Source organism: Phaseolus vulgaris, chromosome 11, assembly GCF_051622355.1.
Source record: "Phaseolus vulgaris cultivar YP4 chromosome 11, ASM5162235v1, whole genome shotgun sequence".
Classification (NCBI taxonomy): domain Eukaryota; kingdom Viridiplantae; phylum Streptophyta; class Magnoliopsida; order Fabales; family Fabaceae; genus Phaseolus; species Phaseolus vulgaris.
In genome coordinates this window covers 7,437,399-7,509,487 of record NC_143508.1, presented here as the reverse complement: position 1 = coordinate 7,509,487, position 72,089 = coordinate 7,437,399, and the positions used below count along the sequence as shown (strand labels likewise).

General features: G+C 32.1%; 5 protein-coding genes across 10 annotated transcripts; all 5 read left to right on the top strand.

Moving 5' to 3' along the window:
* Positions 1 to 19,509: 19,509 nt before the first annotated feature.
* On the top strand, positions 19,510 to 24,373 carry LOC137821438 (cytokinin riboside 5'-monophosphate phosphoribohydrolase LOG1). Its single transcript, XM_068626033.2, has 7 exons — positions 19,510 to 20,156; positions 20,626 to 20,723; positions 20,834 to 20,864; positions 21,770 to 21,869; positions 23,668 to 23,738; positions 23,817 to 23,960; positions 24,091 to 24,373. Exons 1-7 carry the CDS (start codon positions 19,995 to 19,997, stop codon positions 24,181 to 24,183), a joined length of 699 nt encoding a protein of 232 aa, XP_068482134.1. The 5' UTR covers positions 19,510 to 19,994; the 3' UTR covers positions 24,184 to 24,373.
* A 4,187-nt stretch (positions 24,374 to 28,560) lies between these two features.
* Positions 28,561 to 33,552, top strand: LOC137821422 (glycosyltransferase family protein 2). Of its 2 annotated transcripts, none has more exons than XM_090297342.1 (4): positions 28,561 to 28,728; positions 29,497 to 30,624; positions 31,354 to 32,024; positions 32,284 to 33,552. In XM_090297342.1, coding segments are annotated over exons 1-4 (2,823 nt in total). In that variant the 5' UTR covers positions 28,561 to 28,726; the 3' UTR covers positions 33,306 to 33,552. The 2 variants fall into 2 exon arrangements, with proteins under 2 accessions (XP_090153468.1, XP_068482114.1); XM_068626013.2 differs by lacking the exon at positions 28,561 to 28,728 and adding an exon at positions 29,127 to 29,403.
* A 2,496-nt stretch (positions 33,553 to 36,048) lies between these two features.
* On the top strand, positions 36,049 to 45,012 carry LOC137822294 (indigoidine synthase A family protein). Of its 3 annotated transcripts, none has more exons than XM_068627183.1 (13): positions 36,049 to 36,424; positions 36,528 to 36,639; positions 36,724 to 36,834; positions 37,274 to 37,356; positions 38,841 to 38,900; positions 38,994 to 39,054; positions 39,702 to 39,808; positions 39,906 to 39,983; positions 40,607 to 40,652; positions 40,724 to 40,844; positions 40,979 to 41,064; positions 41,277 to 41,358; positions 44,680 to 45,012. In XM_068627183.1, the coding sequence occupies exons 1-13, from the start codon at positions 36,353 to 36,355 to the stop codon at positions 44,681 to 44,683; spliced, it is 1,023 nt and encodes a 340-aa protein (XP_068483284.1). In that variant the 5' UTR covers positions 36,049 to 36,352; the 3' UTR covers positions 44,684 to 45,012. The 3 variants fall into 3 exon arrangements, 2 of the variants coding, with proteins under 2 accessions (XP_068483284.1, XP_090153512.1); XR_016517407.1 differs by having other exon boundaries at positions 36,074 to 36,424; positions 39,486 to 39,808; XM_090297386.1 differs by lacking the exon at positions 44,680 to 45,012 and having other exon boundaries at positions 36,074 to 36,424; positions 41,277 to 41,362.
* A 7,986-nt stretch (positions 45,013 to 52,998) lies between these two features.
* TPST (tyrosylprotein sulfotransferase) lies at positions 52,999 to 58,535 on the top strand. Of its 2 annotated transcripts, XM_090297162.1 has the most exons (14): positions 53,146 to 53,716; positions 53,795 to 53,868; positions 53,965 to 54,133; positions 54,215 to 54,286; positions 54,755 to 54,805; positions 54,937 to 55,225; positions 55,617 to 55,757; positions 56,062 to 56,166; positions 56,269 to 56,410; positions 56,702 to 56,748; positions 56,836 to 56,904; positions 57,003 to 57,122; positions 57,674 to 57,802; positions 58,249 to 58,535. In XM_090297162.1, exons 6-14 carry the CDS (start codon positions 55,124 to 55,126, stop codon positions 58,378 to 58,380), a joined length of 987 nt encoding a protein of 328 aa, XP_090153288.1. In that variant the 5' UTR covers positions 53,146 to 53,716; positions 53,795 to 53,868; positions 53,965 to 54,133; positions 54,215 to 54,286; positions 54,755 to 54,805; positions 54,937 to 55,123; the 3' UTR covers positions 58,381 to 58,535. The 2 variants fall into 2 exon arrangements, with proteins under 2 accessions (XP_068483375.1, XP_090153288.1); XM_068627274.2 differs by lacking the exon at positions 54,755 to 54,805 and having other exon boundaries at positions 52,999 to 53,716.
* Positions 58,536 to 59,072: 537 nt separating this feature from the next.
* Positions 59,073 to 67,280, top strand: LOC137823060 (GATA transcription factor 10). 2 transcript variants are annotated; one of them, XM_068628176.1, is made up of 3 exons: positions 59,073 to 59,754; positions 60,204 to 60,469; positions 66,412 to 67,280. In XM_068628176.1, the coding sequence occupies exons 2-3, from the start codon at positions 60,215 to 60,217 to the stop codon at positions 67,042 to 67,044; spliced, it is 888 nt and encodes a 295-aa protein (XP_068484277.1). In that variant the 5' UTR covers positions 59,073 to 59,754; positions 60,204 to 60,214; the 3' UTR covers positions 67,045 to 67,280. The 2 variants fall into 2 exon arrangements, with proteins under 2 accessions (XP_068484277.1, XP_090153631.1); XM_090297505.1 differs by lacking the exon at positions 59,073 to 59,754 and having other exon boundaries at positions 60,045 to 60,469.
* The last annotated feature ends 4,809 nt before the right edge of the window (positions 67,281 to 72,089 follow it).

Here is a 72,089-nt window from a genome sequence, read left to right as displayed (position 1 = left end):
TATTTTGGAAGTCATCTTATTGATTTTTCACTTCAGTTCATTGTCTTGACTTACTGATTTCTCCTTATCCATCTTTTCAACCTAAAACTTAGAGATAAAGTTAAATTCTTTCTAAGAAAATATCAGTCGAGTTATATTTAATTATATCCGCTACCAAAATGGTTGAACATGACCTTGAGCCTCCTTTTTATCACTTGAAAATAATTTTACAAGACTAAATATTGATAAACAACTTTAGAATTAACCTTGTTTGACACCAATTAATTTAAGACTTGTTGTATTATAGTTAATAAAAAAACATGATTTTGGATTAGTTTACTCTTATTCACTGGTGCAGAAAGGATTTACAACGACGACTATTTAGCTGCATTTGTTGTACACGTAGTCTTAAATCGAAGAGATAAGAATGCGGCTATTCAACGGGAGATGAAACGTCACATCCATCTCAACCGTTAGATCTTCCTCGATCCAACAGTCCTCGTCAAATGGCACCAAAAAACCCCTCATCAATGCGCGTCACGTCACGCAACCGGCACCGCCAATGTCACGTCCAACCTCGGGAAGCCGAATCGTCACATCAGTCTCGAACAAAGACTCTTCGGATTAACCATCCTTGAACCTGGGGGACAAGTGTACTCGTAAGGCCCGCATGACTGAGACTATGACTCGGTACCCGGTCATTATGCCGACCGACACCACAAATCCAATTACGCTTAAACAGAATTAGTGAGGCTAATCAACAATCAATAGTTAGGTAATACACTTCTAAACATGACCCAACTATCTAACCTAACTGAATAGGAAAGACCCATCACAATCATATAAATAGGCACAAAATCCAAGAATAAGGTACATCATTATACAATACTTAAATATACTGAGTGTCAAATACTAAATCTGACTTGAGAGTCAGAGTGCTTTTTGTAAGTACCATCCGAGTCTGGACTTTGGGAAGACTGAGAGGCAAAGAGAGACGAGGAGAGCAAGGGACTTGCTTGGAAAGGAATAAGAGTGCAGACCGACCGATCAAGAAGTCAAAGAAGAGAAGCAACTTAAATCATTCTCTAGGCTTCGATCCCATTCGAAAAAAGTACTAAACTAGTTTATATCTATTTTAAAATAATGACTAAAAAGATCAAATTCTAAATATAGAAATCAAATTCGGACTTATACATTAAAAACATATTTACAATGTTGTATAAAAAGCAGGTATGGGGGTGAAAAACAAGAACAGAAACATGAAAATTCTCCCCTTTGGAAAAGGTGGGAAGACATATCAATGGTTGAAATATGAAAAAGAAGAACAATAGGTTGGAAAGGGAAATAGATTTGACCCCTTTGGTTGTATAGCTAATAAAGTGAGATTCCCTTAATTAAGTCTTAATAATCACTTTCATGGGCCACTTGTCCAGTTATTGCTCTCATTAACTGGCTAAGCACATATCATTTTCCTAAGCATTGTGATTAACTATGGACCCACTTTGACAATTGGCCTGGCTAGCTCCTTTCATGAGGAATTTTGAGATTTTTTTATACTTACCTCTGAAATATAAAACCAACTTTTTAAGAGACCTTTCTTCATTTCACGTTATCATCATATTAAGAAGCATCTCCTCAATAATCCCACCAAACACATGGGAAGCTTAAACACTTTCACACCATTTATTTTTAAACTTAATTACCTTTTTAGTCATAATATTAAGAGTTAAAAATTAATTCTATCATCTAAATTTTAAAAAATCAACGTAGTCTCAACTTTTTTTAAAAATTTCAATTTGATTCGATTTTTAAAAAAAATTTCGATATAAGTTCCAAAATTTTCAAAATAATTTAATGTGATGATCTTAACTTTGTTTAAAAAAATTTCAATAACAACACATAATTTAATTTGAAGTAACATCGTTAAAGATAAATTTATTTTAATAAGAACAATTTAAAAAAAAATATTAAATCATTTAAAAAAATTAAGATCATATTAATTTTTTTTTTATGTTGGAACTGAATTGGTTTTTATCCCAGAGATTAAAAAAATAATTAGAACTTTTTTTTAATTAATTGTGATAACAAATTAATTGCTAATAAAAACCATCTTCAACACTTGTAAACAATATCCATAGATGCAATTTTTGCAGTAATTGAACATTGGTGTTTGAAAAGTTAATTTATAATAGACAAAATCTAACAAAAATGATTTTTTTTCTTGTAGTCACAATTTATATTACTACTTAAAGAAACAATAATTACTAAAAAAATGAATTTTATTTCTTCAAATAAGTGCTTATTATTTTCAGGTATTTTTTTTTCAAAGAATCTCAGTAAATTCGAGAAAGCGAGCTAGTAAATAGATTAAAAGTTAAAAAGTTCATTTTTAAATGTAAAATGTTGAATTAACATTGTACATTGAAATTAATCGTATTAGTTAACTAATAATATGAAATGATATATAATGTCATATCTGTGTGTACATATAATTATTTTATTGGTAGTGGGCAAAATATATTTTGTTTTTTTTTTCTCTTTTTACAAAAAAAAAAAATACATTTATGTATAATAACTATAATTTATATCTTTCTTAGTTGATTTTGAAATAAAAGCATGAATAGATTAAAGCCACGTTTGCCATGAGCTTTCACATCATTTTGAATTTAGGGCATATATAATCACGTTGGTAAAAAACACGTTCTTCAAGCTTTGACAGATAAAATGCAAAGCCATGACTCATCTGAGAAAAAGGATCATAATTAGCAGTTATGGGTGCAGTGTTTGTGTCGCTGGAATAGAATGGAACACCATCATTATCAACTTAACAAATGCACTTCTTAATGTTATTGTTACTTTCAATCTCATAACTCTGTCATTTTCACTGCTACCTGTTAAGTACTTTTTGCCCAATTAATACACGCTTCATGTATATGAAGTCTTAGTTAATTTTTTGTCATTTATTTTAATAACCTTAAGAATAACACGTAATTAATTGAATGCAAATTCATATCCAACTGTGAAATTAATAACATGCATGTGAAGAGCACGTCAAAGTCCAATGGCATGTGAAAAATTTATCAAATGGTAGATTTCTTTTTTAATATTGCTAAAACCAACAATTTTTTTAAAATTACACTCATAGATAGTCGTGTTTTTATAACTTAACTTTATTATGGAAAAATTGTATTTTATAAACTCGACTTCAACCTTTGATTTTAAGTGAAGTCATGTTGTCAACAATAATTTTCATGTTAGTGATATAGTCGTATGATACAAATACGACTTTGATTAACAGAATCTAGACTTAATTTGTTTTTTTTTGGTTCAAACTCAAATCATTAGAGCATGACAGAACTTGGACTTGACCAAAAGTTGTGTAGAGAACATAACTTTAGTGTGTAGAATTTAAGTTAAAGTCATGTAGGGGTAACATGAATTGTTTGAGTTCTATTTGTTATTTTTTTTTTCCGTTTTAGTTGAGGAAGTCTAGAAATGTATGTGTTCATATAATTAGGGTTAACATGAAAATTAAATAGTTTTGAAGTTTTTGCTTGTTGTTAGCATGAAAATAAAATTGTTTTAAGACTTTATGTATTTGTATATTTGTTTTTGTTTGACTATTTTTTAGGAGGATGGAAAAAAATAATATAATTTGTTATATAAAAAAATAAGAGGAAATTTAAGAATGAAAATTAATATAAAATTTGAACATGAAAATTGTTATATAAGGGAAAATAATTTATTTATGAGAGGACTTGTCACAAGGTAGTATTCTTTTTTTTTCCTTCTAAGTCTTCTTTGATGGTCATGTTTGGTAGACATGTGAGGGGGTATAACCAAATCATTATTATTGTCTTCTTTGTTGTGGCAATGATTATCATATCCTTATGAAGGTATTGTGGGTATATAAAAGTGCATGTGTGATCTAGGATTGTACACATATGGAGGTGTGAATGTGGAAGTTACAAAGTCTTTGATGGACTAGAAAAAATATTTGGTTAAGGAAAAATGTAATCTATATGGAACTTGTTGGTACGAAGAGTGGGAAGACAAGTGGTGATGCCATGTATCTGGACATTGTAGGTTGTTCGAAGACTAGACTGACCAAATGATTGGCCATGAAAATGTTGAACATACAAAGAAGACCCAACATGCTGATAAGGAGGGTGTGGTTGGGGTTGTGTAGTCTCTTGTGACGTGTCATACTATTACAAAAATAATCGTAAATTTTAGATAACTAAAATACATTATTATTGTTTTAGGAGTCAACTTACATCATCGTTGGATGTTGGTTCTGGAGGTGATATGTAATGAATAATATATCATTGCGTGTATGTTGTGGTGTCATGCAAATGGTCATTACAGTTGAACTAAATTCCTAGAATTATATGATTATGTCAATCATTTCACATTGCTATCCATTTTTCATAATATTGTCATCAATATCTATTTATTCTACCTCTCATATCTTCTTTTTGATGTTGATCTAAGTTTAACGGGCTTGTTGGAATAGTTTTCTGAAACTCAAATTGTTGCATTACCCAATCAGCTTGATGAAATTCTACTATGGAAAAATAAATCAAAGAAACTATCGTTCGACTAAGATGAGAAATATCAACAGTAATCAAGAATCTGAAAACCTCCATACTCTAAGAAGTCCATATAGAAAATATCATTAATATGAGCTATAAAATGTTGTCAATATCATATGTAAGTATGATTTGATTAAGAACTTGTTTGGGTTGTAACTAGTCCAACATTTTTCTTATTAGACTAATTGTACTTGTAGGTTTGTTTTGCTTTTGCATCGTTTCACAATGCCACCTTTCATAAACAATATATGTTTCATTTGGACCACAAAAGTTAAAATTTATTGTACCTTTAAATAGGGAAAACAATTGTATAGATAGAAATAAACCTTTTGGCAAGTGTAAAACCAAGTTATGCATCATTTTTAACAATGGCTCAATAGTTAGAGAAAGACATGTAATGTGTTCCTTAGCCCATCAGTGTAAAAGTAACATGCAATTTATGATGTTGTCTTGATTGAAGTCAATTATGTTATCTAAACTATGATAAAGATACACCAAGATAATTAAGCCTCAACTATAATATGAGACGTAATTCAAGTAAGGGAATAAATACATAAGATAAACTTTACTAGATTATGTATCTGACATTAATAAACTCTCAATTAGTGAACAAATGTGTGTTTGTGCATGTTGAGCGATAACAACATTAATTACATTATCAGGTATTTGTTGAAAGGTGTTGTTAAGCCATAATAGTTTTATTGTATTTCCTTTGACCACATTTGGGGGAGGTATCGACCCTAACAATTGTTTGCATAGTGGTATAAAGTCATAACTAGTGACACTAGTGACAAGTTCTCCATTAATAAGAATACCCAATTGTAGTGCGGTGATAAATGCCAAATTTCATATTAAAATATAGGGACTTATGAATATTAATTGTTAAAACAAGTATAAAATAACCCCTAAGTTATGAATTTATACCTTTTTACATATTTTTGTGATTTATAATTGAATAAGAACGATTTATTCCCAAATTTGGTGTTAATTTCAGGATTCTAGGGGAGAATGGAGATGATTGCACAAAAGGAAAATATATAAAGCTAAAAAGAGAAAGTTGGAATGCATCAATACTCACCAAAGCTGCCCAAATTCGCAAAAAACAAAGATGCCACCAATGGATCTCTCTCAAGCAAGTAGAATCTCGCTTGAGCAAGATAGCGCCAGTAATGTTGGGCATTTTTACATTTTATTTGCCCAAGCGAGCCCATTAGCGCCCAAACGAGAAGTCATTTAAGTCCAAGCAAATTAGGTTAAATAGGGGGCTTGAGGCACAATCCTAGAGTGTCAGGCTGAGAGGAAAACACCATTGAGTGACTTGCAATCCAATTGGGAGAATATGAGGTGTAGAAAACATTATAGGAGGCAACCGTCAAGGAGAAACATCCAGGATCTTCTTTTCATGTCATCCTTGCGTGTAATAGTCATCATGAGTGGCTAATCCTACCATTTGGGAGTGAGAGTAATTTGTTCAAACTCTTATGTATTGAGGTGATATTTGAATATAATATTCTGTTCTTGATTGATTATTGGTATTGTTGTTTTGTTTCTAATTTTTTTATCTAGAATCTTAAATCTGACTGGAAAGTATTTTTATAGTTCTAACCTAAACAATAATACTTAATATGTTTGAGTGTTATGAATAGACTTGAAATGTTAATTGCTATCAACGTCTAAGTTTGATTCTAAGTTGTTTTTATAAATATGCGAGAAATCAATATTTAGGAAGCATCTTACTAATTTTATTTGCGAGAAATCGATATAAATGAATTTTATACGGACATCAATATCAATCAAAGGACATAATGTTACCATGCTAATCAAAATACACAAGAGTGAGAAAGATGAAACTTAATCTCTATTTTTCCAACTTGAAGCAACCAATTATTTGCCTTGTTTTCTGATTAATCATTGTCATCACAACAACTTTCAACACATTTTTATTATTCTGTTTTATATTTAGTGAATATTTTACTTAATTATTCAATTGTTCCTTATGGATTCGATAACGTGATGCACTTGTCGTAAAAAGTCATCATGTGACATCTAGTAATGTCAATATTATGACAACGACTGTCAATGGCGAATACGAGCATATTTTAGCAAGATCTGACATTAGTGAGAGATCAAAATAATTGAAGTACCTCATACTTGTTTGTAAATTGACGTCCATTTAGACTTAATCCAAAGTGCTTTAAGTGAACTCAATTAAGGGTAATCCTTGCTTTCCCATGAAAATTTTAATTGTTGAAATAAAAATTCGTTGTAATTATTCAGTGACGTATAGAAAAAAATGGATTGTTGAACAAAAGGCTCTTGGTATGAGTTTAGCGATTAGCAGGAATCATATAATGAACTTCCAAGATGGTTTCAAGATGTGTACCAAACACATTGTGTAATATGGTTGTTCTCTTATGTTGTGGACGGTATTTAATAGACCTCATGTTACATATGAAACTTGTTTTTTTGGTATTTCAAATCTTGCATTGACGGATTTTATCGAAAGTGCCATTCAATATAATTTCTATAATTTAATATTAATTTATAATAAAAATTATTTATCAAATTCTTGATCAATATTCTTATAATATTAACAAATAACAAATTCAAAATTACTTTAAAAAGTTAGTGGTTATATTCCCATCAATAGTCGTTAGTTATTTACTACTAATAATAAGTACTTGATAAAAATGGTGTGTGGTAAGAATAGTTTGGACAAGATTAAGTATAAGTTGGACAATGTTGACATTTCACGAATAAGGAAATGCAGACTTACTTGGCTTACACATGCTTTCTCGTAAATAGTCATGTTCTCTCGTAAATAGTCAGGTCTAATGTGGTATGTTTCACCTCACTTTGTAAAGTTCAAACTCAAATTTCCCTGTAAAATAAAAATACAAAGGTGAAATTGTGCCACCTATGTACGACTTCATTTAAATTCCTTATCAATGTTGTGCCACCACATAACCATTTAAGCACAAAAGATTTTCAATAAAAAAACGTCTTAACTAGGCACGACATTAGTGTATGTTTGAATCTTTGGTAGTTAATTAGATTCTAAAGTTCGTAATTAAAATTTCGATAACTAATTAGATACCAATTTAGAAACTATTTACTAATAAAAGAAATTAATTTAAATATCAATAATTTTTTTAGTCTCTAAAATTGATTTTAATTTAATGATTTTCTTATAATGATAATCTATCTACATCTATAATTATAATTATATATAAAAAAGGAATATTGTTTTCATTTTTTTAATATATTTGTAAAATTATTTAATTTATTTTCTTTTATATTATCTTTCAAATAAGTCTCAAAATTTAGTATATCTCACTTCTTTATTTATTATTTATAACTTCTAAGTTATCTATTCTTTCGCAATCTATTTCTCTCACTTCAATGAATTATGTTATGATTTTTAGTTTTTAATTTAAATTTTTTAAAATTTTAAAAATAACATAAAAATAAATAAATGAAACTAAAAAACTTAAAATAGCATACATATTATTATATAAAATAATAAAAGTTATTAAAATAATTAAATTTTGACTTTAATAAAAGAAAAATGTGAACATAGAGTCATTGTTTTCACTAGTATTTGTTGCATGGATAACATTTGAAATACAACATAGTAGAAAAAAACCTTATTAATTGTGCCACACACACTCAATTAATTGCTTAAAAAAATTAAGAAGATTTAATTAGCCGAATGCATGGGTTACTACAAACTACTAATACGTGTAATCCATATAATAATACCAAGATTAAAGGGTTAATGGTTGCACAATTTATAACAAACCATCTTTTAATAGAAAGTATGCCTTACTTTGTGGTATTGTTATACTAAATAAAGAAGCCTTAGTGGCCATCACTTTATCAATAATGAAGATATGCTTTCAAACTTTGAAAAAGAATATATAAACCATTTATCAAGGAATTTATTACAACACTTTCAGTAAATTATATATAACAGCACGCTTCTTGGTTATTATGTCAAAATATCAAATTATAGGTTCATTTCATTCTACCTATATTTGTCACAGTTTAAAATAATATTTACAGAATAAGTGTTTTACATACAAGAAAAACAAGTTATTACAATAACCTTAATTATCTATGTTTCTGTTGTGTATGGTCTGAAGTTTCGGTTTTTATTAGGTGTGTAGTACTTACAAAAGATTCTTTTCGGTAATCTAAGTTAGTTTTTTTATTTTGATAGTTTAGTGTAATTAATGCTTAATAAATGTGTACCTTGACATGGTATGTGTCAACCTATTTATAGAGATGAATTGAACCTTTTCGTGTTTGGACATATATTAACACAATTTTTTCGATTAATCCTTTGACACCTTACATATCTAATTTTTCTCTTAATCTTGTGTTTAATTGAGGTTTATTGATAGCAGATGGGTCTCGACTCCAAATAATACAATTTACATTTGTTTTATTAAATTTTTTTACTTTGTTCAACTCTTGTTGACAAATAATTTCACCATCACTAGAATTATTAAGTGGAAAATGGAAAAGAATCTGTTTGTATGGTGTTCCTTGGAGAAAGAATGAATGGATTTGAGAAGGAATGTAGGGTTAAATTCGGAGGGAATATGCATTGAAAATAAAGCAAAAAGAGATTTTAGGAGTTTGAAGAAAATGAGTTGCGAAATACAAAGAATTACGTATTCAACTTGGCTTCTCCCACCTCATTCTTTATTTTGATGTTGAAATGGAAGAAAGTGACTTGCCATAGCCATCGCCATAGCCAAGAAAATTATGTGACGCACTTTCCTCAAAGGACAAAGGTGGGTTGGGATTAGAACTTGTTTAAATTGCTAAGAACTACACAACCACCACCAATCCTCATCATATCTAATCTCATTCTAAATTTCTAAATTTCAAAGTAGTAAACAACTTAAATATTAGTATTTATAATAAGATTTTAAATACTAATTGCTTGTACTTCCTATTGTTTAAAATCATTCTCTTTTTTTCTGTATATAAGATACTTAACACGAGTTTTAAAGAAAATAAAACTTAAATATTTAAGAAAATTTTATTCTCAAATAGGGTTAGAGATCTCACGACGATTAGAAATTAAAATATTTTATTCTTTATAAATAGGTTTAGACTTTATTTTATAAGTCAATTTTATGAAGTTGATTTAAGTTTAAAGTATATTTTTTAATAATTAATCTCATTAAATTATCTTATTCTAAGAAAAAAAAATACTATCAATTGTCATCTTATTATTTATATTATTTTAAAACAAAGTTTTATGTATCACGTAGAGACATTGTATTTTAGTTTTTGTTCGTCAAAATTTGACTGTTTTTATTATAAATATACATTTACATCATGTAATATAATTAACTGCATTGAGTGTATATTCTGATTTGAATTAACTAAAATCATATCTCTCTCTCCTCTCTCTCTCTATAGAGAGCATTAACTATTATTTAATATTAATTTTTTTAAAATTTAGTATAGTAGTTGACCAAAAGCAATTTGAATGGAAAATAACTTTAATTTATTTAAATTTATGAAAGAGAAAAAGTTATTTTAAGATAAATTACAAAAAAATTTAAAACTATTGTCATATCGTCAAAAGAGTTTCTTGTTTTTTACTAATTATTTTTTAGTTTTGTAACTCCAATCTATCGGATATTATGGGTCAATAATTTTTACTTTTGCGTTCGGACAATATTATGAAAATTATATAATAATTTCCAATTTTGTACTGAGATTCCAGCACAAAAGAACTATTGTTTGACTGTTATGACACTTTTATAGGGTTATTAGTTAGGGGTTGATTTTGTTTTCAATGAGAATTCTAACTTAATCCTCATATCAATGGGAAATGAAAGTTTACATATACTCTATCAACTATGGTGTTGTACATAGTGTATATTTGTGTGAGAGAGGAATTGGTAAGAGAAAAAAATTATAACAAGTGGTATTAATTAGCTAGGGGAAATTGTGATTAATAAGGAGTTAGAAACATATGAGAAATTTTTGGAAATATTGGTTGTTGTTTCACAAGAAGCTACACAACAATCTTTACAATAAGTTGTTGAAGGTTCAATTTCTTCTATTGCTGCTATGAGCACTCTTAAGTAGATTCAACCTTCTCTTTTCGCAAATCAAGATCTTGTGGAGTCTTCTTCTACGATTCTTGATAGGACTTAGTTGTATTTTTCATCTTTTGATGGAGCCAATTTCAAAGACTAGAGAGCCAAAGTTGAGCAATTTTTTTGAATTGGAAGGCACACCAATTCATCATTCTTTCTATGAAAGACAAAACACTTGCATGGCAACATCATTACATTAAGAGCTTTGATTTCTAACATCAATCTTGACACAAATCTGGAAAGATGTGACACACATATTTAATGATGGGGCCTTTGATGATCTCGTGGTTGAATTGACTCGCTTAAAACAGAGAAGTTCTTTAGTCGAATATTCCAAGCATATTGATAATATTTTGGATAGAGTTATGATTTCTGAAGATATTGCTTTGAGGTTGTTTTCGGTTAGATTTAAAACTAGAAGTCAAAAAATCAATGCACCTTCATAAACCTTTTACCATTTAGGAAGCAACTAGGTTAGCTCGCTTACGGGAAGACGTGTTGGAAGAATTGACTAAGAAAATTCAAGTGGTTTCGACAGGTAGTTCGGAGGATCAAATTCAACACTCCAAATCTTAGAACTAGTCACAGTTCTACAATAAATTTGCACATATTACTACTTTGCAGTCTAATTTTGCACTGAGTTCTGATAAGCCTATGTTAGGATCGGACAACAAAACTAATATACATGATCTATTTCCAGAAAAGATGTTAGTGAACTTCAAAAGGGTTATGCAGGTTTTGTAGTGAAAAATAGGATAAGAACCATCGTACAAAATGTAAGGTTTGATATAAGTTAAATGCCATTTTTGTTTCCTAAGATCAGATGGAGGATGGGGATGATTTAGATGTCGATAAGGATTCTAATATGGCTTTGATAGCCCAAAGTTTGGACTTTTTGCCTGAATCACAAGTGTATATTTCTTTACACGTGTTTCAAGGGATTGTTGGTGGATGTATTTTACAATTAACTAGGCTTATTAAAAAAACACAGAGTTCCATTTTTTATGGACACGGGTAGCACCTATAACTTTATTAGAGAAAAGTAGATGAAATCCTTAGGTCTGAAGACAATTTTCATCAGTGATTTTTCAGTTATTATGGCATCTCATAAGTAACTTAGAATCACTAAACAATGTCGTGGTGTTTAATGGCAATTCAACAATTAGATTTTTGAGGCTGAGTTTTTTTGTCTTACCTAGTATTAAATTTGGGATTATTTTGGGAATGCAATAACTTAACATATTAGGAGAGATTGTATGGAGTTGTGCTCAACGACTTGAGGTCGAATCAATGGCGCCCACCGTGAGGACGAAGAGGCTCCTTCGCCCCTCAACTAGGGGGATCAACTGCCCTTAGACCTCGACAGAGGGGTTTGTTCCCGTATGTCAATATAGTCCCACATCGCTCAGGAATTGAGGCCAAGGGCAGTTTATATACTCCCTCCTCCCTTCACCCTTCGAGGTGCCTTTTAAGGACAAAACCATGACGGAGCATCGACCTCCAAAGCGGACTCGGAACCTCAAGTCGTTGGACAGCATCACCGCATCCGAGGTATTGTCGCCTCGAAGGGTGAAAGGAGGTGGGAGTATATAAACTACCCTTGGCCTCGATTCCTGAGCGATGTGGGACTATATTGGCATACGGGAACAAAACCTAAGGAGCGTGCAGATTGCAACAAATTCCCAGCTTATGAGTTTGAGCGCAATCAGACATGCCAATTGAACAATTTATTACATCATTTTGAATGTTTTTCAAGAATCGACTAAACTTCCACCATCTAAAAGGTATGATCATCGAATCATCTTAACCAATGATATTCATGTTACCTTGAAACCTTATAGATGTCCTCATAACCAAAAAATGAGATTAAGAGACAAATAAAAAAAAATTGTTATCTACTAGATTTATTAGGGAAAGTTCTAGTTGTTATGATTATCTCTTAGCTTAGTTAAAAAGAAAGATGTTTCATGGCATTGTTGCATCGATTTCAGAAAACTTAATGCCATGATTATTAAAAATAAAGTTTGCATGCCCTATAGAGGATCTTTTATATAAATTATACGGGACTACATATTTTTCTAAATTAGATTTAAGAAGTGGATATAATCGAGTGAGAATGTATGGAGAGGATATTTATAAAATAACTTTTCAAACTCATAGTGAGTTGTATGAATGGGTGATTCTACTTTTGGTATTAGTAATGCTCCTGCAACATTTCAAAATTTTATGAATGAAATTTTCTGCCCTCATTTAAGGCATTTCAAACAAATTTGGTTAAGATACAAGAACGTATAAATTTTTCGACGAATTGAAAGTGAATTGACAAGCACTGCAGGGTAGGAGATTGAGTTTACTTGAAGATTCAGTCATTCAGGCAGATAACATTTTCCAACTCAAATTTTCACAAGTTAGTTACATGATATTATGGTCCCTACAAAATGTTAGAGAGGATTGACAATGTGACTTATAAATTGGACTTACCTACTAACATTAAAATCCATAATAATCCATAATGTCTTTCATATTTTCTTACTTATATTTCCCATGGAGATAAGCCAATTTCTACAACCTTGTGGTTCATTAACAATGATGGTTAGTTTGTTCCACAGTTGGCGGGTAGTGTTGGCTAGAAGTACAAAGAAACACAACAAAAAATCAGTCACAGAAGTGTTAGTGCAATGGAAAGAGACAAACCCCAAAAATGTGGTATGGTGTGAACTTTGTGAAATGAAACATAAACTTTTTGACTTTCAGTGAACGATCAGACCTTAAGGTCAAGTCCGTGTTTAAGAACGGGACATAACTCTTTTACAGGGTTAATATATAGTTAAGGGTTGGTTCTGTTTTCAAACAGAACAATTGTGTTGTAACCCTTCATATAAAGAGTTAGCACGTGTTTATAAGTTTTTGGGAGGTGGTGTGTTGGGTAATGAAAATTTACATCTATTTTACCAACTATTGTGTTTTAGAGAGTATACCTTAGTGTGTGAGAGAGAACTGTTGGAAATTCTGTTTTAATTCTGTTTTAATTGTTGATTTAATATTTCTAGGTAACTGCTCATAAAATTAGTTAAGAGTTTGTTACTGCAGTTACTATAAATGTAATTGTTAGCAAAGATAATAAAATATCTTCTTCTGAATTATTCTAAAAAACCAACAATTGGTATCAGAGCTATCTTCTTGAGAGATCTGTGAGGTTAGTAGAGTGCATCAATGGAAGGAGGTTTCAATTTTTCAACAATGGCACCACTTTGATGGAGACAATTATCAAATGTGGGATGTTCGTATGGAGACCTACCTATAAGCATTGGATTTATGGGAAGCTGTAGAAGAGGAAATTCAGTCCCTTCCAGAAAACCCTACTGTGGCACAAATAAAATCACAGAAGAAACAGAAGATGAAAAGATCAAAGGCAAAAGCATGTCTATTTGTAGCTGTATCTCCTATGGTATTCACAAGGATAATGTCCTTGAAGTCAGCAAAAGAAATCTGGGATTACCTCAAGGCCGAATATGAAGGTGATGAGAGGATTCGTGGAATGCAGGTGCTGAATCTAATCAGGGAGTTTGAACTGCATAGAATGGAGGAGTCAGAAACCGTAAAAGAGTATTCTGACAGACTTCTAAGCATTGCCAACAAAGTGAGGTTGCTTGGATCTGTGTTAAAAGATTCAAGAATTGTGGAAAAACTGCTTGTAACGGTTCCAGAGAGGTTTGAAGCCACCATAACAACCTTAGAGAACACAAAGGACCTATAAAAAATTTCTCTTGCAGAACTCTTAAATGCTTTACAAGCACAAGAACAAAGAAGAGCTATGAGACAAGATGGAGCAATAGAAGGAGCCTTAACAGCCAATCATAAAGGTGGTTGGAGAAACGGTAGCCAGATCAAGCAGAACCAGCAAGAAAATGGAGAAGTTGTTGCACACAATAACCACAAAAGGAGAAATTACCCTCCTTGTAAGCATTGCAACAAGTTAGGTCATCCACCGTTTAAGTGCTGGAGAAGACCTGATGCTAAGTGCAAGAAGTGCAATCAACTTGGGCATGAAGCAGTCATTTGTAGAAAGCAAAGTGAGCAACAAGATGTAAACCAAAGTGAGCAAAAAGACGTAGATGCTCAATTTGCAAATGAGGAGGAGGATCTACTTTTCGTTGCAACTGGTTTCTCCAACAATATTTCAAGTTCATCGTGGTTAATTGATAGTGGATGCACAAATCACATGATTTATGACAAAAAACTTTTCAAGGAGTTGAAGCCTTCAAAAATTTCAAAGGTCAAGATAGGCCATGGGGGTCACATTTCAGTAAAAGGAATATGAACCATTGTTGTAGCAACACATTCAGGTACTAAAACTATTACTGATGTGTTATATGTACCTAACATAGACCAAAGAGTGTTGGTCAGTTGCTACAAAAAGGCTTCAAGGTGTTTTTTTGAAGATAACCACTGTTTGATCAAGGATGCTACAGGACAAGATTTGTTCAAGGTACAAATGAGAGGCAAAAGTTTCTCATTAGATATATTTCAGGAGGAGCCGTTTGATCAAGGACTTCTCAAGATGCAAAAATCTGAAATAGAAGACGATCCACCAATTAAAGGCAATCGATTACTCTCTGACATGTATCATAGATGTAACGTTGCAATATGTGAACATGTGGATCACAAAGAAGCTGCAGATCACAAAGAACCTGTTGATCACAAAGAAGTTATCAATGACCCAAAGGCGGAAAAGGCAATGGAGGAAGAGGTATATATGATTGAGAAGAACAAAACTCGGGAGCTTGTTGACATACCTCAAGATAGAAAGGTACATCAAATGGATGTCAAGTCAACATTCCTAAATGGATTTCTTGAAGAGAAAATTTCTGTTGAGCAACCTAAAGGTCTCATTGTGGAAGGAAAAGAAGACAAATGTTATCTTATCATCTTAGGCTTTGACAAAAGTCTTTTAGAATCTACACCTTATGTCAAATCAAAAGGTGTTGAATGGAGATTAAGCAAAGCGAGGATGAAAAAAATAAAAATTGCAGATTTGTCTACCAAGCCACTTCCAGCCAACAAGTTTGAGTTCTCAAGACAGAAGATTGGAATTTGCAGTTCAAAAAATCAAGGAGGAGTGTTGGAAATTTTGTTTTTTTAACTGTTTGTTATTCTGTTTTAATTGTTGATTTAATATTTCTAGGTAACTGCTCATAAAATTAGTTAAGAGTTTGTTACTGCAATTACTATAAATGTAATTGTTAGCAAAGATAATAAAATATCTTCCTCTGAATTATTCTAAAAAAACCAACAAATATGAGTAAAAAGTGAAGCAATCATGTAAGCTTGTGCATGTTGGAACAGGTATATGCATAACTTATACCCTAGGTATATAGCATCTCAATTTTCCATTATTTCACAAAAGAGAGAAAGCATTACCACACTTTTCTAGAAGACTAAGAAAAAATGGGCCCTCTCAAAACGTATTTTGGTTCCTAAGAATCATCCATGCAGCATATGTCTTGCGTTTCTGTGCAGTGCTACGAATCCTGCATTGTACTTATTTTGCACTAAATAGAAAGTGGTGCTATGTATGGTGAATAATACACGGCTTTCAAATGTAAACATTGGTTAGGGTATTTGTGAACAATAAGTTGGTAATATACTAATATGAGTGTCATCATGAATTTTTCAATCAAGAGTTAACAGTGTTAACAACATAGGGTGTGTTTTCCAATTCTATAAGCACCAGAGAATTAATATGCCACACTTTCAAACATTGAGGAACAATTGCACATTGCATAACTTTAAAGGGTTAATGTGTTTTTTTCCCTGTTGATAATTAATTCCAACACACTTTTCTGATGAGGGTGGAAAAGAAAAGGGAAGCATTTTCTTAGGGGAAAAAAATGAAAGCACATACCAAAGCTAACTCGTATCACCATATTCGATCAATTTCCTAGTTTCACACCATGTTCTTAATTCTTTGCTCGTGACCTTCATTCAAATAATTTCGCATCAAAGGCTTTCTTAAAAAATGACTAGTCTTTTGATTAGCAACAAAATAGACCCCATTTTCCATCAACATGCTCCACAAGCGACTCCATGTGCATGGATTGGTCTAACTCGTATAAGTTCTCAATTTGATGAAAGAGATGCATGCCTTATCCGAAAAGGCAACCTTTGGACGAGCATTTTATTCCTCTGAATAAGGACAGAATGAGAACTTGACTTCAATTATTTCCATTCATGAACTTCACTTTAACCCAACTCCCTACAAAACATATTTGCCAGCCTTTAATCTATTAATATATTAATCACTCCTTTGGTGGTGGTAAAAAGTGAAGATGGACATTTCTTATTTTTCTGTGACGCAAACCAAACCAGTACAAATTAAAGTGACAATGAGAGTTGATTGAAAATTAGAAAGCTATTCAAAAAGTGTTTGTATATTCAAAGAAGCAGGGTAAAAGTGTTAACACTGCTCCCCTCCACCAAAGAAAATTTAGTTGATGCAATACACTTATAAATGAAGGTTGGACCAATGATTTCTCTACCAACAATCTTTGAGTAGTATATATTTAACTTACATTTATTTAATAAACAACTGCTTTTGATGGTTTCCCACATCAAAGGATGTGATATGGATGATGGCAATTGTTTACCCAACACAATGCCAAATATCTTATCTGAGTTGTGAAGGGAGGAATAAGCAGAATCCTCATAACTGGTTGCTGATTGATTAACATGGTCAAAGAATTTGACTGGTTGTAACAAAATGAGTGAGGCAGAAAGGGGTAATTTTATACCCTGACCTTAAGTTTTTGTGAGACCAATATGCCAATTTGGTCATGGGGTTATACATATGCGTCAAGTTTTTATTGGCACTAGAGAATGGTGATGGTCCTGGTCCTTCCCATTAGGACTATGTGACCACAACAACCCCATAATTTTCTCCACAAACAATGGCTCCGGGAGGATACCACGTGCTTGTTCCTATCTATATCCTCTCAATAGAGCAAAACAACATTGGTGTCAGCGAAGTACACATTCACTGTTATTTCCTCTCTATTCATCAAGCTCTCAATTCATCAACATCTATTATTGCACGGATGAATTGACGAAACTGAAACCCTCCAAACTTCCATATTTTTAATTAATCCATCACCAAAAGCTAGTGGATTGACCAAAACAAATGAACTTTGAGTATGAGAGGAAATCAACCAAGGGCTCTGTAGCTTGTAAGAAACAAATGTACATGTTGCTCCACTGTAATTTCCAAACCCTGTTTGATGTGATGTTTCCTTTTGGAAAGCATTATTAATATTCTTACCAACTGGGGGTCTTCACTCTTCAATTCACAGTAACAAACGAAGCAAATAGATATTTTAAAGTAATTGATTGTTGTGCCATCCGTTCACAGTATAATATAAATAGTTATACCCACATATGTGTATAGTTGCATCCTTTTAGCAACCAAATTCAAGCATAGAAGAAGCATTAGAAAGACAAAGGAGTCTACAAGAATAGGGACAGCAAGGCTTTGTCTCTACAAACAACAGGAACAAAGGGAGTAATTTTTTTTATGTCCAATCTAAATGATAAAAAAGAATGGATGTTTCCTAGGCATGCATCAGGTTTGTCTAGTAAGGGGAGGTGGTTGAGGGCACATACATCACAAAGTGGAAGATGGATATCATGTGATTGGTAGCTTAAATGTAAACCTTGTCTCGGTGTAAGGGTATAAGAATACACTTATTTTATGGTCTACACGTTACAATCTACGGGCACCACATGATGTACACATGTATTGGCAAATAACACCACCACACATATTCTGTGTGTTTGTGTGTTTTTGAGAGTTAGATGTCTTATCTCTTGAGCTTTTACAGAGAGTCAAGGAGCTAGGTAATGGGAGTTGGTGAGTGGACACGTTAGTTGGATACCAAAATGAAGAGAATGTGAAAAAAAAAGTAGTTGATTAAAAGTCAACCCCGATTTAAGATACCTATGCTTTAGCTAAAACACTAGAACTGGTCGTGTCAAAGCAAGAACTGTGTAGGGGGAAAGAGTATCACGGGCCATTCTTAAACAGCAAATGTCAATGTGGATGGATACAACTAGTTAAGGATTAACTCTTGTTTTATCCATGAACTGGTTGAATTTTTCACAAAATTACTAAAATCTAATGCTAAAGGATTTAGATACTGTGGTTTAGGAACTGAAAACACCCCATCATATCCGTCCACAAAATTGGAGATTACTCAATGCAATGCTGGGCCAGCTTCCCCTATCTTAACAATATCTAGCCACTACACTGGATATACATCAAATAGAAGATATTTTTTGGGTTAAAATGAAATGAAATTGATATCAGAGATATTTTTTTAAAACTCGAGTAACCTATGGCTTTATCTATTAACAATGAAAAGTATATAGATGTTCACAATAAAAAAGAAACATGCTTTAATATTTTATGTGATCAACATTCAACAAAAGAAAAGGTTTCACCTTAGAATGGAGTAGTTATGCATTTCTGATCTATAAACACTCTTACAGTGTTAATGTATCATCATACATCTGGTCATTGCTGACATTTATGACTAGCTTTCTTCACCCCAAACTATCTCTACCAAACATTTTCCATCGCTATAAAAAGGTCCTATATGTACCATTGTACTAAACTTTGCCATTAGCTCTGATTTCCCACGTGGATATTACGAATAGAAACAACCAAGATACTAGAACTTCCACGTATTTCATTTTTCTACCTCTACTTTTGCTTATATATATAAATATATAATCTTGGTAAGTCTTAAGATGTTATAATATATACGGGTCATGATGTTGAGGAAAAACTGTCTAAGCAAATAGCATCCATCACCACACAACAAATATCAAACCAACCCTTTCAAACTGTATTGTAGAACATCAAAACAGAGAGATCAATTTCACCGTCCAGTATAGTGTTCCCTTTCCAAATATTCAATTTGGTGAAACAAAAACACACAATGATCTTGAAATAGGACCACGGTTGTGTTTCTTTTTTTTTTCTTTTTTATATATTTTTATCTGGTACAGGGGACCATAGTAAAGTAGAAAACAAACACACACGTTTGTGGATCAAGTTTTCCCCTACGTACAACTTGGGAGGAGTCATCATCATCGTCATCGTTCATGATGTGATAATGGTTCCACAATAGAATGCACCCTCCCTTATGCCTCTTCTACCCTTATATAAAGCCACGCACCAGCACTTCCATCAATTAACCGTTCATCCATCCAAATTCTCAACTCAAGCCTTGGGGTGATGATAGAGAAGACACAGTGTGAGAAAAAAGGAAACATGGAAGGTGAAGGAACTGAGATGAAACAAGAATCCAGGTTCAAGAGGATTTGTGTGTTCTGTGGAAGTAGCCCTGGGAACAAAAGTAGCTATCAGGATGCTGCTATTGAGCTTGCGAAAGAGTTGGTAACGTCTCATGCTTCTTCTGCTAACACATGTTTCTGCTAATTTGAAACTCTGCTTCCTAATGCCAACCTTGTTTTGTTCAAGGAAATTGAACTTGGCATATGTTGTTTTTGGTTCATCCTTTCGTTTTTGTCGGTCTTGGTTTCTTTTAAATGTTCAATTAAACCTTTGTTTGCTGTTTCTTGATACCCCACATGGTTTCTTCGTCCACATTTCAACTACATAAACCCCTCAAGAAAAGTAAGGCGAAAAAATTCTTTTTTTTTTCCATAAAAGAGAGAGAGAATTCATTTTAAGTTTCTTGGTTTTTTCATGGATATTTTGTAGTATGGTCTATACAGAGTTTAAGCAAATACCTTTCGTAGTTTCAGAGTTATTGCTATTGGTGGGAGAGTTTAACAAAAGAGTACCATTGTTGAATTCTTAACTTAATTCACTAATATGGGCACTTTTTTTGAATCATGAAAAGGTGTCAAGAAATATTGATCTGGTTTATGGAGGAGGCAGCATTGGTTTGATGGGGTTGGTTTCGCAGGCTGTTTATGATGGAGGTCGCCATGTAATTGGGTGAGAATAATCTTGGTTGTGATTTATCAATGTTGGTGGTGGTGTTATGTTGTTGGATTGTATGATATGTTGTTAATTTCAACTATTTCATGTCATGATATTGTCTGCAGGGTTATTCCCAAGACACTCATGCCAAGAGAGGTAATGTTAAGATGTTTTGGAGGCACTTCATCAATCATGATTGCAAATAAAAAGAAAATGACCAAATATCTACACAGAGGGACACACAGAACGAGAGACAGAGAGAATTATCTACATACCCTTTACCTTTCCACCACAATATGCTTTTCTTGTTCCAATCCTACCTATCCTCTTTAGACAAAGTGTTAATACTGTTTATAAAAATGATTTCCAATAACAGCTTTTATAACATGATCTTTTGATAAATGATAGATAAATTGACAGTGTACAGAATTTTTACATGATCATATATAATAACTATTTATGTGGTCAGTCAGTGTACTAAAATGAAACCTTTAAACGAAGTTCTGAATTTCTCTCCTTTTTATAAAACAAGTTATACAAAATTAATGTAGATGTAAGATCTCTTAGGCTTTAGTGATTTTGCACCTTACTTTTGTTATCACAGTGTATGGATTTTGCACTTTGTCTTTTGTGGTGATTCTTTTAGGTTTTAAGGTGGGAGTTATGCTTGCTTTCCACGTTGTTTTGGTTTCACATTTGAGTCTTTTTCTAAAAACTTATCTATCAATACACCTGGCAACCTGGGGTCATTCCTTCTGAGCCATTTTGTCCCTCTCTCTCCAAGTTCCATGTACCCTCCTTAGATTCTTGTGGCAACCCTTATTTGATCTCCATTTTCTTATCATTGGTCAGTAACTTTTTCCACCTTTCTTCGTTTGGTCTATTGTTTGATTTATCTCCCAAGGGAAAATGTCGAGCTATACGATTCCCACTTGAGCCCACTTCTGCAGTACTCATCATTACCCCTCTTCCATTCCTGTCCATGCATTCACTCACACACAAAAACCTCTTTATGGTTTCAGTGATAATTTGGATCCATTTGCGGTTGTGACTTTTTGCAGATCACTGGAGAGACAGTGGGGGAAGTGATGGCAGTAGCAGACATGCATCAAAGAAAAGCAGAGATGGCTCGCCACTCTGATGCCTTTATTGCCTTACCCGGTTCGTACAACCTACTATGCTTCCACCATATTCCCTCTTAAACTCACATCTCATTAACCATCAATCCAAGATTACACACTCTAACTTCTATCACATAAACCAAAAACTACCTCATTTCAATCATCATCATTTCTAAGACTAATCATAATTTCAAAAGGAAAAAGCAAGTGATACGCACTGTACAAACTGTTCTTTTTTTGTATGAATGTAAGGTTTTTTAGTACACACTACTTTGTTCATGATGTTACATGTCGATCTTTTTTATGAATGTAAGGTTTTTTAATACACACTACTTTCTTTATGATGTTACGTGTCAATGAATATGTACCTATGACATGTCAACTGCAAATCATTATGTGATAGAATGTCAGGACTTTAAAATTCATCCACAGATGGTTTATAGACATGTTTGGGACAAAATCCACATGATCTATGAGAGATTGTTCAACCTGTGTGATGCAGATGCACCACTTTATTTATCTAATACATCAATAAAATTGTTGATGGGATCTAAGTTTAAGGACATACATTACACTGTAGAATCCTCCATCACCAGTTTTTTTTCTTCTGTTTAAATTATGTTTTTTTACATAGAGTTATGCTATTTTCATGCCCAACATTGTTTTCTTGTTTGAATTTAGTTATACTTTATATAAGATCTATTAATATTCTAAAATAAAGATTTCACTAAAAAAACATTAAAAAATAAAGTAATTAAAAAAAAGTGAGATTTACTTAAATTTATTTATCTAATAACAAAATATATATTATACGCTAAAAAAATAATTTATTAAGAATAATAATGTAGTACAGTGATAACATTTTTTTCTTAAAATTATGATTATTTCTTATGTATGTCTTAAATTGAGAGATTAACAAGCTAAAATTTTAAAAGGAAACGGGACAGATTTCCAAAGGGAAATTGCTTCCTGCACCCTCCCAATTTAAACTTGCACGTCCAAGATTTCGAAAAGACTATTTTACCCTTCTTTAAAGTGACTTCCTACTTACCTCTTCTAGAAATTTTTCTGGAACTGAAATACATTCCAGAAAATATTTTTTAGAAAACATTTCTAGAATAAACTTTCTAAAATGTATATATTACCTTCCAAAATACGTGTCTTTCAGAATGAGTTTTTTTAGAATAAGTTTTTTTGAAACAAATTTCCTATATTTTGAAAAGCTTGTTTTAAAATTTTTATTTTTTTTCTTCTTCTAAGTGTAATATGAGCTAATCTGATGGTCGTGGTGGTGATAAAGGTGGTGGGGTGCGTGAGGAAGGAGTGGACAGGGTATTTTGGTCATTCACCCAATTGTCGGTGCAGGTTTAAAAATGAGCGTGCAGAAATTAGTTCTCTTTCCAGAGATTACTCACAGGCCCAAGAAAACAAAAACAAGGGCCACATTGTTTCTTTCCCTTTTAATGATTCAATAAAAGAATGTAAGAGGGGTCATTCAGTGGATCGTTATTTGAGTCCAAGCGAAGTGTCTGTATCCGTAACCAAATACAATTAAGAAAAAGATTTTATTCACACAAAAAATAAAATACATATAATTGACAAACCATTATAATAATATAATAATATTTAATTTAAAAAATAAATCAAATATAATTAAAATATTAATTTATTTGTTTGTCTCTAGGGAAAAACAACAACAATGGCCAAGAAAACAATCAACTAAAATAAATTGCATAGAAGATTATCTTTTGTGTATGTATGAACATTTTAAAATGTGGCATGTTGAGAAATAGATAGAAAAATGAATTAACAATAATGTGTCTTGTTTGTGAGTGAAGGTGGCTATGGGACACTTGAGGAGGTTCTTGAGGTCATAACTTGGGCTCAGCTTGGCATCCATGATAAACCAGTAAGGACCCTTTTTAATCTTGAAAGATTTAGAAAGAGAAAGATAATTTCTTAACGAAGTTGATGATGGTTTTGGAAGGTGGGGTTGCTGAATGTAGATGGATACTACAATTCCTTGTTGTCTTTCATTGACAAAGCTGTGGAGGAAGGCTTCATCAGCCCCAAAGCTCGCCACATAATTGTATCCTCCCCATCATCCAAAGAGCTTGTCAAAAAGATGGAGGTAACTGCAATCTCTCTTTTTAGTTTCATAGTTTTTGTTGATTTTAAAGTAGTGCAGAGACTATGTTTGTGGAAGAATATGATGTTTTGTTTTAGATGAAGTGAAATGATTTTGTGTTTGATGGTTATAGGAGTATTTTCCACAACATGAAAGAGTTGCCTCTAAGCTGAGCTGGGAAACTGAGCAGATAGAATACTCCTCAAGTTGTGAGATGTCTAGGTGATTGATTAGAGGATTATGGAAGAATGTCTAGAGACAGTTGTTAGTTTAATGGTTTATGAGAGTACTATTGTTATGGCCAGAATTGTTTCATGCTATTATTGCAACTACCTGTTAGTGTAAACTACAGAACTGACTTCTATGTACCTGTCAACCCTAACTATCTGCTCAATGTCAATTCTGGTTTTCAGGAATCCTAAGATTTTTGTTTTTTTTATGCCCTTTTTACCTCTCCATTATGCACTAAAGTATTTTTAAAATTCAATGATATATTAACAACTTTGCACCAAGTACGAAATTACAAGCGAAACGAAAATAATTTTATCAAAACGTCTATACATTGTTAAAGTGAGTGTTGATATTTTAACAGCTTTTGAAAAGAAAAATAATTTTATTAAAATCTCTGTATATTATTAAAGATAGTACTTATATATTGACAACTTTATATCAAATGATATCAATGATACATCAAATTACAATGATATCATGATATGTTGATAACTCTACGTCAAATTGAAATTTTTTTTTTAACATTTTACTACTAAAACTTCTTTCTTTCCTTAGAGGGAACCATCTGAATAGCCTAGCTATACTTACTTTTTCACATCAAATCTTGGAACATAATATTTCTGAAAATTTGATTTTTAAGGCTATAAATTCATACAGTGGAACTGTTCTCTGTTTTATTTGAGCTGTCAAACAAGAATTGAGTTTGAGAATATTTGACTTTTATTGAGCAAAATTCACTTAATTTCAACCATAATCATCACTCTCAAAGTTAGACAATTAGACAGGTATACAGAGGACCAAACTAAATAGATGTTTTTTTTTAATTAGAGGAAAAAAACTATTTAAATCTAAGTGTATAATTATGTTCATTTAGTCAATAAGGTGTGTCAAGTTTTAAAATTTAAATATAAATTTGAAAATTAAATTTAAATTAGCAATTATTACGGAGTGGACTTTAAGCCTAACTCAACCCCATAAAACCAGCTCATAGGGTTGAGGTTTATAAAACCAGCTCATAGGGTTGAGGTTTGCACCCACTTATATACAATAAAAGACTCTAATCTCTTGACGATGTGGGATCTCCAACAGCAATATTGATTGAATTCTAGTTTATCTTAAATGAATTTCTTCAAACTCATATAGTGTATCAAGATTTCAGATTTAAAATCCAACTCAGATTTAAATTAATATCAAATACACTGTCAAACAATAGTATTTAGATAAATAAAATAAGATTTCATATTAAATGAAGAAAAAATCACGTTATTTCGTAAAAAAATTAATGTAAATTTATTTAAACTAAAATTAATGTAATTCGTACATTTAAAAACATTACTTGAGTTGAATATATGATATAACACCCAACATAAAAAAAAGAGAGTTTATAATAATACCACATTATAAAATGCAACAAGAGAAATGGCTACAACCTTGTATATGAAGGTGTTGTTGCTTGCCATGCAAGAAGAAGTATTCACAGCGTTAGAGATTAAAACAAAAAAGATGAAAAAAGTGAAAACCTTCAACTAAATTAAAGTTTTTCAATATTGGTTAATGTAGTACAAAGATATCACATTAATTTAAGAAAACTAATGTAGTATCATTACATTATATTGGAATAATCAATTTAATTTCTTTTTCATATATCAGTTATTCATATAATTGATGTTGTTCCTGCTAGGAAGATGAGACCTAGAGAACTATTAATTGGCTTCGTTTTTCTCCTCGGTAGTCAGCTCAAACTTCAGTTTGTTCCTTTTCGCCTTAGTACTACTCCTTCCGATCTCAATCGTTTTATTCAGGTGAATGCCGAATGGGGGTACCTGCAGAAGACACTTCGACAGGTACTCCGACGCTCAATTCAGCAAAGAGTACTTGACACTCGGTTGTCAGAGTATATTAGTAATGACGTACCTTGTTTTTGGAATGTGCGCTATTTATATTATTTTAATGAACTTACCTTATTGGGTCGATTTAGTGGAGTGGATTGTACTTAGGGACGTATTACCTAATTTTTCATGATGGTTTAGCTTTGTTGACCTTGATTTGAGCGTTAATGGGCTGGATGTGTCGGTCGGCCCGTACGGACGTGCTGGACTCGGTCGGCTTGGTCGTAAAAACCGATGTGTGGTATTGACCGTTCAGTCTATACTAGTACAAATGTGAAATAATAGGCAAATGCTTCCTACACCCAATCATTTTTAACCTGCACCCAACATATTTTTTTTAATTTCCAAAAATGCCTTTTATTTCGGAAATAAAAATCAGGAATTGAAAATAATATATTCTGGAAAAATAAATTTGGAAGTGATTATTGAGTTTCGAAAATAAAAATCCAGAAACAAAAATTAAAATTCTATTTCGGATAAAAAAATCCAGAATTAAAAATAATACATTCCGAAGAAAAAAAATCTGGAAAAGAGATTATTGTGTTTCGGAAATGAAAATCCGGAAACAAAAATGAAAAACCCATTTCGAATAAAAAAAATCCATAATATAAAATTTCGTTACGGAAAAAAAATCCAAAACGCATATTTCGGAAATTTTTTTTAGGACAATTTCGTCTTTTCTGCTGGAATCGGGTGCAGTGATATGGTGCAGGAAGCAATTGCCGAAATAATATTATATATATTATTAAATGTAAATATTTCTATATATTACATTGAGTTATATAATAAATTGATGGAAATTCCAAAAACATAGTTTTTGTTTTTACAAATGTTAATTGATGTAGTTTAATGGTTACATGCTAATGAAGATACTATTAAATAATTTCATAATGATAAGATTTGTTAAAGACTTTAGCAACCAACGGTTAAATGGTTTGAAGTTTTGTACATTTAGGTACAAGTACACTTGCACTTTTCCGAAGAGGGCTTGACTAATATAAATATCAACCTAACCCATACACTCGTATATATATATATATACATAATATATACGTACATATACATAATATATATATTTCACCAAGGCCAACTATGTCCTACGTGGTTTCCACTAGTTCATTCCTACACAAAGACCAAACGCCATTGTAATGATACCAAACTTAAACGTAGGAATAGGAGCATTATATACACCAATGTTGACTTCCTCCAAGAGTTATATATATACTTCAAATTAAATGAAAATCATTATAAATTATACACGTTGACTTTCTTGAAACTTTTTAAGAACTCCTCACGTGCCTTTGAATGGAATGGAATGAAAGACATTAGAAGATTTTATGTGTACACCGTAAAAATATAGAGTAATATGCTTTTCCTTGATTTTAGAATTTATACATACAAAATTCAAATGATAAGAGAAAAAGAGAAAAGGCAAGAATAAAATAGAAAAAAAAAATCTAGTAGTGGATAATATTTCAAATTCATTCTTGACTCTGCTTAATAACTATTTACTTTCATCTAATATCTCTTGTGGTATAATTAAATTCTAATGTAGATTAAGGTTTTTTTTTATATAAATTTTTATTATTGGTCTAAAGATATTATTTTTTTATTCTTCATTCAAAATTTTATGAATTAACCTCATTCTATAATATAAAATTAGTTTTTGTTTAGTTTAAATTTTAAATTTGGTTTCGATCCAAATTTTAGAACAATTAAACCTACTACAAATACATAAATAGTCTAAAAATTTGAATTAGAAACAAAAATCAATTTTATGTTATAATATATAAATTAAAAACATATTTAACCCAAACTTTTCCATATAATATAATTTATATGGATACTAATCAAACAAAACTCACCATTAATTCTTACTAAGAATGTCATTATTGGATGATGATGATAAGTGAACCCTTTTTCTAAAGACCTAAATTGTGTCTCCAAAAGGCCATGTTAGAATATGTGCACCTACACTATTATTTGAACATAATTGACTAATAAAGTAATAACAAATATGAATAAGCTTAATCTACATAGCCTAAATATTTAACTTCTTTTGTACTCTCCAAACGATAACTGATTTGTCACATTCAATTAATGTTATGCCAACCCCATGTGTGGATCCTTCTTCTCTCTCCATCTCAATGGCAACTCACCAGAAAAGGAGGAAAGTGAAAACTGAAAAAATGGCTAAGTAATTTCATAGGAATAAAAATGTTGTGTTCCCATTATTCCAATACCCTTTTTTTATAGCCTAAGCGAAGAAGATACATTTGAATTCTCTCTTGCACAAGCGAACCATTTCCTTGCCATGAGTTTCTTGCGTAGAACCCGCCTAAGTTCGGCTATCAGCCATTAACAAAAGTTTGCTGCAAATTTCATTCACGTATCTTCTTCGAAATGTCAAGCACACCATATATGCTTTAATATATAATATCATATTCATATATATATTATGTAACATTTAATGAATTCTGACTGATTTATTTAGGCCTCACTCTTTGACAGCAAATAACCCATTTATTTTGGTGAATCATATATATATATATTTGTGAAGCTTTAGGTCTCTTACTTGTTTTGCTCAAGAAGCTAATTAAGGCTTTGTTTTCTCACCTTCAGTTGTCTTTGTTGCCAAGATAGTGTGCAATGTACGTATTACTTCCACCCCATGTTCTTTCTCGTGTTTGTTTGTGCCTTTAACGTTATATATAATGTGTTTTCCTGCTATATAAAGTTTCCTACGTAGAGGTTATTTTCGGTTTTGACTAAGGGCCCTTAAATCATGCTGTAATCTCTAAAGCCCGAATATCAAAATGCAAATAATGAATGGTTTTTTTTCTTCTCTAGGAGTTTGAAATATCTTATGATCTTCATGGACTTGAGAAAATGGAAATATTTTGGTTGGGAGAGGGAAAAAAGGCACAAAAAAGGAACACGAAATGAGTTATAATGCAGTGCCAAAAACACAAGGTTTACCCTTTTCAACGGCATCAAATTTGGCTTTCGTTGGTTTCTTATAAAAAGTGTTCATGAAGTAGTGTATAGTGAATGAAGTTAACGCGTGTGCTAACTTCTTGCTCTTATAAGTTTAGCCCATGTGACCTGTGATGCAATTTTCATGGGAACTTACTAATATATAATATAAAGCACACAAACCATTGCTCTTCAAATTTCACAAGCCACCCATAGGTTTTCTCTTCTCTTTCAACTTCAATCACATTCAACTCAATCTATCCCTCACATTGTTTTCGTGTTTATGCATTGAAAAGTGCAAAACTTCATTTCAACACCATTCTGACATATTTCCAAGCACATCCTTATTGGTTAGACTGAGTTGGAGTTTCTCTTGCAAAATTGTGATAGCAAAACGGCAATGCATGTGTAGGTACTAACTTTTTCTGTGTGTTCTTTTGCAGGTTAGAGGATATTGAATCATCTAAAATGGGTGGTCGAACTTCGACCTCGAGAAGTGGAGATTACTTGGAAGGGATGCTTAATGACTATGTTGGAGGAAGAAACAAACTGAAGGCTCAGAAAAGTGCCTCCACAAAGTTTGTTGCAGCACTCACTTGCCTTCAGTTTTTCTTTGCAGTGTATGCAACATTTCTATTGTATTACATGGGGCCTTCCATTGATTTAAGAACCAAACCAGAGTTCACATGGGCTACCAAAATTGCCCAACAATGGAAACAACTCATGATCACACCCCACGTTATTGGCCACTACCAAAAAGCTTCTTCCTCTCTAGTAATGGAGGATGTTCTTCCCACAACTCCATCACAAGTGTGTGAGAATGAGAAGATAGACTTCCTGCAAAAGAAGTCCAATGATGTCCAAATGATCAAGCTAAAGAGAGAGCTCTACGATGAGGTGTTGAACTTCCAAAGCAAAACCTTTGGCACTGAGACTCTCCAGGAGCTAATGGCAATGAAATCCAAGTGGGACTTGAAGGGTCCAAACAGCCCGAAAATAACAGTGTTGCTGAACCACTTCAAGAGAAAAACACTTTGTGCTCAGCTTGATTCTTTGCTCCAACAGACCCTTCCTTTCCATCATGCTTGGGTTCTTTCATTTGGGAGCCCCAATGAGGCCTCATTGAGGAGAATTGTGGACACCTATAATGACTCAAGAATCAGCTTCATAAGCTCAAGCTATGATTTCAAGTACTATGGAAGGTTCCAAATGGCTCTTCAGACTGAAGCTGATCTTGTGTATGTCATTGATGATGACATGATTCCTGGAAGGAAGATGTTGCAGATTTTGGCGCACGTGGCTGGGACAGAAAAATACAAGAATTCTGTTTTGGGGAGTATTGGAAGGATTTTGCCTTTTAGACAGAAGGATTTCACTTTTCCAAGTTACAGAAAATTTCGCTCCAAGGAGGCAGGGTTGTATTTACCCGATCCTGCTTATGATATCACAGTTGATAAAATTGTGCAGGTGGATTTTCTATCTAGTTCATGGTTTCTCTCTGCAGATCTTGTCAAGACACTATTCGTTGAGACACCTTTTACCTTCTCAACTGGTGAAGATCTGCACCTCAGGTTTGTCAATTTCTACACTTTTACATCATGTTGACAATCTTTTTTACCATTTTATGAAGATTTTCTTCTGGGGCGTGGTAAGGGAACATGACTTTATTTGGTGGTAAGAGATCCAACTGAATGCGAAATTTAGTTGAAAGTTGACCATACAAGTCAAACAGTCATGATTTGACTAAGCCAAAGAGGATTTGGTAGTGCTCAATTAGTTGTTGATATTAGGTTCAAAAACACTAACAAGTAGTACAAGTTGCAAAGAACGTCACATATTGAAATAAATACTATGTTTGTCAAATCTCAAACAAAGTTTATGTGTCTTGTATCAAATACAATTTTTACTGTTCATATTTATTTTTTTTAGAGCTAAAACAATCATGTAGGTTTTGAAAAACTTTTTACCATCATGGTAAAGAATGAGAATGTTTTCTTATGGCAATAGTAGTAGCACATGGAAAACCGTCTAGGTAGAAAATTATTGTTTGAAAAATTAAATTCAGTCTTCATACGAAGGAGCCTTTTTTTCATTTTACTCTATCATGGAAGTCAAATTATCTTTTTTCTCATTTCTCCTCACAAAAAGAAGAAATTTTTTTGCCACTTTCTTTTTAATTCAAAGTTTTGATCCTTGAATTAATTTCAACATGCCAAACCGATTGCATTTCCCTGGAACCACTCTTATATTTCTGTATGATCATACATGCTGAAAATTCTTTATTATTTTTATTATTGCAGTTATCAGCTTCAGAAATACAAAAATGCTGGCTCCTTTGTTCTTCCAATAGACCCTAAGGACAAGGAAACTTGGGGAGATAGTGAACACAGGCTTGCATATGTATCTGAAACCACTGTGATTTTTAAGGACATAGTTCAGGTCAGAGATGATCAATGGTGGAAAGCACTTTCCACTGGTTATTTGACTCAGTGGGCTGCAATGTACCCACAAAAAGTCGATGCACTCTTCTATGCTCACTCAGTTGATGAAGTGAAAGTGCTTGCACCACTTCTTGAAAAATTCAGGAGCACAGTTGGCAAGAAGGCCTACATTGTTGTCTCTGGAGGCAGTTTCTGCACTTGTGAAGATACTGCAGCAGCTCTCAAATGGCCTACAGTGGTCTGCAAAGAACGTCGGTTCAAGATTTTTGATTTGGCTATTGGGTCACTTTCTGGAGTGTCAGACTCAGAGGCACCAGTGATACATGCAGTGTACACCAGCATGAAGGGTTTGATCAAAATTCACAACCCCAGTGTAGTGATCACTGTTGCTGACATTGACCCTCATGTGAGAAAAGCTCTTAAGATGGCATCAGAAACCAACTCAAATGCTACCACATTGGTTCTTTTACCCAGGGCATCAGTGTCTCAAGTTCTCTGGATGGCTGATCTGCGTTCAACAGCATTACCAAGTAAGACTATTGAATATAGAATTATTCTGCTCTTGTCGAGCATGCATATTGTTCATTCTATTTTATTAACAATGGTATACTGTGAATGAATGTGACTACCTTCAATACAAAAAACTCAAGCTAGTACATAATCATGCATATGGGATAAGTTCTCTGCTTAATAATATTGGTTAGCTAATACAATTTGAATAAATATTATTGGTTGATTATGCGATTTTTTTTCAAATGAATACGTATTAAACTCAATTTTGCCTTGTAGATTGGAATAGGATGAGGATTTCTGTGAGCATCATCACCCAAAATAGAGTCAAATCACTAACAAGGCTTCTTAAATCTCTAAGCAATGCCTACTATCTTGGAGATGAAATTCCAATTACCTTCAACATGGATAGCAAGGTAGATGATGAAACTATAAGAGTAGTAGGTTCATTTGAGTGGCCTCATGGGCCAAAAACCCTGAGAAGGAGAATCATCCAAGGTGGTCTCATCCGGGCTGTGAGTGAAAGTTGGTATCCATCATCAGATGATGACTTTGGTCTCCTGCTAGAAGATGACATTGAACTTTCCCCTTACTACTACCTATGGATCAAATATGCACTCATGGCTTACCACTATGACCCTCAAGTTTCTCTTCCTGAGCTCTCCTCCATCTCCCTCTACACTCCAAAGCTTGTTGAAGTTGTCAAAGAGAGACCCAAATGGAATGGCACAGAATTCTTCAAACACATCCACCCCAACACACCTTACCTTCACCAACTACCATGCAGCTGGGGGGCAGTGTTCTTCCCCAAACATTGGAGAGAGTTCTATGTGTACATGAACATGAGGTTCACTGAGGATGCCAAATCCAACCCTGTTCAAATTCCAAAATCTAGAACAAATGGATGGCAAGCTTCATGGAAGAAGTTCCTCATAGACATGATGTACCTTAGAGGGTATGTTAGTCTGTACCCAAATTTCCCTCAACAAGCAAGCTTTTCAACCAACCATATGGAGCCAGGGGCACATATTAGTGCAAAAGACAATGTGGTTAAGCATAACAAACAGGACTTTGAGGTGCCACTATTGAAAGAAGACTTCAGAAACTTGTTGCCAGCAATGAAGATGCCTCCAGCATCAAAGCTTCCATCTCTAAACCTCTTCAATCAACCAGTTTCTCTAAAGGGTCTGAAAGCTGCTGGAGCTAAGTTGGGACAGGATGTGCTAAGATGCAACAATGCCACTGAGGTTGTGGCTGTTGATAAAGACACTGGTCTACCTCATACCTGCTCCAAATTCTGAAAGACTTCATTATTCTGATTAATTAATTATTCTTTGTTGTTTTCTTTTTTTGTCTGATGCTTAAGTTACGAATGATTTGTACTATGCTTTTATATTAAGTGGAACATAGGGTCAGCGATTTTGCTGTTAAGGGAATAAGAATGAGGTAACTCATGTTTCCCGAAGAGACAATGTGATGTTTCCCAGAGATACAACTGTAATTAATTGTTGATATTCATAAATTACTATGTTAAGATTTTCGGCACAACTTTACTTAAAGAAGCTACACGCCAACTTTTTTAATTTATAAATTATTATTACAGGATTAAATCTATGAAATTGAAGTTATTTTTAAAAAGAATGTTTTTTTATTATACTTTTATGCACCTCACTTAAATTTATTTTTTAGAAAGATCAAATTTATTTGTATTAATATTTTAATGTACGAATTTATTTGAATTGCACTTTAAAATTATCTTTTTTTTATCTTGTTTTATATTTTAAAAACTTGTTTTTAAATTATTTTATTTTAAAGTAAAAAAAAATTGGGAACCTTTTTAGCAAACACCATGTAGTCTACCATATTCAACATTGTTCTGTTTTTGTGTTTTGGTACCTCAATTTTGTATGTTTTAGGAAGTTGTCTTTTTATTCCCTTTTTTCACAAAAAGATAATAGGAAATATCTTTTTGATAAAATATATATTGTTTAGGGTTCCATTTCTGCTTTATATTTTCATGGTTTGATCTTTCAAACTATTTTTTATTTCAATTAGTCTTGTTTTCCATTTTCTTGATCACCAATTCCGAAAATGTTTTACATGGTGAATTATCTTTGGATTTGATAGTCAATAACAGTGGATCTACAAGTTATATTCTTCGTTTTTCTCTTTCTTTCTCATTGCTCTTGGTATTTTTAGTATGCAAAAGTTTAATCCAACACGAGGTTACTTGTGCCCCTCCAGTAATGAAGTATCTAGAGTATTTTAATTTTGAATTTCTTTAATTTCTATAAAGAATAAATTAAAGGTATGGTACATTATAGAAAGTGCCAATTCTCAGTAGGAAACATCTTTTTTAATGTGATTGTGTTATATAATTTGTTCTATTTTCAAAGATGTTGAATCACCGTATTTATTTAAGGTATTTTCAGTTTTGAAATTTAAAATTTTATTATATATATATTTTTAAGAGATCCATTGTTTCGATTTCTACAAATGATAAAGTTGATAAAACTTTAGATGTAGTGATTGATGTCATTAATACTATCTTAAGAGACTTGCCGTTATCAAAATATATGTTTTGGTATTTATTTTACTTGTGTTTTGATATTCAAAGGTTGATTTCTGATCTCAAATATACTTATACTTTAGTGATATTCCTAAAATTTAAATTTTAAATTTTAAATTTTAAATCTTTAATTTTATAATTATAAATGTATTGGTATGAACCGAACGATCAATATTGTGATTCGGTTTTCACGGTTAGGCCGGCCGAATAACAAACACCCGTGTGGACCGACCGATATCTTCGATCCAGTAACGTTTAATCAAGATTAGTAAAAGGCAATTGCTTCCTGCACCATATCACTGCACCCGATCTTAGTGGAAAAGACGAAACTGTCCTTAAAAAAAATTTCCGAAATATGTGTTCTGGATATTTTTTTCCGGAACGAAATTTTATATTACGGATTTTTTTATCCGGGATTGATTTTTTATTTTTGTTTTCGGATTTTTATTTTCGAAACACAATTATTTCTTTTCTGGATTTTTTTTCGGAATGTATTATTTTTCAATTCCGAATTTTTTTGTCCGAAATAGAATTTTAATTTTGGTTTCCGGATTTTTATTTCCGAAACTCAATAATGACTTCCGGATTTATTTTTCCGGAATATATTATTTTCAATTCCGGATTTTTATTTCTGAAATTAAGGGCATTTTTGGAAATTAAAAAAATATGTTGGGTGCAGGTTAAAAATGATTGGGTGCAGGGAGCATTTGCCTTAGTAAAATTAAATCATCATTAAGAATTAGGTAATGGTAAATGCTCCCTACACCATATCAATTCCAATATACACCCAACCTATTATTGAAAATGACAAAAATACTCCTCCAAAATGACGAAAATAACCTTAAATAAAGGAGGGTGTAAATAAAAATTACTTCCAGAACCTTTTATCCAGAAATATTCTGGATTTGAATATCCAGAACACATTTTTGAATTCTGAAAAATTTTATCTAGTATGCATTTTCAATTTTGTATTTCAGATTTTTTTTATTCGGAATGTATTTTTTTATTTTTAAATTATATTTACTATTCCAGATTTTTAAATTCGAAATAAGAGTAATTTTGGAAATTTAAAAAAATGATAGGGTGCATGTTAGAATTAATATGGTGCAGGAAGAAATTGCCTTAGGTAATACACTCCTAAGTACTATCCACCTCACTAATCCGACCCAACAAAATAAGTCCATTAAAATAATATAAATAATGCACATTCTAAGACATGTGAGTGTGGGAGTGCCTTCTGCATGTACGAAAATAGTAAGAAATTGAGGCATAAGTCAACCGCGTGTTAGGAAAGAGGAAGACGAAACTTCTCAGAAATTCTCTAGGTCTCATCTTCCTAACATGAATAAATTATGAAAATCTAAATTAAATTAAAAAAGTTATATTTTTATAGATTTTAATATATAAAATTTCAGCAAAATTACTCCATTCGGGTTTAGGGTTTAAGAAATGAAGCGAACCAAAATTGAATATCTAATAAAAGAAAACAAAAATAAGATTGATTGAATCCAATTTTTATTACAAGATTACTTGAATTTGATTAGAATATTAATGTATTTGGGAGAGTATTACGAAAAGATGTTACTTTTTGGCAGGGTTGTTCGGTTCGTGATATATAAGAGAAGAGTGGATTGTGTTTAATTGAGAGTACTAAGAAAAGGAAACTCCTCTTCTTTATAATTTCTATTTTATAACTCGGAAGATTTTGGTGTGCTGTGATTTCCGCGATAAATTGCCCTGAGTTGTTCTGAGAGCAAAACTTCTGAGCAAGCAGGTGACATGACATTCTCAGCGGTCTCACGACTAGCCAATCTTCGACGGCACTTGGAATTGACCGAAACAGATAACAAGGTAGTGATAATAGATTTCCCTCATAATCATCTATAGTATTTGTTCATTTGTGTATCATTTTGGTATTATTCTTAAGCAAAATGTGAAATGGGTTTTGATATAGGTTGCGCAAGTCAATGTTGTTGGAGGATCAGTGAAGGTAGCCTCAGAGGTTTCTCAAGCATTATCATTGGGGCGAGCAGTTGTTGCTCTGGAATCTACCATCATTTCACATGGTTTGTAATATCTTATAATCCTATATTCTACTCACAAGCATATATACCCACAACTTAGTGTTTGGACTGTGCTCTTCTTTGTAGGAATGCCATATCCTCAAAATTTGGAAACTGCAATAGAGGTGGAACGTATTGTAAGAGAGAATGGTGCAGTTCCTGCCACCATTGCAATTTTAGATGGCACGCCTTGTGTAGGTATTTATTCTCATCATTCTCAAGATTATGGATTGAATTAGTATTTCATATTTTACATTCACTTTCAATCACAAGTGATCTGTTATGAGAAGTATGATGGAGTGCTTGCACTTAGCCACCTTTGGATTTCCTTTTCAAGTTGTTTTGTAAATCGAGTTTGGTTTGAAATGGGTTTTTGGAATGAAGAGAAGAGTCAAAATAGGAAAGAATATTGATTCACAAAACAACCTGAAAGTGAGTTAGGTCTAGTGCAAGCACTATATCATTCATATATATACCGGGTCACTTGCTTAATGGATGATATCTGCGAACCAAGTTGAAAATACCAGCTGAAGAGTTTGTCATCCCATTTTTTATTTTGTTTTTGCAATGATAACAAATATGTTTTATTGTATCTTTTTGACAAATATTCTTTTGCTTGCTTGTGTTATCTGGATAGGTCTAAGTCTAGAAGAACTCAAAAGACTAGCTACTCTGGGAACCAGTGCTCGGAAGACAGCTCGAAGGGACATTGCAAATGTCGTGAGTGTCTTGACATTCCGCACCATATTATAATTATTTATATCTCTATATGAATGTCATTAGAAACCTTGCAAAAAGAAAAGTAGGAAACCCATTACATTGAAAATGTTGTATAGTCAAAAAAATTTAAGCAACTTTATGTATAGCAAGAATTCCTTGAAGATATCGCGGAGTAAATCTGATTCGGTAGGGTGGTTGAGAGGGTGTTCTCAGTGTTGGGAGTGTGTGGACCCACTCTATTATAGTGATTCAGAAATGCCTCCATCATCTGCAATTCCCACAACAAAACTCTCTTGCCCTTCCCGCCTCTGTGACCACCACCTTTTTTATCCCACTTCCAATTCACTCCTGGGGTTGGCCAATCTATGTCTCAGATTGTGTCTCAGATTTTGGCAGTAATGGCCTGCATCTGAAGTGGGAGATGAAGAAGCAGTTTGTAGACCTTCTCGGTGAGGAGTTGGAGTTCTGTTACAGAAGCGAATAAGGGCACTTGAACATAACTTTTGGTGAAGCAATCAAGAGTGGCATCTCAGTATCAGAGAAAGGAAGAGAAATATATATGAGCTACTGAAGCATGTGAGCCTGCAAGAGAACAATTGAGGCCATACCATACTCATCCAGGATAGAAAGACAACTTTGGTTGGGAGCATGGGCTCGTCAAATGGGTTTGGAAGGGGAATAACTGTATTAAGTTTTGTTATTTATATTCTTTACAACTATAATCAGAACATGGTTTTGTAAAAGTATAAAAGCAAAATGCTTGAGTTGTCAACCAATATAGGTTAAAATTGACATCTTTACTGTGTTTGTATCTGTGTCCCTTATATGCTAGATGGGTAGTATCAAACAAATTTTGTAGCATATGATATTTATATGTATGTGTTTGGAGATCTCATGTCGACTACAGATAAGGCCAATTTATGGTATATAATTGGGTGCAAACTTCATCATAAAAGTCGGTTTTATAAAGATAAATTAGACTTAAACTCATTTCTTAATAGTATGCGTGTATCATTAGTATGTTTCCACGACTTGGTCCCCTTGGTGTTTGATACTCGGCAAATATGCTCAAGAACTTGATCTAATTACATATATACACTGAAGCTTTCACTAAGATTTTCAAACTCTTGATCTAACCCTTCAACTCTTACGAGTTTACGATCTTAAGTAAAAAATCCAAGTTAACTCGCTATCAAACTTTTTTCTGAGCAAACTCAGGTGAACTTTCTACATTCATGTGAACTTGCATGAACTCAGGTCACGAAGCGGGGCAACAATTTTGAAACGAATGCAATTTTTGCCCTTCATTGACCTTACTATTACAATATTTTATTAGGACTCACTATTTGAAGAAATTGGCTCCCTTTGGAAATATTTTGACCTTAAGAACTTATGCTTTTATGAAGTTATGTATGATTTGACAATTTATGTAAGTTTAGTCTTATTTAGCATTAATGCACCATCCTAGTTTATTATGTTTTCAGGTAGCTCGAGGTGAAAATGGTGCAACTACTGTTTCTGCAACAATGTTTTTTGCTGCTATGGTATTTTTCTCAAATACCACTTCTATTTTAGCCTCAGTCATTATATCACGCCATTTTTGTTTAACTGCCTGTACTTTTGAAAATTTTGTGCAGGTTAATATTCCCATCTTTGTGACTGGGGGGATCGGAGGAGTGCATCGACATGGGGAACATAGTATGTTAACCTCCTATATCTTACTAATACACTAAATTGGTTTTTCATGATGGATGCTGACAAACTTGCGTGTAAGAGATGGCACATTTTGGTTTCAAATTGAGACCAAAATAGATCAATCTGTGCATGTTGTACAAATTGTTATTGTATTTTAGGGTCTTTGAAAGTCCTACAATTTGCAACTTAAACAATGAAAAGGGAGAGCTATCACATTTAATCAAGTTTTCCCTTTGCAGTAAAAATCTTGTAACGTTTTATTATGACCAAAAACACCTGTTGTAATTTATCATGCTACACAATACATACAAACAATAATAATACTCAGTCCTTTTAGTTTCTTTGTAAGATATTTCTTACTAATTAAAGTTCAAAGTTGCTCCTTGGCTGTAAATTATACCGAAGGACTCTACATTTCATTGGTATTTTTATAGGCTTAAAGTGGAAATGTTTGTGTAATACAATCTGCAAAAGCTCAGTTCTCTTTGGATGGAACTGTTTAGGCACATCCTGGAAAATTTAATTTCTTATTGCAGTCTACAAACAAAGGAGATGAGTTTTTTTTTCTTTCAAATTTTACATTATTGTGGTTTCTGCAAATAAGTCTGAGATTATTATTGAGCATTATTATTTTTTATATCTTTGGGCAGCTATGGATATATCTTCTGATCTCGTTGAGCTAGGCAAAACACCAGTAGCAGTTGTATGTGCTGGTGTAAAATCAATATTAGATATTCCCAAGACGCTTGAATATCTGGTACCCATTTATTTTTATGTTAATATTACTGAAGCAGTAATCAGTTGTAGCTTTTATTATTATTATTATTATTATTATTATTATTTATCTTGAATAGGAAACACTAGGAGTTTGTACTGCTGCATACAAGACCAATGAGTTTCCTGCATTTTTCACGGAATCAAGTGGCTGCAAGGTATATTAAATCAGATTCTCGTATGGCTTTCAATGTTAAACATGTCCATAAATAGCATAGGGTTTGACCACATTTTCTTTATGAAAAGATTTACAGGAATTGTGTGTTATGAGCACACACATGATTCTGTATTTGTAAGGAATAAAATGAAACAAAAAATATTCAAAACTTAATCCCTAAAATTAAGCCTATACAATATTTCGTTATTTACACAATCATACATCCATTTGGGATTGTGCCTTTAACAACAATTTATCTCATTAGTAGATTACCAATCTCATTCTCCTTGCTCCATCCCTCTTATCACTTTTTTTAACAAATCTCCAACTTACTCCTTTTTTAAGGTGTTTGGCTCTGCCCGATACTCCTTAAAGGTGTTTGGTTAAGCATATGATATCTTCTATGTTACTTTTAATAATTGGTCTTGAATATGTTCTTCCCAATATATTTCAATTCGTGATTTTGGAAATAAGCCTTCTGATTTGTGATTTAATTGGTGATTCACGACCATGTTTTCACCATTATTATGATAGCATTTTATTTTTCAATTGGAATGTAAGTATAGAATAATGTACTAACGAATGAGTATATGGACAATATATTTGATCATTGCAAAATTTCAGGTTTCATGTCGGGTAGATAGCCCGGAAGACTGTGCACGCATAATAGGCAAGTAAAACCTTCTTTTTCTTTTTTGTTGTCCGTTTGTATTTTATCCATGATTTATATTCTTCTGGCAGAAGCAAGCTTCAAACTCAAGCTAGGAACTGGAATTTTGATAGCAGTTCCTATTCCTCAAGAACACTCAACTTCTGGACAGATAATTGAATCTGCCATTCATAAAGCCATTGAAGAAGCCAGGTAAATGTCTTTGTTCTCTCTTCTCCATCCATTATGGCTTAATATGGAAGTTGTACATTAAATGGTTTCCTAATTTTATTTCATACATTTAATATTGACTTTTCTAAAATTAAATTTAATATACTCACTTGTAGGGAAAACAATATAACAGGGAGTGCTGAGACTCCTTTCTTGCTCGCTAGAGTAAATGACCTGACTGGAGGGGCCTCACTTGCTGCAAGTATCCACTTTTAAAGTTTTCTAGCTATGCATTAGTATAAAATCATTTACTAAAAGTGTACTTTAATAGAAAATTTAGTCTATAATATGATTTCAAACATGTATAAATTAAATAGAGTTAATAATGACCTATCAAACTTTTTTGAGGGACCAAAAATATAATTAACCTTTAATATTTGTCTAGTGTTAAAGTGGAGCTTAACAACAATTTAGACATTGCTCTTGTGAAGAATAATGCTCTTGTTGGAGCCCAAGTTGCAGTAGCCCTAGCCCAGATAAGAAAAAATTGTGAAAGGTGAGCTTGTACTTCCATGATATCTGTTGGCCAATTCAACATGCATAGCCTGGAACTCTTAATTATCTGTCATTGCAAATTTTACTCAATGTAATCCTCAAAAAAGTCGAATATTGGCATCTCTGTCTTCTCCATGCAATTAGATTTTCTTTAACTAGAAAATATTATATTGAAGAAGTTTATTAAATTACATTCCACGTAAGACATGTAGTCATGAGATATGAAGCACATACACACACGATACGAAACTGCCTTTTCTGCATGTTGGAAGCATATCAGATGGGAGTGGAGTGGACAGGACATGCTTTCGATGCTGTGTCCAACAAGTTGGACACGACTCACCACCTGAAAACAACGTCACATACCCTCTAGACACTGAAACACATACAACCTATCTTGTCTGCTCCATGAGCTGGTGTTCTATTTTCCTTCTTCATGAGTGTTCGCCCACCAACACAGTGGAATTAGCCATTGTCAGCCACTGAACCACCACACCATCATAGTTGGTACACACTACATTCTGACCATGGGAAAGGTAGTTAGGATTTGAGTGGTTAGTTTGGGGGTTAAATAAATAGAACGATGTAAGGGGAAGGATGTTCATTTCTGTAGATGCTTTAGTTCTTTATGAAAGGAGAAATCCTTTGGGAAAGGGGCCTTGGAGAAGAGATTACTATTTCTTATTCTTTTCGTTTTATTCACTAAATATCTTTCTTTCCTATCTCTTTTCAATTTTGGGTTCATAACAATTGGTCTGACCAGCTGGATTTGAGTTGCATGATGGAGAATAGACTAGAGTGGGCGCATTGGAGAAAATTGGCAGTAAACAAAAGAAGATGCTTACAGTTTTGAAAACAGACATGGTTGTCTTAAAAAGAAGGTTTGTTGAACATGAAGCAAATAAAAAACTACTTGAATTCTAGAAAGGAAAACGGTTTTCAGATGGTGGGGAATACTTAGTCTACAGAGGCGAGAAATTGAAAAAAGAGGTGTTTGTGAGAGAAGCAACCAATTCAGGTGCAGTACAACATCATTATTGCAACCACAAACTGCACAAGATATTGAGGAGTCAAGAAATCATTCTTGTAGAGAAAAAGGTTAAAGACGAGGAAAGGGTGGAGACACATCCCTCTCACATCTAGAAGGTTGAGGGAGTAAAAGAGATCAAGACTTAGCTGGAAGGTTGGATGCAAAAGCACAACATCATGTAGAGGATAATATCACAAATAAGAAATGCGTTCAAGAGGAGATTGATTCCATTCAACCAAAGCATGTCAAGAAAACCATGCATGGAAATGGTCAGAATGGCTTCTGCATCCCAATTCTCTTGAATGGATCCTATTGTACTGAAGGTTTCTTGGTGTAAATAGTATTAAATCCCATTATTATGAGATTAGGTGGTGTCGAGATGAACAACAATTCAAGAGTTATTGTTTTACTTTGGATTATAGTTAAAGAGGCACTCGACCTTCTAACAAAATTAAAAGAGTCTAAGCGTGAGCAACAAAATAATACTCTGGGAATTTTTATTTTCTTATCTGGTGAAATAAGCAACGAGACATTACATCTAGTGTTTGTTGTACAGTTGGTGAAAACTGTTACCACAACTAACTAACTCCAGAAAAGCTATTAGCAACCTTGAACAACAACCAAGGCTTCCAGAAATAACTAGCAACTTCTGTAACAGAATTGGTGACTAGCATACTCTGCTACACAAGTACGGTAACTGTCCCTTTGCAAACTGGGTGAATAAAATTGGTTGAATACTCCGAGTTTATCTTGGAAAATGACAGAATGTTATGGCCCAAGCTACTGACCCTTTAAAAGCCCAACTGAGCTGACAAACCAAGTGGAAGCAGCAGGGCCAATACCAGAAACTAGAGCCAAACGTAATAGTGTTAAGCCCAAGTGATTCAAGGACTATGAACAATTTTAGTTTTGCAGATGGTAATAAGAACAAAACTATCTAGAAGCATGAGGAGGATTTCATTGCAATTTTGTTTTGCTTAGTTGTGAAATTTGTTACGCATGATAGTGCTATATGTCATAGTAGGACAGAATGAAAAATGCGGAAAGAGAATGTTCAGTTTGTTTCGATTTTGTTGCAAGGAAGCTACTCCCCTCTAAAGGAGCAGTTTTTTTGTTATTTTTTTATTGCAGTACCTTACACGTGTCTTAGTGTGCACATGAATGATTATAGATTGAACTGGCATGGCACAATAAAACTATTGGTTTGCTCTTGTAGTTTTAGACCCACTTTAATGGAGAATTAATTAGGAGTGTGAAAGTTAGTCAACTTAGCTCACACAAGTTGGCTCATCATGGGTTGGGTTAAAAGGAGTTAGCTCAACTCGGCTCACTCTGTGGTGAGCAAGAAAAATTTCAAAAATATAACAAATTTGTACATTTTATAAGCAATTTTATATTAGAGATAATAATTTTCAACATTTAGTTACTAATACAAATCAATGCAAATTGTCAAACACTGTAAATAGAAGTCTTAAAATAAATTAAACATCTAAAGTATTCAAAGGATTTGGGGATGTAAGAGGAGAACTTGCATAATTTGTATTTCATTTTAAAATATAATGATTCAACTCACCACTAACCCAGCTTGACCCAATTAACTCGCAAAATAAATTAGTCAGGTTTCTTTTGGCCCATAATTGGCCAAACTTTGATTTTTGTTTTAACCCCAGCTAGCTTGATTCTGTGGTGAGCCAGATTGGCTCACTGCTATTAACCCATTTTGACACCCTTAGAATTAATACGCACACAACAACTAAGATTTATAGGTTGAACCCACATGTATTTACATTTCCACAGATTTATTTCATGTATAAATTTTATATGAAAGTAAGATATTCTTTTATCTATATGTATATGTATATGGTTTAGGTTTATGTGACTAGAGGAAGGGTTTCATGTTAAATTATTATAGATCATTATGATGTCAAAGTTTAGTGCAACTTTCATGAAAATGTTTTGGATTAAAGTGGTGGAAGACTTCATGATATATAGATGTATAAAAAGAGAATATTCTGGTTGGAAAACATGATATATTTGTGTTGATTCTTATTCTGCTCCAAGTTTCCTATAATATAATGATGATTACTTATGGTTCCATTACCATGTTCTTCTCATTAAATGGGGAAGCTCTATGTAATAACAGTGGTTTTGGCTTGTTTCGAACAATTTTGCTTATTAATTGAATTACTTTGTGTAAATTCTTTATTATTTTTATGTTCCTTACAATGATTGGATGTACATGTTACTTCCTGATATGGGTTCTTATCTTACTATTTGTTGTGTATTTATAAGCTAAACGTCTTAAGTTAGAAGTTGGAAGATGGTCTGCATAAGCAGTCTAATGCAACTACAATTGGGAGCAGGAACCTGGCAACTTTATTACACTACTTAGTGTTTCACTTCTGTTGAGTGTTGTCTTATCTCCCGATTTTTCCTGTGAAGTGAAGATATTTATTTTGTTTCTCGGAATGAATTTGACGAGGAATCTTGTCATGTATATTTTATCTTTGCTTTTGCAATAAGTTTGATGTCATGTTGAATAGATCCCTGGTGACTTCAACGATACCCTGAACTTGTGTTTGGATGACATTTTTTATACAGAATTTGAGACGTTTGGATTGAAAATTCTATAAGAAATTTAAATTTTAGAAAATTATTAGAATAATTTGATTATTTGAAAATAGTGGATTTTAAAGTTTATCTAAAAGTAAGAATTTGAAAAATTTCTTACTTGTAAAATTAATGTCTTTTTTTTATATTCTTTTTTTACTTAATTTTAATTGGTATATTGGTGGTTTGATGTTGAGGTTGTATTTTTCTGCACCATATTATTTAAGACATGCATCCAAGATAAAATTTAAAACCAACATTGTCTTTGGTTTCATGTTTGTTTACTGATGTAGAAATCCGGAAGTGGTTGTTATATACTCCGGATTTAGATATCTGGAAAGTCATTTTCGTGCTTCATTTAAGCTTCTAGATGACTATATCCATAAGTGAGTAATGAGTTTTGAATTTTCATGTTTAGAATGATGTGTTGTAAATGGTGCTGAGGATTGAGATTCGAAACTCATTTATGTTGTTCAGGTAAGTTTTTGGATGACCAAATTTGGAAGTGACATATTAGTTTTAAACTTGCATATTCGGAACTTTGTGATTTAATTTATAAATATGAATATTTAAAAAGTAAAGTCTTTTAATTCGTTAATCCGTTAAGGACAAAATGTATATTTTGAAGTTAGTGTGTTGAGTGCTGAGTTGATATTGTGCAGGCCTGATTTTGATAAGTGTTATTGACTTGATATTATTATTTTTCATGTTCTAGTGAAGGTTATTTTTGGATTAGAGTTTATTATCGTTATTTTTTTAAAAAAGATTTTATTGTGCTGATATAGTTTAGTGTCATTTTCTATTAATGTTAATCTTTTGTCAAAACTAACATATTTTAATTGATGTTAAACACAATTTTTATTTATAACTATATATTTTTTTTTAGGTGAAGTTGTTTTCTATAAAATGTAAGTCAAGTTTATTTCTTGACTAAAACATTTTTTTCTTGGCTCTGATTGTCATGGTTAGTTTTTGGTCAATGCCAACTAGGAATTTTATTGATACAATTAAGGTATTTTTTTTATTGATGTTAATTAAAGTGTTTTTAACAGATATTAATAAGAATGATCTTGCCGTTAATATGGTTAGGAGGATTATTTATTTATTTGTAAGATTTATAAAAAAAATATTGGTAAGACTTATTTTTTTTTGTGCATATCAAATTAATCTTCTCCATTGAAGTTTGTAGATTAAGAATTCATATTTTGTATATGATTTTAATTTTTATTTAACACAAGAAAGTTAAAATCCAGTAAATCTGAATTATTTCATTCAAATAAAAAATTTAAAATTAAACAAGTTGAAATGAAAGTAATTTAAATTTAACATATTTGAATTTATTAGAATTTGTAAAAAAAAAGTTGTATCCCAACGTATCATTGTGCCCAGGTATATTAGGAGTTTGAATATTGTGTCTTTGCTTTATAAATATAATGGGTTATTACATAAATTTTATACATTGAATATTGTCTTTGCTTTAAAAAGATAACGAGTTATTAAATAATTTTATCCTGATTAATTTAATATAATAGTTATGTTTTATGTAAAAATCATTCTTTTATTAAGTGGTTTAGGAAGATCATATTGAAATGTTTCAATATATATGCATATATGTTATAATTGGACAAAAGTTATAATTTTGAAGAGTTTTACGTAGTTAATAACATTATTAAATTTTGCATTAAATCTGAAAATTCAAATAAATTTATTCAATAAATCACAAGCAAGGTGAAATCGAAGAGGTTTATACCATGCAACATCAAGTGGGTTTTCTTCGACGTACAAATATGCTTCCTTAAAGGTTAAAGTCCAACTTCCAAATAGATTGGAAAATATTCTCATTAGTAGTTAAGATATGCGGTTCAAACCACACAGATTAGTTACTTACTAATTAGGTAAAAATACCAATTTATAATTTTCTAAATAACTCATGATCCCAAAACTTCTCTCTCGTTTAACCATATTGTCAAATTAAATTCCATTAAAGATTTGATTATATAAAATCACTCTCAACTCTATTATATATTACACATATTTGCACTTGAAACACTATTTCTTGATATACAATACAAAATTGTACAGCAAGGTATGCGAGCATTACAGAGACACACAAATTACTATACCCCACATCATCCTATTTCATTGTGGTAAATGCAACCACATCACTGATGGATGTAAGTAGATTAATGAAGTTAAATGTTTATCAAAATTCTGATGTATGTAGAGTTAAGAGTTAAGTGAGATGGATGTAAGTAGAGTAATGAAGTTAAATGTTCTGTGGCTGAGTTGTTTAACTGTGGAAGTTAAAATTAATGGTTCAAACAATATGACCATCATACAACATAAAATATAATAAAGTATGATTTTAACTATTTCACTCCCACAATAAACAGGAGAAAGAAATTATATTTCAACTATTTCAGTCCAATTTGAAAAAACATTATTGACATGTTTCTCTTTCTATATTTTGAATGTATTCAAACAAATATTTTTGAATGTATTCAAACATATTTGTTTGACATAAGTACTCCACAATTAATTTATTGTCAAACATTCAATATGTATTACCAAAAATCTTCTACATTATAAGAGTTTAATTCAATCATGTTCTGTTTTGATAAATGATAGCACCATATCATGTTAACTTATACATCATTAAATAAAATATTATTATTCGCATATTTATATTAAGAGTATAGATTTATAATTTATTTTAATAAATACGAATATATTATATTTATATATAAATATAGTAGGGATTTTTAATTCTTTTAAGATATAGTAGGGATTTAATGCGTCTTTGTTATCCCAGATAAGAGGTTAAACAGTTGGGAATACATATTATCACCAAATGAAACATATTGCCCCACATCTAAAAAAGCAACTGAGAAATGGAGATTTTTAAAAACAATAATAATATTTATGAATGTTTAGTCGAAGCATCAAGTTTCTTACATGCATATGAATAGGATTGAAACCAAACAAAGTTAAAGTGATATAATTGTCAGTACAACTAAAGGTGAAGATTTGAGTTCTTGAATATTTGATTCCAAAACTTTATTATCCCATATCTATCCATCACCCACACAACGACTTTCATTCTTATAAGGATGATAAAGAGTCGCCGCCAAACTATCAAACTTCAGTTTTATTATCAAATGTCAGAATGAAATAGTACCATGCGTTTTCAACCCATTTTTTTTGCACCCGAGTGCAAAAGTCCATAGTAAACCACACTAGTAAGACTCATAGTCATAATATAGAGTGAGCAATTAGGAATTTATAGAGGTCTCAAATTATCTTCTACATATAGATTCAACAATATGTTACCGTACAAAATAAAAGATAATTGTACAAATTAAAATATGATCTTACTCCCATAAGACTTAGTATTGTAAATATATAACTGATGAACAATGATAGCACATTGACAATATAGAGGAAAAACAATCTAAAGTTGAAGGTCAAAATAACAATACATATAAACAGATCCAAATTGGCAATACAGAATAAGAGCAAGCCTATAAAGAAATTGTCATCCAAATTGGTTATACAACATGAAATTGCCACGATTCACGATTGAAGTCCGTGCCTTTTAAAAGCAAAGAATAATAGAGGGAAAAGTTTAACAAAGAAATAAAAAAAATAGCACAAGTATACTTTTAATTGTCACCTAAAATTAATGGTTCAACCTTTGGATGATAAAAAGTGGCCGTCAAAGTACCAGTAAGTAAAAGCTCCCTAAAAACTTCAGTTTTATGATCAAATGTCAAAAAGAAATAGTACCATGCGTTTTCAACCCATTTCTTTGCACCAGAGTGCAAAAGTCCATAGTAAATCACATCATTATAAGTAAGACTCATAGTCATAGTACATAGTGAGCAATCTGGAATTTACAGATGTCTCCAATTATCTTCTACATAGGTATAGTATAGAACTAATCTGGTGAATATATACGTGATGAACAATAATAGCACCAATGTCATGTTTTCAATTATTGAATTGTGTCAATTAAAATTAATGGTTCCAGAATATGTTATCGTACAAAATAAAATATCATCGTACAAAATAAAATATCATCGTACAAAATAAAATATGATCTTATTCACACAAGATACCTAATGAGCAATGATAACACATTGACAATACAGAGGAAGAGCAACCTAAAGTTAAAGATCAAAATGACAATACAGAAAAATAGAAATTCCAAATTGACAATACACAATAAGAGCAAGCCTTTAAAGAAATTGTCTTCCAAATTGCTTATACAACATTTGAAGAAATTGTCACAGTTAAAAACCGAATTGGCAATACAACATTCGAAGAAATTGCCACGATAGTTCGTGACTTTTAAAAGCAAAGAATAATAAATGGAAAAGTTTAGCAAAGAAATAAAAAAAATAGCACAAGATATGTTTTCAATTGTTCAACTGTGGTGTCACTTAAAATTAATGGTTCAACCTTCAACCAACATGGATGATAAAGAGTGGCCGCCAAACTACCAGTAAGTAAAAGTTAATCTTGTGAATATATATGTGATGAACAATAATAGCACCAATGTCATGTTTTCAATTGTTGAATTGTGTGTCCATAGTAAATTACATCATTATAAGTCAGACTCATAGTCATAGTACAGAGTGAGCAATCAGAAATTTACAGAGGTCTCCAATTAATTTCTACATACGTATAGTATAGAACTTAATCTTGTGAATATATATGTGATGAACAATAATAGCACCAATGTCATGTTTTCAATTGTTGAACTGTGTCAGTTAAAATTAATGGTTAAACAATATGTTACTGTACAAAATAAAAGATAATTGTACAAAATAAAATATGATAGCACATTGACAATACAGAGGAAGAGCAATCTGAAGTTGAAGGCCAAATTGGCAATACAAAGAAACAAAAAGTCCAAATCGATAGATTTCAGATTCAAGAGATTACCTTCAAAATAGAAATGGTGGGTTTGCATCAAATAGCATTATGTAGAGAAGGTATGTCATCGTGTTCTTAACTTTACTTTTTTTATATGTTATATTGATGTTTTATTTTTCTTTATTTGTTAATTGTAAATGGTTAAATTTCATAGAAAAATAGAGGAAGAAGAGAAGGAAAAACTTTAGAAGCAGCAATAAGAGTTCGTCTTCTCCCCATGAGTTCGTCTTCTTCCCACGAGTTCGTCTTCTCCACATTTTTTTTTTTTTTTCCGTTTATTATTACTTATTCACCGTCTTTGGACAGGCAGAAACTTCAGAAAAAAGAACATAGAAGGAGGAAGACAAGACACTGAATCCCAAGACACTATTTTTCGTGTGTGTTCTTATCACTATCGTGCTTACCCCTGCAAGGCTCCAATACGAAGGAACATTGTTAAGAGGGGTGTGTAATCTAGATTCGGTGCATGTTGCATTCTAAAAAAAAAAAGTTGCATGCGCTTCTACATCCATTGGAAAGTGTAGGGAAAGGTTGGAAGTTTTGTTTGTGAATAGAAAAAAAAAATGGTTGGTTTTGAGATTTGATTGCGAGGGTTAAGAATAAGGGAGGTGGCGGTGATGGAGGATATGGAGAGGAAGGTTGACAATGGTGGTAAAGGATAGTAACGATTTGACTATCCAAGGCAAAAAAAAAAAAAAAACATATTTCATTATATTTTCTTTTTTTGTATATAATATTTTTCATGATTAATGTTGATTGAACAATTAAGGAATTTTTGGTTTATTGCTTAATGGTGTCACATGTGTTGCAATGATTAAGAGTCTCAAATGTTACTTAATTGTCATATATAATTGGTTGTACATAGGTCTAATGGAAAAATATTGGTTTAGTTCCGTAATTGATAAAATATTAAAAAATAATGAAACTCAAATTCTATTTAATTATTTTCTTGATTGAGTTTATTTTTAAATAAATTTTAACTAAACTTCATCAAATATATTTTTTTTTACCCATAATTGATAAAATATTAAAAAATTATAAAACATATGAAACTCAAATTCTATTTAATTATTTTTGCTCTTGGGTTTGAGTTTTAAATAAATTTTAACTATTAAAACAAATGTCTTTAGAAAAGTGTTATTGCCATTTTTAAAATTTCATTCTTATTTAAAATTCAATCATAGTGATCAACATTTTTGGTATTAATAATCATACTGGTAAAGTTCTTCGACCTCTCCCCGTTAGATGGAAGTTTCTTTCACCAGACTGGGTTAAAATTAACTGCTGCTAGAATATCCTGGTCTTGCTAACTTCTGGAGGTATTTTTCGTGGGAGTATGGAGGAATTTATTGGAGTTTTCTCTACGTTTATTAAAGTTCATATTGCTATGGTTATTAAGTTTTATGGGGTTATATATGCTATGGAGGAAGCTCAAAAGATGAGGCTTACTAATGTTTAGTTGGAATGTGATTCTGCTTTGGTTTGTGTTGCGTTTACTGCTAGGACCAATGTTCTTTGGATGCTTCGTAATGCTTGTCTTAATTATTGTGGGAAAATCAGATTTAGGGTTACTCATATTTTTCGTGAAGGAAATGCATGTGTTGATAAGTTGACTAATTTAGGATTTATTCATAAAGAATCTTTTCATTGGTACAATAAGCTACCACCTAGTCTGTTATTAGAGTTATTTATGAATAGATATAGTCTACCTATGTATAGTTTTTTTAACATGAGTTTTGGTCTAGTCCCCCCATATTTTTGTATTTCCTTTTTTTTTCTTTTTTTTAATAATAATTTTTTTTCTTTTTTTTAATAATAATTTTTTTTCATGTGATGACAAATAATTGTTGTTACTTGAAGTGTCAACATAGCTGAGATGTCAAGTTGCATAGTGATGCCTAACATAAAAGTTTTTATTTTAAAAAATTCAATATAGTGATTTTATTATAAGTAACAAACATAAAACAATTTTATAAGTTTGTCTTTTATGTAAGAAATTTTGTAGAAGTTTCTTCCTATTACATAATGATTTTGACAATAACTAATGGAATAAACAAAACTTTTGAAAAAAATGTAATTATGGTTCTTACTACGTGGATGTACACTGAGATTTAAAGAAGAAAGAAAAAATTTCAAATAAAATAGCGTATATTTATTAGTATAATCTATACCTCTATATAAAGGGAATTACTTGTTTTTAGTGTACACAAATTTGTTCATATTTTATTCTTATTAATATTTTATATTTTATTTTATTAATTTATTTTGGTTATTTTGTCATTTTGTAATTTCAAAAGCAGTTTTTTAATTTTAAAGATTTATTTTATTTATTTCATTTAACGTTGTGCTTTTTTGTTTTAAATTGATTTTCTTCTCTATTTTAAAATTAAAGATATTTGTAAATTTACCATATATAAGTATTGACCTAGGTTTCTTTTACAATATATCTAGTTGTACTTAGATCAATATTCATATTTATTAAAATGTATTATAAATTTATACTATTAATATAAGTGTGTAAATGATTATATTGTTTTATTCAAATTTTAATATTAAATATAAATATATATAAATGATAAAAGTAATGCGGATATACAGGCACGAGAGTGTCGTGTTCCCACTAGTTTTATATAAAAAGATTTCCCATTATGTGTCAATAGTCTGAATAAACGACAGATTATAAGTTACAAGTTTATAATTTATTTTAATAAATACGAATAAATTAATAAAAATATTTATTTTTAATTCGAAAAAATCAAATATGTCTATGACTATCATAACAATTTTTTCTCTCTGTCCCCCACCTATATTTTATATGAATTTAAAATTTATTTTACTAATTTATATTTAAAATTTTATTTTATATATATATAGATATATATTTTTTAAAATATATATAGAAAAATCATTCTATTAGATGAATGAAGTCTATTACTACAAACATTGTATTCACTTTTCATATTCTTCCTCTAAGTGGAAACCTTCTCCATGTGTCTAAATAGCATTCGAAAGCAAATAGAGTGTGAGAGAAAATTGATATAAAGACAACTAAGACTAAAAAGAGGAAGAACAAAAAAAGAAAGTGAGATTCCATAACATGCAATGCATATGCAACTATCATTTTTCAATTTAGATAAGTCATAAGAAGTGTGGGTGAAGACCCACTCACACTAACATGTTGAAAAGTTAATGAATGGACACAGAAATTGTGAACACTTCATTCACAATGTCCACTCTCCAATATGCAAGTCATATCATATCATACCATCACCCACCCACTTTTTTTCTCTTTGGAAGAGAAAAAACTCTTGAAAATTCATGAAGGACAAATAAGTCATTCCACCTCTTCTGGTTCTGTAACCACTGAATTTTGGAAATGAAGGACAGAAAAGGAATGAGTTGACCAGAGAGTTGAGAAGTGGGTTTTGACCATTTTGCCCTAGGTTTTTTCCGGTGCAAGAACAGTGGTAGTGGTTGAATCGGAAACATTTTCCTATTGTTCGCGAGAAAAGGGTTTCTGGTTTCGCTCTTTCACTTTAAGTAGTTTTAGCAAATTACTAATGAGACTTGCGCATTGCATTTTGAATTAAATTAACACGCCGCGAGCCTCCAGTTTCTTTCCCATTCAATTTTCCGGGAAAGTTTCTGTTTGGCTTGCCAGAAATTCTCATTGTTTCTCTCAGAAACATATAAGGCGTTTCGAGGCCACCGAGTGGGGCCGCATCGGAGTCCCAAACACTTCTGCGAATTTATGAGCACGAGATCTCGTAATTCGATACAGGTAACATTTCTCATTCATCCATGTCACTATCTCTCTCTCTCTTCGGCTCGTTAGGGTTTTCGTTCTTCTTTGTTGCAGGAGTAGTGTAGGGGTTTCGTGAATGGATCCTACTCTCAAGCTCTGCGCCTTCTTCCTCCTTCTTCTCGGATTAGGTAACAATCATTCCTCGTTTTTTATTTTTTTATTGCTTGTCCGTTTCTGTCTTTGTGGATTGACTTGTGTTTTATTTTGATGATATTTTGTGTCAGTGAACGGTTCTTTTGCGGAAAATGATTTTGGACAGTGCGAAGGCGTTGTTAAGAGATGGACGAGTTCTTCGCTTGATGAGGAAATGACAAAAGAGGATAAACATACGCTGAGGGATTTGCTGTTTTTCTTGCATGTTCCTCGAACGGGAGGGAGGACGTATTTTCACTGGTAATTTAATTCCTGATGTGTGTTTAACTCTGGCATTCTCTTTTTAATTCAATTTGTTAACCTGTTCTGTTGTTTGTGCAGTTTTTTGAAAAAGTTGTATCCCAGCTATCTGGAGTGTCCTCGCTCTTATGATAAGTTGCGCTTTGATCCAAGGTGCTGCCTGAGTTCATTATTTTAGTAGTTGTTGTTCTTCGATTATTATGCGTGTGAATTTCTTTTCTTCTAAATATTTTAAAATGCTAAAGTGAGTGTTTTGGGTGTTGGTGGCATTTTAGCCCCATCTGGCGTAGTTGGGGGCATGTGGTTTTGATGCTGGTGCTTTTGGACAGTAGAGATCACTAAAGCTTTTTCGGAGTGGCTTAAATTGCATTTTTTGTAACTTATGAGTCTGTGACTGTTGAGTAGTTTATAATATTATAATACCTAATGTGGCCTTCAAAACTTATTAAGCTCTTTGACATTTTCTCTTGCCAAGTTTAGGACCTTGTTGTCTATAGTTATACCCACGTCTCTGTAAATGTAGACATTTTCAACTCCTTTTCTGTTGTTCTTTTTACACACTAGAATGAGTACAATTCACAGCAGTCTTTATGATATTTTTATTCAACAAAATTATGACAGATCTTCTCAGCTGTTTTTTCTTCGCATCTAAAGCATAGCAGCTTCTATAAGGTCACAACATTCTCACCAATAGTCTTACTACATTGCTGAAAACCCATATTTTAGATTTTAAAAAAGTACACTATTATAAAGTCCAACATAAATACTTATATTTGTGTTCTATTGTTTTTGTGAATTTGCAGTAAAACAAAATGCAGGCTGTTAGTTACACATGATGACTATAGCATAACATCCAAACTTCCACGGGAGAGAACTTCTGTTGTTACCATACTTAGGGATCCAGTTGACCGTGTCTTTAGTACTTATGAATTTTCAATAGAGGTTGCAGCTAGATTTTTGGTGCATCCAAACTTGACATCTGCAACAAAGATGGCCCTGCGCTTAAGCTCTAAGACCAAAGGAGTAAGCACACTGGAGATATGGCCGTGGAAGTATCTGGTTCCATGGATGAGAGAAGACCTATTTGCTAGGGTATGTTTATTTTATTTTATTCTTTGGCATTGGCCTTTTTTGGGAATTTTATTTCCAGGCTTCTAAATCCGTATAAGGTTGTAAGAGTCTATTTGCTGCTGACACACTATCACTTGTGCTAAAGGCAATGGAGCCTGCTTCTTGTTTGAAAACTAATTTTGAACATGAATGTGCTTCCTATGGTCTGGTTAGGGATGTAAATGTGTATAATATGAATTTGTAGCCATTCATTGAAGTAATGGATGTAAATGAGTTCTTTGGTTCATGATATCTTTCTATTGGCTAATGTATGTTCTCATGTACTGGGTTATACCAATCGTCCATTACTTTTACATGTTCTTCTATACTTCCATGTGATGTATTCATGATTGATGTAGACCTTAATTGACAGAGAGATGCCAGATATAGTAGGGAACATAATATCATTGAGAGCAATGATTCTTATGACATGGAAGATTTTGCAATGCCATTACAAGAATACATCAATGATCCTGTGGCTTTGGATGTTGTACATAATGGAGCCACATTCCAGGTACTTCAGTAGCTGTTCTTTAGCAGTGTTGACATTCTTATGCTTCATCATTTTCAGGAAATACTATGAATGTCTTACTGTATGACCCACTCTTGCCTTAAGCCTTAACAAACACCAATAGCGCAGCCTTCATTTAAATACAGGGCTAACAAGATAGGATGTGCAGTGCTTAATTTTGGTTGTATAGCCTGCAAATTTAAACCCCCAAATGCAAATAAAAGCTCAAATCATGTATGCACGGAGTTGCTTGATAATGCTGTCTGTATTATATGTAATTGAGTTTGGTGTACTGCTCAATTATCAGGTTGCAGGTTTGACAAACAATTCTTATATAGCAGAGGCACATGAAGTGCGCCATTGTGTACAGAAATACAAAACTCTTGGTAAATATGTGCTACAAGTTGCGAAGGTATTAAATAATTAAAGGAGATAGTTGCATCATATAATTGTTTGCTTCCCATGCTGATCCTTTCTTCAACACTGTAATGGCTCATGCTTGTACATATTGCAGAAGAGACTGGATGATATGTTATATGTTGGTCTTACAGAGGAACATAGAGAATCTGCAACAAAATTTGCAAATGTGGTTGGTACTCAAGTGATATCACAGCTTAATGCACCAAATCCTAGCATGGAAACTACTGATAATTCAGGTAAGTGTGGTTAAACACTTTCTTTGTGTCAAACTTTTTCTCTAGTTACAAAAACGAAGGTGTCTAAAATGGTGCAGAATTTGGAGAATGATGGTAACACTCATTCTTTTTTTTGTTTGAGGATCATATTCTTGCTTGCACCAAAACATGTAATAGTTTCTGATGTGTGTTAAGTATCACATTTTGAAATGATCATTGGTTAGTATTTTGGTGTTGACATTTATAGTCTTGGATATAGATTGTGCTGTATTTTAATTGACATATGACATTGATCGTGTACTTGTACTACAGAAAGGACTTCATTTTCGATTTCTGATCCTGATAGCAGCGAACATCAGGTAAGAAGCGTCTCTTTGATGGAGGAGCTTTGTTATTGAAATTTGAATATGGAAAGCATTCTTACAACTTTTCTCACTGTAAAACAGAATAGCACCTTGAACAGGGAAGAAAGTGAGGTTATTTCTAGTGAAGGGGGAGAAGCAACAGAATCTAATGTAAGTTTGTTTTCTTAGCAAGTGTGGTGGTTCTATTGTCATGCCAGATATTCTGTTTCTCATATTTAAACTGCATGTTGATCTGTTATTTATTTTAGATGACTGTTGGAGAACTAATGGATGCTTATGAACTCTGTATTGCCAATTTACGGAAGTCCCAGTCACGCCGACGTATAGCTTCTTTGAAGAAGATTTCTCCAGTGAACTTTACTAAAGAGGTAAGCTTAGTAGTTCTATTCCTCCCCAACTCACTCTTCAGGTATTGACATGTACCGCTGTCCAGAATATGTATTTCTTACATGGATTGGTGGTGCCTGTATTTCGAGCTATTTAGACTTGGACTTAAATTTGTGTGTATAGTCTGGAATACCTGTGTTGTGCACTCTTTCATTGTGTAAACTTTTGTATCTCAAATCATTTCACCGGCTTTCAAATCAGCAAGGATGCTTTGACATTGACATTTACGTGCATTATATATTGGGTGTATACAGTGGTTATTTTTAGAAGTCGATGACAAGCTAATAAAATTTATTATGTAAAATACATATATCGGTACATTTTATTGGTATTTGTGGTTCAGAATATCATGTATGTAAGTGAAACTGCATGTATATATTTTAGAAATTTATAATATGACTTGTTATACATTGACAAATTGTTTCAACATCTACAATCTTTTTCTTTTGAATTTTTAGTTATCTTTAGTGTCTGATTAATGGTGACATCTGATTTCAGTGTTATTCCTTTCTAATGATTTGTGATTTTACAGGCACGACTTCAGGTTTCTGAGGAGGTTCTCCATGAGATACGATCTCTTAATGACCTCGACTTGGAGCTCTACGAATATGCAAGAACCATTTTCAATAAACAACATAAAACCTCGTTGCTGATTAATGAGGTATGATGCTGGTTTTATACATTTTCTCTCTTAAGATGATCATATCCACGGGAGTTAATGGTTGGAGAAAAGTCTTAATTTTTCACAAATGGAAATAAGAAAAAAATAGCATTCTCCCAATAGTAACTTTGCAACAAATTGTTGTAAATGGTTCATCTGTGTATTAGATTTGAATTTTAATGAAAACCATCTACGAATTTTAAAACCTGATATATTTCTTTATGAAGCATATATGTGAAGTATTTGTATGTATATCCATGTAATGAAGTTTATTTATATAAAATGCATATAATGAGTAAGATATTACTCCGTAAAGTTGGCTTCACGGCCACATTTGATAATCTTAGATCTATCTGCACGTGGAAGGGCAACTGCCGGAAGACTTTGCTTGACTTGCACCGAAATCGTTTCTTGAATTTGATTTATTTTACTATGGTGAATTGCAGGATAGTTGGGATAACGTGAGCACTGCATATGGAATATGGAGGCTCGTTACACTAGCAATTACTTTTGTCTTCCTCTTCATATTCTTACTAATTGTAAACGCTAGAAGAAGAACGTGGAAAGTTAAGAAGTGAAAGTAATTAAATAATAATTTGTGGGATCAGAGTCTAAAAGATCTTCGAGACATATATTTTAGACAAAATTTGATCCATATTCTCATACACGTTAGTACAGCTTAAACTGGATTTTGCTCCATGTTTTGTCCGTTATAAGTATCTTGGTTCTTAAAGCCTTTTCCTTTTTATTTTTCAAATTTTGTTGCAATTCTTCCTTTTTATTTGGCGGCAGTACTTTTACAACGCTACTAAAATGAAGAGTAATGGACTAACGATGGGTTTGAATTTTAGTTGAAATATTAAACCAACCTTCAGTTTTTATTGAATATTGTGTTAGTATATTTGGTATTCTTATTTTGATTTCAGTTGATTTCCAAAGATACGAAAAATTGTTTTCTCATTTCAATGCACTAAATTAATTATGGTCGTACGTAGCAATTGGCTCAATAATTTCTTGAAATAATTTTATAAGTATATTTTCAAAATTTTACAGCACATCTCAACATCTTTTCGGAATTTGCAAGCATTTATGGGGTCGAATTTATTGAACATGGCAATGTCAACCGCTCTGCGTGGTCCCTCCTCCACTACCAATGCAAGCAATAATGAATTTTGAAGAAGTAAAAAAAGAGAAGAAATGTGAATGTCATAATTTTCGGTGGGTCGTGATTTTTTTTGTTCAGCTGTATGATTTACCTTTATCCAAGGACGGTGGGAAGGGGAGGTGATTTGAATCTGCATAAATAAATACATCTGCCTAAGTTTATAAATAAAATAGTTAACTTCTGCAGAACATCTATTTCTTTTATCTTTTAAAACAAGTTTTTGTCATGAAATCTTTCTTTTTCTTTTCATCACGTATGAAAAATATATTTGAACATATGTTTTCATTTTTGGATTTGTATCATCTAATTAAAAGTAGGTGTATTTTATTATTGTTTTGCACACATTTTAAAATAAAGTAAATGTAATAATTTGAGTATTATGTAATATACAAAAATAACTATTTTATTTATCTCAAAATTTAAAGACATGAATATGATATATCTTTATATGTTCTTATATAGAATAAATATTAATTTTATTACACAAAATAAAACACTAATTTAACCAATATAAATTTGAAGGTAAAGGTGATTATTTCGAAAGAAAAAAAATGTAGTTAAGTAGGATAAAATAGAGAGGAGAGATATATATGTGAGATGGGAATTGAAAAAAGGGGAGAGAAAGAAGTGGAGATAAGGGCTTCCTCATGGTAGCGCCACCGCCGTAAAAAAAAAAGAAAAAAGAAAAGGCAACAGACACAGAGATTCCAAGGAATCTACTCAATCTGTTGTGTTCAGTTTCAGTTGAGTTGCGCCAATTTCATTCACCTGTCATCTCTCTGTCACTGTGAGTCTCTTCTCTTCACTTCCATTCTCAATTGCCCTTTTCTTTTTTCTTTCACCTTTTCCCCCACTCTCTCTGCACCATTTCACTATCTGGATTCATTTCCATCTTTTTTTTCACAATAATCTTAAAGTCCTACAATGTTTTAGCGTCTCATTCTTTACAACCAAACCTACGTCACCGTTCCTTAGCTGCTTATCATAATACTTCCTTCACATTTCTTGGGTTTAATCACTGTAGCTGCATTTTTGTTTTGTTTTTTCTTTTCATTTTCCTTTGTTCACGAAATAATATAATGATAATAATAACAATAATCTCATTATGTTCGTCAAAAAATAAGAACAACAGTAATCCCATCATGAATTTATGACAATGAGTCTTCCTTATACTTAATTTTCTATTTTTTTAACCAATAATCATGGGTGGTTGGTTTTTTAATGTTTCTTTTGGAGGTGTTGCGAGCATGAAGGACTGGTTGTTTTTTGACAAGACTTTTAATGGTTTGTCGGACGATATTCTTGATGATGTCACGGACATGGAGCTTTTCGATTTGCCCCTTGAAGATGTGGAAACTGACGATGGTATGGAACAAGATTGGGATGCTCAGTTCAAATTCATTGAAGAGCCTTCACTGGGAATTTTTCCTGTACAATCGTCTCAGCTCTGTGCTCGTACTCAAAATGAGATTGTGAAAGTCGAAACGGGTTTCTCTGCTTCTGTGAGTTTCTTGCCCTCACTCACGCTCCATGAATTTATTCCTTTGTCATGTTTCCCTTTGGCAGAGGGAAACTCGGAGTTTTACTTCAATTAAGCTAAATTATAGTATCTGATAAACATATTATGTGCATAGTTTAATTGTGTGAAACTGAAACGTGAGTATCTCAACGTAGAAGCATACATTTTGTTGATTTGGGTCTTCTTAGAATTTGGTTTGGAGTTAACTCCACTCCACAAAATTGACGAGTAAAGTAAGTTTTACTATATACTCTATTTTAACCATTTCCAAGTAGCAGTAAACTACCACCTTTGAAGTTGCTATTTAGGTAACTCCCAAAGAGGTTTCAACATAGGTGTGACTAAGATGACTTCCAACACAATCCATCATGACTTCCAACCAGCGTGGCAAATGCAAGTAGACCAACAATGGATTTAGGTTTAAATTAACCTGTTTAACTCAACCTTACCAAATCGGGTCATAAAGTGATTGGTATACTTTATTCTAATTGTATCACTAGTCAGTGCCAGATTATTAAACCACTGACTTTGGGGTTGCAATTTAGAAAAACCTCCAAAAGGGCTGTAAGTTAGGCAAGCTAAGACTGACTACAATTAAGATAACTTTCTAATGATTGTAGAAGAAAAAATTGTGGTAAAATCATATGTTAAGGATTTGGTTTCCACACATTTACATGATAAGCAGGCTAAGAAACCCAGATACTTCAAAAGTGGCATACCCGTATTTCATACTTATGTGTATGGTTTTCCTAGTTAATATCCAAGGACTATGCTCCTTTTTTTATTTTTAAAATTTATTTGACTGGCATATTTGGGATATGGATTTTATACTTTGTATAGGATCAAAATTACATGTCTTTGTCTTTCCTTTGTATCCTAAAAGCCAATAGTAAATAGTAGGCAATTACATGGAATTAAGACCCTTTTTGTGACATTTTGACATGGGATGGGAGAAACTATATATTCTAATATGGGCAATCAAAAGATTTGTAACTACAGTTTTTTGGTCTGATCACATTAATTAATATAGTGATTTATTAATGAGAAATGTTCAATGTTTCTTGGCATTGCAAATATTGAAATAGTGCTTTTATGTAAAATGTTGTTTTTAAAATTCTTGTTAATATTTCTAAGTTATGTTATGAATTAACAAGTTCTTGAATCTCTTCATGTTTGTTGTATTGTACTTTTGTTGTCATATCCAGTGTCCAAGCCATATTTATTAGAATTGTTAGAATCTTGTAGGATCCTGTTCATATACTAATTGATGTTAGAATCAATTGATAATATTAGGATTAATTAGATTGATTTTATATTTATGTTATTAGCGTAAAATAGGGTAATTGAATATGTTGTATTGATAAATTGAATAGTTTCATTGTGGTCTGAACACACAAAATTCATCATTTGTGTTCTCAATTTCTCTATGTGATTTTGCTGTCTATCAATTTGTGTCGTAAGTTATCTCAAATGACTTTGAATATGTTAGGTACATAAATGAATTAGGGTAATTTTGTATAAGTGATATGAATTACATGATTTGTTGATTTGTTATTTTTCTCCTTTTTCTTTTTCTTTCACATATTCTCATGAAAGAAATAGAAAAGTCATATATGTTTAAGTGTTAAATAAAAGGAATTAATGAAGGATGCTTGAACTTATCCTATTTGATTACCATACTATATTTTTCACCTGCTTAGTCACTGCAAGTACTCTATAGTTACTCTATAGTTGTTTAATTGCTTTGTTTTCATTCTTCCAAAATAGATTCTTCACAAACTCATATTTAAGTATAACTATCAATTTTGTTTAAGGAGACTTACGAATAAGCTGTGATTATCTGTTTCTAGTTTAAAATTATAACATTGAACACTATATATAATTTATTTGACAGTTTTGAAGTTACTTTATGTTTTCTTTTATTTTTATTATTCGATACAAATTATTATTCACAATTCAAAAATTAGCTTGGTGATTCATGATTTGAATCTCAAACTAATATAATAACCTATATCCAAGCTTAATAGAAAGCAATATTATCGGGTTACTCTTCTACTAATTGCATAACATATTTTAGTGAGTGGGGTGATTCCATCCTCCGGTATTTCCTCCAGTAGAGTGACTTGTGGTGGTTCTCTGAATTCCTTTGAAGTGTCCTGTTTGTGTTTCTTTCTTCCTTTTACTTAAGACTGAAAATATGATAAAAAGAGCTTAAGAGATTGATTATCATTCAGCTGATCTTTGTTATTTATAGAAGAAAAAATTCAATATGAGGGTCCCTTAAGGATTTTGTTAACACATATGCAAGTTGATCATTGAATCCGATAAACTAAGTACAAATTTCTTTGGACAAAACTTTTCCTAAATAAAATAACAATTAAGTTCTATGTGTTTAGTCCCCTCTCATGGAACACTGGATAGGAAGCAATGTGGAGAGGATCTTGGTTATCACGATACATCTTCATTTGTTATGTCACAAAATTTTAATTCATGAAGAAATTGTTTTACCCATACAAGTTCACAAGAGATTCCATTGTCTTATATTCAGCTTCTACACTAGATCGGGCAACCCCATTTTATTTCTTACTTTTCTATGAAAGTGTTTCCTCCAATGAGAACACATTACCCTGTAGTGGAGCGTCTATCCATGGGAGGTCCTGTCCAATCAACATCACAATACCCATAAATTTTGGTGTTCCCTTTATCTTCCTACAACAAACCTTGCCTTGAAGCCTTTTTGAGGTATCGTAAGATGCAGATGATAACATTCTAATGATCAGTACAAGGATTTTGCATAAATTGCCTAACAACACCTATTGCAAAAGATATACTAGGTCTAGTAATAGTGAGATAAATAAGTTTCCCAACAAGTCTTCTATATTTTTCTAGGTCAGAGAAATATTCACCTTGATCTACCATTAATTTTTGGTTTGGATCCATAGGGCTATCTACTAGTTTACCGTTATTCATGTCTGTTTCTTCCAAGATATCTAAAGCATATTTCCTTTGAGAAACTACAACGGCTTTCTTTGATTGAGCCACTTCAATGATAGAAAGTATTTGAGACTTCCTAGGTCTTTGGTCTTAAAGTGATTACATAAGTGTTCCTTTAGGTACGAGATTCTAATAGCATCATTTTCTGTAATAACTATGTAATCAACACATACACAATTAAGTAAACACATTTCCAGGAGAGGTATGACAATAAAACACTGAATTATCTATCTCACTACATTTCATTTCAAAAGTTGAACAATGTGTTTTTTTTTTTAATTTTCCAAACCAAGCATGAGGAGATTTCTTGAGATCATAGAGAGATCGATGTAACTTATAAAGCAAGTCAAATTCTCCATGAGCAACGAAACCAGGAGGTTGCTCCATGTAAATCTCCTCTACTAAATTATCATGAAGGAAAGCATTTTTTATATCTAATTGATAGAGAGGCCAATGATGTATAGCTAGCTACCATGGCAAAGAAGAGACACACAATAGTCATTTTGGCTATGGGAGAAAATGTATCATCATAGTCAAGGCCATAAATCAGAGTATATCCTTTGGCCACCAATCAAGTGTTTCTTTTACACTTTTAGGAATGGTAATGAAAGATACAAAGGAGATAAAAGAACAATAGTAAGGGGACAGACAATAATAGCTTAGAAAATTGTAAATAGGATGAGGATTCCATATAGAATGCATACCTTTTTGAATGGCAATAGACCAACTAAGTGTACGAGCGGTTTCAACTAAGTGTCTATGAGAACAGGTGGATTGGTGCAAAATGCCATGTGAGTTTAAAAGAGTGAAAAAACTAGAAGAAAAATATTCTTTAGCATTATCACTCCTTACGATCTTACTCACTTGGCCAAGTTGGTTCTTGATTTCATTAAAGAAAGACATAGATATTCACAAGTTTAGATCTATCTTTCATTAAGTAAACCCAAATACAACTAGAATATTCATCCATAAAAGTGACAATAACGAAACCCAAAGGATGAAACTCAGCTTGGACCCCAAATATCAAAATGAATTATAGAGAAGACAGAGTTGCATCTTGATTCTATTCCTTTTGGAAAAGGAGACCGAATATGTTTTCCTAATTGACATGACTCACATTCTAATACTTGGAGTTTGCTAAGTTCAGGAATCATCCTTTTTAATTTTGATAAATGTGAATGACCCAAACGATCATGTAGAAGCTTAGGAGATGGGAATGCTAAACAAGACATTGACGGTCTAGTGCCTAGTAGTAGAGTCCCCTGGATTCATATCCTTCACCAATCAGTCAACTTGTACTACACTGTTGTATATCCTTCACCAATCAATCAACCTGTACTACACTCTTGTGTATCCTTCACCAATCAGTCAACCTGTACTACGCCCTTGTGTAACAAAAGAATTTGCATCAAAGGTTATAATAGAACAATTTAAAGATTTAGTTAATTGACTTAAGGAAATTAGGTTAAAAAGACAATTAGGGACAAAAGTACATGTTTTAGGTTCAAACACTATGGATCCTGGTCGTCGGAGAAAAAGGTGGTCGACGGTGGATGACAACAAAACGTGATGTATTCAGTATATCTCAATGAGATGAACCAGACTAGGTGTTCGTCATATAACAAAACAATGAATAGGGAGAGATGGTGGTAGCGGAGGATTATGGTGGATGGCGGTGGACAACCACTAAACTAACAGAGGGGTTAAGCCTGAAAATATGATAAAATGAGCTTAAGAGATTGATTATCTCCCAGCTGATCTTTGTTATTTATAGAAGAAAAAAATACATCAAGAGCACCACAAGGTACAAGAATTAATGATAATAAGTAAATAACTCATATAATAGTTTTCCAATACAAGTACTTGCTACCTGTATTTAATATCTAGTCTAACACTTTTCTTCTTTTTCGTGTATTGTGGTTTCAAACTTGAATCATAAAAGAGGGGGACTGTTTTGGAGTTAAAGGGGTGGTTAAAGTATTTATTGGTTTCTTGTTGTGCAAAATCACGAACTTATCATGTATGCATAATTTGCAGCTATTAGGTTTTAAGTATGATAGTTACACCGTGAAAAATTGAAATCTGTCTCAAAATTATCTTGGTACTCATGCCTCTTAACTCTATGGGTATTGCCCTGAAAAAGAGACAGTAGTTCTATGCAATGATTGTAAGTTGGAGTGTTTTGGTTATTTTGAATGATGAGTATATGCATTCATATATAAAATAAAGTGAATCTGTTTTCTGTGATCCTTTTGAAGTAGATGGATCGATGTGTCATAGTGTTCTTGAACTTGACATATGAACACTATGATGCTTAATCCTTATCTTGGCCAAAGCCTTTCCTGTCTATAATGCTTATGAAACTTCATTCACGGAAAGGTTGCTGAGAACTAACTATGTTTTTTTCTCGTGTTTGTGGTGGAAGATTCGTTTTTTTATGTGTTTTCTGGAAGCTACCCAGACTTTCTTATAGTGTAGCAGAACTAATGTTTTAGATTAGATTCCAAACACACACCAAGCTAAGACAGATTTCAGCACAGATTGTGTAAAAAAAATGCCTCATGAAAAGGATTAAGTTGTATTATACAGTTTGTTTAGAAAAAAATAATAGCCGAGCCTGCACAAATCAGAAACTGTCACTGTGAAAGACAGTTGGTTTTACTGACTGGTTCTTGATAGTATTGACTGTGATATGGCTTCTGATAATTGAGTAGCACACAAGTTTATGAACTTTAGCATTGCTTTCCGGTGAATGGCTGTGGGACACACATATAAATGCTGGAAGATATTACCTGATGCACTTGTCTCATTACTCAAAACATCAAGGAATGTTGAAAATTTATCATGTTCTTGTATACATACGCATATTAACTGTGTGAATCTGATTGTTTTTATCTTTTTGTGGATTTGCTGTGTTTTCTCAAAAAACAGCCAGCGAAGACGGCGGGACCGGGACCTACATATAGCAAAAATATTCCTATTCAAAAAGTGTCTTTCAAAGGAAAAGATTTGCACCAATTCCAAACAAACAGCCCAGTTTCTGTTTTTGAAAGCAGTAGCAGTTCTCCCTCAGTTGAGAACTCTAACTTTGAGTTACCTGTTATCCCAACAAAGCGTCCCCGAAGCAAACGCAGGGCTCTCTCAAACATTACCCTGCTATACTCCATTCCTTTCATCTGCACTTCACCAGCTTTTCAAAAATTTCGAAGAACAGCTGTCTCAAAATCAGATTTAGAAACACAACCACTTGGGAAATTGTCGAGCATGGTAAAAAAGCAGAGGAAAAAGAATGTTCCTCTGCTAGCTAACAAAGAGATGAAGAGATCCTCATCAGAGGAATCAGTTGCAGTCAGAAAATGCTTGCATTGTGAGGTGACAAAGACACCACAATGGAGAGAGGGACCAATGGGTCCAAAGACCCTATGCAATGCTTGTGGAGTTCGGTACCGATCTGGTAGGCTCTTTGCTGAATACCGACCTGCAGCTAGCCCCACTTTTGTAGGATCATTGCACTCTAACTCTCACAAGAAGGTCTTAGAAATTAGGAACAGAGCACCCAGGTGACAGTTAGATGAACCTTCTTGCAAATTCTCTAGGATTCTATTGTATTAGCTTTTATTCAGTGGCAGTCCTAAACAGGATTCTCCTTTTTTCATGCTCTAATCTTAATCTTATATTTCTTTTACCAAATTAGCTTAATTTGTTTTATGTAAATTGATTGGAAGTGGCTTCACTGCATAAACAGTGTTGAAAATTCAGAGAGAATTAAATAAAAGGCCAAACTTAGATGTTGTTCCTTATGTGTTTTGGTTCTGTTTTAGTTTCACTTTAGCCATTTGTAAAATATTTTGGTTTAGCGGATGAAAACCAGTTGAGTAGATATAAATAATTAGTTGTTTCGATAGAGGAAAATTAACTTTGAGATGGGGTTTATCCTTCTCAACTAAATATTTTTAATTTTTTTTTTTTTGTTTATTTTCTTTCGTTAGTTTTATTTGATTTAATTATGTTTTTAATCCTTAAAATTTCGAACAATTCTGGTTTTTTACTCCAAAAATTTGAAAAGACATTTTTTATTTTCTAAAACTGGTAAAAGTTTGTAAATACTAAATAAAGGACTAAAATAAACATGTCTTAATTTGAGGAACTAAGAAAATATTTATTCTAAATATCAGAATTAAAAATACAAATGAACTCTTTCATAGGTCATTCGTTCTTTTATCTGTCAGCTCTATGCACGGAAAAAACGAACACGGTTGCATGTTAGAATTAGTTGAAAATGTTTTATAAACAGAAACGGTTATTAATATTTATAATCCAAGGAGGCTTCAGTTTTCGGCTTTTTCTTTCTACATTTCTATAATTTCTAACTGCAGCTTTATATATTTTTTAAAATGATCATTTTACTTTTTATCAATGATTATTTTACTCTTCGTGATGTTCTGAAAATTTTGGGATATGATTTAAGAACAAAATTTTCAAAATACATAAATTACTTTCTAAAACGAAATTTTATAACAAAATTTTTAGAACAAATTTTCCAAAACATGAAACAAGATTTTTAAAACAAACTGTTCTGGAACAAATTTTGCAAATAAAATTTTCAAAATAAATTTTCTAAAACATAGATAATAGCTTTCGGACGAACTTTTTTTCCAAAACGAGCTTTCTCCCTTCTTCGTCCTCTCGAATGCAGTGGTGTAATGACAGAAGCAAATGTGTGGTACAGTGGGGGAAGGTATTTTTGTCTTTTTAGGTTAGTAGGGATGCAGTTAGTAATAATGGGAATGCAAGAAAAAATGGCCTAATCTCATATGTGCTTTCGGCATATTCAAAACTAGACAAATTCTTCTTACACCCAATCTTTTTAAACTTTACTCAACACAGTTTAAAATTTTAATCAGAAATGAAAATTTAGAATTGAAAATAATACATTCTGAAAAAGTAGATTATGAAGAGATTATTTTGTCCCAAAAATAAAAGTCTATAAAAAAAAAATCAAAATCTCATTGCAGACAAAAAAAATCCACAAAACAAAAATGTCGTTACAGAAAAAAAATCGAGAAACATATTTCAGAAAAGAGAATTCATAATATATTTTTATATGTATTTCATTTTATTTAAATGTATTTAAAAAAAAGGTATTTTATTTAAAGGTAAAAAATAATACATATTTGATATGGTGCAGGAAACAATTGCCCCAAAACCATAGAGCTTTTAAAGGCAGACAATTAGGAGTTTCATAGAAAATTGAAGATACTTTTACCGAAAGAGCCAAAATAATAATAATAATAATAATAATAATAATAATAATAAATAACATTTAGAGAGATTTTGTTCATACAAATTCTTACTATTTTACTTGTTGAGTAACTATTATTTTAAATTAAAATAACTATTTATAATAAAAAAAAGCTGCCTACAAAATAAATAAAACCTATCTACATGAAACTATAAAATTGATTTATATTTCTTTTATAATTATTTTTTATGAATTTTTTTTATATAATTTAATAATATTTTCTTTTAAGTAATTATCTATGTCATTATATATTTGATAATTTTCTTAGGTGTCATCTTTTAATTGAACAATCTTATCTTTTAATGAATAAAAAATAATTTATTAATTTATTTGATAAAAAAATAATTAAATATTTTTTATTTTAAAATAACTAAATAACTTCTTTTTTTGAAAAATAAAAATTATATAATTTTTTAATATTACTTTTACAAAATTATATGGGTACTACAAACACACGTGTTTTAAAATAATAATAATAATAATAATAATAATAATAATGTAAAATCAGTTTACATTATGAATGTATTATTTATTTTGTCTTATAATATTAAGATTGTAGGCAACCGACATTGGTGAATGCTTATGGGCAAGCCTTAAAGAAAGGTTAAATATTTAGAATTTATTTAAATGTTTGAATTGTGTTGGTTTTTGTTTTATGGGTTGGCAGTGCATTTTGTGGAAAAAAACCGTGAATTGCAATGTTGGTATGTCCTCTCAATTAAGGACCTACCTTTCACTCTATACTTTAAAACCCTACAATTACATCCCCTAACCTATTACCCTTCCATCCATCATCTCCACAACTTTCTATTTTCAGACACCAACATTCTCCCAATTCTTTCTCCATAACACTTATTGTGCCTATATACCCTAAACTCTACTCTATTCATGCCTACAAAACTCAAACTACACACTTTTTTCCACTAAATACAATTCCAACAATAAATTATGTTCAAGTTCCATCTTTACTTTCTTTTCCAATTCCATCCTCATAGTTTAAATCATTAATTTCTTGGTTTTGTTTTAAAAATATTAAAATCTACTTATCACTATCCAAAAATCACGAAATAGAAACCAATGTATAGAGATTAAGAATAATTAATTATTATAATGACTAAATTAGAGACCATTTTAGATACTACATTTTTTATTTATTTCTAAATTAGTTTCTATTATTGTTAAAATAGTTTCTAAATTGGTATCTAATTATCAAAGTTTTAACTACCAATTATTTAGATTCTAAATTTGGTAGAAAAACTTTGGTAGGTAATTAGATACCAATTTAGAAACCATTTAACAATAATAGAAACTAATTTAGAAATCAATTTTTTTTTAGTTTTTAAAATGGTCTCTAATTAATCTAATCACTATATCAACTAATTATTTTTTGTTTCTAAAATTGGTTTTTATTTCATAATTTTCTTGTAGTGTATTATATATAATTCAGTTTGATTTAAATCCTTCTTTTTATTATAATGACAACATCTACTTAATCTACTTATTATAGAATTTTTATCGGAGTAGGTTTAAAATTTGTTTCTTAATAAAGATTACCCATTAGATTAACCATTTTCTTTGGATGGTGAAGAAATAGTAGTCACAAAAACTAGGAGGAAGGAACGAATGCATGATATATATATATATATATATATATATATATATATATATTTTCATTATGTATTAAAAAAATACTATAACTCTTTGTTTTTTCTATGAAGTTTCTTTCCATCATTTAATGACAAGTGGTTTCAGCTAAAAGTTTATACGTTAACCCTAATCATGCTGTCCTCCCATGACATAGTTGTTCGCTGTCGCATTTACTTTCTAAAAAATATCTAATTAATTAACACGGCTCAGCCAAGAGCAGATGAAGACTTTTTGCTCATATCAGGTCAAAATAAACAAAGAAATTTCTCACTAGATATTAAGTCAGAAAACAGAAGAAAAGTTGAATTTTATTTTGATGTAAAGATATTTGTTTTATATAATATATCTTAATCTTTTGTTTTTTCTTTTTCTCCAATTTCTCTATAAAAAAAAGCACATAATTAAAAAGCATATAGAATTTGACTTTTTCATGTTGAACTTCTATACAGTATATTGTCATTTAAAGTATTAATTAAAGTTAAAGTTTGGTAGAATTCCAGTGGTTATATATAAATATAGCACGAGAGTCCATTTTCAAAGAAAGATCATGGAAACACGTAATATAAACAAATCAAAGATGAAGTACAATATAATAATGTGTCTGCACCTTACTCGTGCCAAACATTTTTCTGCAAATAAAAGATGAAGGAAGTAACAAAGTGAGGTTCATCATAGTTGTGCATGAAGATGATGGAGTTGAAAATGAAATAGAGACACACTCAAGTCTAATCTACCTACCTTGTACTGTTACTGATGCATGTACTATCATATATCAATCTCACACACATTCATTCAGCAGTTAGCACTAACAATAACACACTAATTGGTGACCTAGATGCCCCTCCTTCTCCTCTTCATGTCACTCTCCTTTTCACAACACCCTTCCAATCAAAAACACTTAATCAGAACAGTCAAATATTGAATTTTATAATTGGCTAAATTTGATATTCTTTTATTTACATGGTTTGATTTTTCCAAATCAAACTGAATTACCATAACAAAATGAACTTGGGTGAAGAACAGTTGCATTGAAGTGGGTGTTGAAGTAGATGGATTTGGTTGAGTATAAAAAAGGGTAATGTACTAATGGAGGATAGTGGTAGTAGGGGGTGTGACATTTGTGCATGTGATTCCAACCCGTGACAAAGAGAACACAACGACAGAGATTCCTTGCATGCACCTAAGAGAGAGAGAGAGAAAAAGGGTATCTGTGTGTGTCACTGTCCTAACCCTAATCCTAAGGCTGAACCAATCCAAGAACATGCAGTGGGGTCCAGACGTTACGTATGGCATCGATGGGAACGAGGAAGAAGAGAAGAGGGCACGAGCATGAGGCTGTCACCTACCATGGCATAATAGCATAGCATATAGATTGGGGTTACTTGTCTCTAGCTGTCACATTTGTACCATTCTTCATCACTCTTTCAACCTTTTTCCCCACTGTCACTGCCAACACATCTCATTTATAAATCAAACTGCTACACAACACAACAACGTTTTTCAAATAACACCAAACACATATTCCAAGTTCGATATCATCGCTAATTACTTGGTCTCATTGCAACTAATCTAGTTTCCACTTCAAAAACTAAAATATTGACTTTCATTAACTACCACTAACCCTTCAAGATATTTTTTGTATTGAAAAAGAAAGAAATGT

Bases quoted from the DNA above. Each gene is read 5' to 3' on its own strand.
- LOC137821438 (XM_068626033.2), top strand. From the start codon at position 19,995: ATGATAGAGAAGACACAGTGTGAGAAAAAAGGAAACATGGAAGGTGAA. The intron at 20,724-20,833 runs GTGAGAATAATC...TATTGTCTGCAG, and splicing joins GGAGGTCGCCATGTAATTGG to GGTTATTCCCAAGACACTCA. The intron at 20,865-21,769 runs GTAATGTTAAGA...GACTTTTTGCAG, and splicing joins AGACACTCATGCCAAGAGAG to ATCACTGGAGAGACAGTGGG.
- LOC137822294 (XM_068627183.1), top strand. From the start codon at position 36,353: ATGACATTCTCAGCGGTCTCACGACTAGCCAATCTTCGACGGCACTTG. The intron at 36,640-36,723 runs GTTTGTAATATC...TCTTCTTTGTAG, and splicing joins ATCTACCATCATTTCACATG to GAATGCCATATCCTCAAAAT. The intron at 40,845-40,978 runs GTAAATGTCTTT...ACTCACTTGTAG, and splicing joins AAAGCCATTGAAGAAGCCAG to GGAAAACAATATAACAGGGA.
- LOC137823060 (XM_090297505.1), top strand. From the start codon at position 60,170: ATGGGTGGTTGGTTTTTTAATGTTTCTTTTGGAGGTGTTGCGAGCATG. The intron at 60,470-66,411 runs GTGAGTTTCTTG...CTCAAAAAACAG, and splicing joins AAACGGGTTTCTCTGCTTCT to CCAGCGAAGACGGCGGGACC.
- LOC137821422 (XM_090297342.1), top strand. The intron at 30,625-31,353 runs GTTTGTCAATTT...TTATTATTGCAG, and splicing joins GGTGAAGATCTGCACCTCAG to TTATCAGCTTCAGAAATACA. The intron at 32,025-32,283 runs GTAAGACTATTG...TTTGCCTTGTAG, and splicing joins GCGTTCAACAGCATTACCAA to ATTGGAATAGGATGAGGATT.
- TPST (XM_068627274.2), top strand. From the start codon at position 53,817: ATGGATCCTACTCTCAAGCTCTGCGCCTTCTTCCTCCTTCTTCTCGGA. The intron at 55,758-56,061 runs GTACTTCAGTAG...CTCAATTATCAG, and splicing joins ATAATGGAGCCACATTCCAG to GTTGCAGGTTTGACAAACAA. The intron at 56,167-56,268 runs GTATTAAATAAT...TACATATTGCAG, and splicing joins ATGTGCTACAAGTTGCGAAG to AAGAGACTGGATGATATGTT.